We start from the raw sequence: 72,089 nt of genomic DNA, 5'->3' as shown, positions 1-72,089 counted from the left end.
GCCCAAGGTAGGCAACCGGGACGGGCCTCCTCCGCCTCCCCGTACTCCCCTACCTTCTCCCCCACCAAAGATTCCTCCTCATCCTCCCCTTAATTCTGACGTCGCGGACCTCCGCCGCGAGCTCGAGACTCTCCGGGCACAAAATGCTCAACTTAACGCGAAAATTCACGCGCTAAAAACGGCTCGGTCCTCCCCGCCCCCTGCCCATGTAGCTCCGGAACCGATGCAAGTGGTGCAGGCGGACCTGACACCCTCTAACTCTGACGTGCGTTTCACCGCCCTCGAAAACGCCGTTGCCGAATTAACGGCTCAGGTATCAAATTTTGGCCAAATTCAAGACAGCCTTCTCAAGGCGGTCACAGCTACGGTTACGGCCGCCGTGACGGCCAACATTAAGACGTGGCTAGAGTCAAACCCCCAGATTTTCCGCCGGACGGGACCCCTGAAAGGCACGAACCGCCCATCAAAATTCACCCGACCCATCGATCTAACCGAACTCTCGGAGGAGCCGGAATCGCTCCAGCTGCAGGTGACGGAACCTGGGCCGGCTCTCCAAGGCGATCTCCCTTCAACTCAACATGGCTGCGTCCCCTCCCAACCAACTCCCTAGAGGGCGGCGCCCCCCACAATGACAGCAAGCTCTCTCTCTTGTACAGTGGAACTGTCGGGGTTTCAAAGACAGGAAGAAACGCGCCCACTTAAGGGCGTACTTTGAAAATCTCGAATACCCCGCCGCAGTACTTGCACTGCAAGAAACCGGGGCTGCGGTTAAGCTCTCGGGCTATAACGCTTTTCAGCGAGACCCGTCCACCTGTCTCCTAGTCCATAAAGGCTACACAGCGCAGGAGGTTGATCTCGACCTAAATCTGGAATATTCGTACGTGATGGTTTCTGTGCTCCCCCTGCGGCGAACAGATAGCCCCGTACACATGCTTAATATATACTGCCCCCGAAACTAAAAAACGTTACTTTTTCTAACATCTTTAGCGCAGCGCTAAGGATCACGGGTCGCGATCCTCTGATGGTAGTGGGCGATTTTAACGCCCCCTGTCCCATGTGGGGCTATCGCAAGGAAGAGCGGCGTGGTCGTAAGTTGGCGGGACTTATATCTACGCTGGGCATCACTCTTCTAACCGACCCGGTCCACCCAACAAGTGTAGGGAATTCTGTCGCTCGGGACACCTGCCCCGACCTTACCCTCACGAAACACGTCCGACACGCAGACTGGAACAACACCGAGGAGACCCTCGGTAGCGACCACTGCATACTGAACACTATCATTTACACTCGACCCTTACATCGCCCCTTTGCACAAGCCAAACTCCCCGACTGGAATGCTTTCCGCCAGGCCCTCCCAGTAACTTCTCTCTTGGAACAAGGCTACTCCACTTGGGCGCACGGACTCATGCAAACACTCCGTTCACACGAAAAGAAGATACAGCTTACGGAACGTGCACCGGACGTGGATAACCCCCTGATGCGCCTCTGGGAAGCTCGCTGCAGCTTAACCAAACGATGGCGGCGGCAGAAACACAATCCTAAACTCCGCGCTCGTATCTCTGACCTTACTCAGCAAGCAGCCGAGTACGCTGCCCAGCTCGCCGACACTAACTGGGTAGATAGATGTAACAGCGCAGCAAAACAGATGGCGAGCCGCAACACTTGGCAGCTCTTCAGGAGTCTCATAGGCGCTACACAAACACGATCGGAAACCAAGAAACACCTCACTCGCGCACTACACAACTTTCAAGGAAACACGGAGCAGCTAGTGAACGCTTTGCGCTCACAATACCTCAATCAGGATCGAGACCCGCGAGGGATGGATTATTCGTATGCAGGCTGCGATAATCCGGACATGGATCAGCCTTTCCAGCTGCACGACCTTCGCGCGGCTCTTGCACGAATTCGCAGGGGGACGGCGCCCGGGAGGGATAAGGTAACAGTCAAACTATTGGCAAACCTTCCAGATCGGGCGTACGAAACCCTACTAGAATACATCAACGCCATTTGGACAGGGGACACTTCGTTGCCAGCCAATTGGAAGACATCGTTGGTAACCTTTATCCCGAAGGCGGGGAAATCGGTAAACATAGACAACCTCCGGCTCATCTCCCTCACTTCATGTGTAGGGAAACTCGTGGAAACGATGGTCCGTGACCGCCTCTCGGAATATCTCGAGAGCAAGGACACCGTCGCCGACACCATGTTTGGCTTCCGACCTCATAAGTCGGCACAAGACATCCTTTTACAGCTTCATCACGAGATCCTCGAACCCACAGAACACTCATATAACGACAAGATAGTCCTGGCACTCGATCTTAAGGGTGCCTTTGATAATGTTAAACACGCCGTCACACTAAAGCACCTTAGCGAGACCAACTGCGGCGCTCGTACATTCAGCTATATCAAACATTTCTTAACGGACCGCTTGGCCTATATACGCCTACAAGAGACCGAGTACGGCCCATTTGTGATGGGAACACGGGGCACACCACAAGGCGCTGTGTTGTCCCCGCTTCTTTTTAACATTGCCATGGCACACCTCCCGGCACAGCTGGCAGGTGTCGATGGTGTTCAGCATGCGCTGTGCGCCGACGAAATCACCATCTGGGCCACTACGGGAAACATAGGAGAGATGGAGGAATGCCTGCAAGCAGCGGCGAACATAGTAGACCACTATGCCACGTACTGCAGCCTACAATGCTCCTAGTCCAAGTCTCAATTTGTGCACATTCGAACTTCCCCGAAATGCAAAATCTCAGTTCAGCTTTCTCTCGCCAGTGGCCCCATCCGAGAAGTGGAGGAGATTCGAATACTCGATCTCTTCATTAATCAACACCGCAAGGCAAGCACAACTCTTGCCAAACTCCGCAAGGTCGGCGACCACGTGGGCCAGATGGTTCGCCGCGTTTCCAACAAGCGAGGAGGGTTGCGAGGTAAGGATGCATTGCGGCTCGCACATGCCTTCGTAACTAGTATAGTACTGTACTCGACCCCATACCTACGCTTACGGAAACATGACGAAGATTGCTTGGAGGTAGTACTCCGCAAAATGTTTAAGAGAGCCCTCGACCTCCCGATCTCCACTTCCAACGCGCGTCTTCTCGCGTTGGGGTTGGTAAACACCTATCGGGAACTTCGCGAGGCGCATCTCGTCAACCAATACACGCGTCTCGCCCAGACCATGTCCGGTCGCCGCCTCTTAGACCGGTTACATATTAAACATGACCACCATATGATTAAAAGGGTTCGAGTGGCTGAACTGTAGAGAAGCGCCCTCTACGTTCGACCCCTTCCAACTAAGATGACCGAGGAGGAGCATAATGGCCGGCGCCAGGCGCGGGCGGATGCCCGGCACCGCCACTATGGCGTTAAGAAACACGTCTTCTACGTCGTTATTGCAGGCCCCCACCAGTCCAGGAGGGGATAGTACACGGCTGCAATCATACACGAGGAAAGACAAGTGGACGGCCTCTCGTTCAAAGCACTCAGCTCAACGCATGCGGAGGAGGTGGCGATCGCCCTCACAGCCTCCCATCCCGACTCTAAATTCATCCTCACAGATTCCCGTGGAGCCTGTCGTAACTTTCAATTGGGATGGATCACTCCTCTCGCCGACAAAATTCTTCGCCGGTGTGTTCGCGACTGCGATCCAACTCATCGCTCAATAATATGGGTCCCCGGCCACCAAGGCATGCCAGGTAACGAAGCCGCCCATGAGGCAGCCCGCGCACTCACTTACCGGGCACCAGGCATCACTTGGGAGGACCTTGACTCAGATCACAGCCCTCTTCTTTCTTTTAAAGAGATTACTGAGCACTATCGTGCCGAACACCGCCGTTACCCGCTTCCTATGAAGGGACAGGGTAAAGCTGGCGAACGAACTCTCCTTAGGCTCTTTACAAACACCCTGCTGTGCCCGGCGGTTCTGAAGCACTTTTACCCTTCTTTTGACGGCCGCTGCTGTTTCTGTGGGGAGGTGGCCGGCACCTTCCACATGGTTTGGGCATGCACGCAAAATCCTTCTCTCCCCCCCATCACCCCTTCCCCTTCCCGAGAGGACTGGAAGGCGGCCCTACTCGGCTGCCAGGATCTATCGGCCCAACAAGCCCTAGTTCGGCCGACCTGCGTAGCGGCCAAGACCAGCGGGGTCCCGGAATGAGAGACTCCGCCCAGTATTGCAAGGGGCGCGACCAACTGGAGGCCTCTCCCCGAGCACCTCTCTGTATATATAGCCCAATAAATGCTTTTCACCACCACCACCACCTGCAGACTAAGACTCCAGCGAAGAATTCAGCCGTTCTTTGGGGACATATTTCTAAGCCACGCCAAAGGGCAGTGGTCAGTTTCTACTAGAAACCGCGATCCGGCCAGATAAAATTGGAGCTTGTGTATTGCCCATACCAGGCAAACGTACTTCTTTTCTGAATACTATAGGTTTGTTCACGGACAGCCAGCGTCCGGCTTACGAACTCTACCAGGTGTTTCTCACCGTTTTCATCACTTGCATCGCGCTACAGAATGAAAGGAAGATCAGAAACAGAAGCTCTCGAGACCTGTTTATGGGGTAAAGGGGCTTTTAAGTAGAGAAAAGATTTGTCTTTTTGCTCGTTCCACACAAGTTTCACTGGTTCATTCTTTTGTGAACTATCCGGGAGGTGACTCGGCATTTCTGAAAAGTTAGTGATGTAATGTTCATAATAACCTATTAATCCTAAAAAGGAACGGACATCTGTTTGTGTTACAGGTCCTGGATAATCGGATATGGTGGCTACCTTTATCTCAAGGGGGCGTCTGCAGCCATGCCTGACCTTGTGGCCTAAGTAGCTAAGTTTGCCTTTTCCTAGAGGACATTTTTTTGCCTTTGAGGTTTAGACCAGCCGCGCGCAAACTCTCCAGCACTTTCTTAAGGTGCTGCAAATGATCTTCCCAAGTATTAGAGAAGACTGCGATGCCATCTAAGAAGGGAAGCGCATAGTCTTGCATTCCTTTGAGAACCACGTCCATAAGTCGTCAGAAACAAAATAGAGCGTTTTTTTTTAATCCGAAAGTGAGGACAAGAGGCCGTAAGGTACCCAGAGGGGATGTAAAGGCTGCGTAATGGCTAGCTTGCTCGGTCAATGGTGCCTGCCAGTAACTCCTGGTTAGGTCTAGCGTGCATACATATTCAGCCCGGCGGGTGGTTCCTGCAGTCTAAGAAAAACGCCGGGGAAAACGGGAGTAACTGGACAGTTAGTCCTAAAAAGGGTGCTTTCCTTCGTCAAGGTGCGAACTGCACAAGTATTCGTGCTGTGTGCAAATTTCGGAGGGTAAATGCTTAGACCCTCGTCGGAAAGACGGCAACGGGAGGATGAACAGCCGCACTTATTCCCTGTGCACTGCGAGGAAGAAAGAGTGAGAGGGAGGAACCTGCCGTGGTTGCTCAGTGGCTATGGTGTTGGGCTGCTGAGCACGAGGTCGCGGGATCGAATCGCGGCCACGGCGGCCGCATTTCGATGGGGGCGAAATGCGAAAACACCCGTGTGCTTAGATTTAGGTGCACGTTGAAGAACCCCAGGTGGTCAAAATATCCGGAGTCCTCCACTACGGCGTGCCTCATAATCAGAAAGTGGTTTTAGCACGTAAAGTGGTTTTAGCACGTAAAACCCCAAATATTATTATTATTATTATGAGAGGGAGGAGGAAATTTCTTTCCACTACTACATGCATCTCTTTACTATAGAATCGATAAATAAAACACTGCTTGTTCATTTCTTGTAAACACATATATATGTGAAATTATAAATAACCAACCTTTTATATATATTTATTCCATTGATTATGCAAATGCATAACAACAAAGAAAGAAGACGGTTATAAGAGAGATGATCTTTAACGAACACTGGAGTTGGGCTAAGTTGGCCCGACCGTATTTGCGTGCAGCCCGGTATACTGCATGATGCACGTGTACGACATGAAATAGAACCTTCAACTAGCGCAATACTACTTAAGCACACTAATGCGTGGTTCGTATTCATAACGTCATTCGAGATTTGGGCTCACTCTCGATCGATCGATCCGCGCCCGCTTTATTTCCTTTCTTTCATTTTCACTTGCGCTGCAATCACGTTATATCTGTCTGCTGCAACATTGTGTATATTTCATATCAAAACCCCTCCGAAATGCCGACTCTGCGCCTTTTTTATGGCTCACGTACTCCCCTGTGGAACAAGATATGTTACCCTCGCTTTACAAGTGACGATGGCTTGTTCTGTTCTGTGATAATGTATGCGATGCACGGCTTCGTGTCTGTGCTTACGTGTGCCTGCCAAATGGGCATGCACACCTGACGAACATCGTCACTGTAATTCCAGTTGTATAGGGGAAACACGCTATCCTTCTTTTGGAAGCCTGCTGGCTCCCAACTTCATCAAAAAGATCACGTAAAGATCGAAGGTGGAATTGTCTGTCAGGTACAGGTTGGAATATGCCACAGGATCAGCAGTCTTGCAACTACATACATTACTATATTTGCTCTTCAGCTGCAGTCAGTGTACCCGCGGCGTTAACGCAAAGCGTGCGTTGCGCTGCTGAAGTCGCGCGGGTGAATCCCGGCGGCGTCCGACGCTGCATTCCAATAACGGCGGAATGCAAAAAAAAACTTGTGAACTACTGAAAAAACTCGTTCACGTGCACGTTTAGAACACCAGGTGGTCAAAATTATTCTAATGTCGCTCTCTGAGGTGTGCATCATAAGTAAATCGTGGTTAATTTTTAAACATTACCTTTCTTCCTTCTTTGACAGTAAGTCGGGCTGTTGTTTTCAGCAGTAGGCCCATTGACATCCCAGCAGCCTGCAGAGGCGTAGCCAGAGGAGAGACGGGGGACACGTGCTCCAACCCCCTCCCTTCTCAATTAATCCGCGTACATGTAGCAGCCGCCTGCCCAGCTCTGCTCCCCCCCCCCCTTTTTTTTCTGGGAAAAATATCCTAGATTCATCCCAAGACTCTCTATAAAGCTTGACCGATCCAGTAAAGAGCCAATATCGCCTTCATGTTAATAGGAAAGGCATGCGCAGCATTCAGGACATTGTTGCGACTGAGGGTCCGAAGATGTAGAATATACTTTCCTCGTGGAGGAGTAAGGGAACATAGGGTTGCCCCGATATCCAGGACGTTTTACAACTAGTTTATATTACATATTTACAAGACAATTGAAAGTAGTACAGAAAAAGTTCATGAAGAAATTATAGTAGCCGATCACTCCCGCTTTCGGTTGCTCATTTTATGCCCTGCGTGGTCATTGTTCAGTCACCCCCCCTACCCGCCTAATCCGTCGTCAGGAGACCAATGACATAAGGTCCCACCAATCAGGAGGTCTGTTACCCTTTCCCTCCGAAGGGAGCTTTGTCGGAAACACACGCCCATCACTGGGCGCAAACAGAGGAAGGGGGATAGTACACAGACTCCGTCTCCGGCGTGGAAGTGCCAATTTTGGTGGCTGACAGGCAATGGACCGTACCCTTGTTAATTGCCCAAACCTCTCCTGACCGAGGTATTCCCGTGCTGGCCATAAATCATCCGTTCTGAGAACTATTTTGACGAGGCCGTCAACCTACTCCCCATAATCGCGTTTTTTTTTCCGGAGGTTGTGGCGAGGTGAATAGCCGATCACAACATACAAAGCATACTTTTGCACGTACTTACCTATTCAAGATTTTTTTTCTTTCCTGAAAGTCATAAAGGAACAGAACTGTCTCACTGAATCAGACGATCAGATTTTGAATTGCCATTATTGTGCTTCGATCGCTGTTGTTTACTTTATTGTTTATTGATGTTTTATTTTCCTTTATATTATCCGCTATGCGTGGACCTTGAGTCTGCAGTATCTACTAAATGAAATACTCACAACAATCTATTTAACATGTCCATATTTTGTAATGTGCAGTGGAAAATGCTGACAAGGAACATAGCTACGAAAAATGTAGCGTGGGTAGTGCTCTGGCACATTCCATGGTGATTTCATGAATACTGACTTCATCTTTCCAAGTAATGCATTCGAAATATATAAGGAGATTTACAAAAAAGACCTACAGCAACATCTTGGAATATTGCTATAGGCCTAGCTTGCCGCCAAGAATATCTGTACAGGTCCGCACACTGTTTCTGTAAAGAGAGGCTTTTGTATTGATAAGACAGTTCGTTAGAGTTGACCATGAAATATCCAGCAGGAGGCTTTGTTCAACCACTGCTAGATATTGCCACACTCCAAGCAACTTTACACACAGTAGCCTTGGAGTGTAGGGATATCGTCATTTTCTTTTATATTATTGAAACCATCTTTCGGGATAATTTTCCGCGTGATTTATGTGACTCGTGTAACAAGAGGGCCATGAATAAAACATGCCTGCCGCAATGCTTAAACAATAGACATGCTATTTTCGGATGAAAATTAGAACCCTGAGAAACTGCATCCAAGAGCTCCCATAATAATAGTGAAGATAGCAACCATTGTCATCTGACATACATTGCTCTTACCATGGTTTTCCCTCACCGATGCCCAGGATGTGTAGGGTGTTTCTTAAGGGGAAACTGGTCTTCTGTAGAAGAGGGGGCCGCTTTATTTTGGTATGAACAGATCAGTTAGACTCAACATAGAAGCAGCCATGTCAGCCATCATTATAGCTAGCCATGTAGGAACCCTGAATCACTAGTACATGTCAGGTGCAAGAGTGAATGACTATAGAGACTAAGAGATCCTCTACTTGCCGAAGTGCTGCTAAATTCACATACTATTCACGGAACCAGATTTCCCTCTGTGCTTTTGTAAGCATCACATGAGGGCCCTGTTTGTCCGGGACGTGCTTGTACTTCTACACGTTCGCTTGTCGAGCTGCCTCCAGAGGCTCGAGTCGGTTCTTGAAAGGACAAGTCACGTCAATGATGATCGCCTCGTCTCCTTTGGCGAGGACTAGATCGGGGCGGAGTGTTGTTTCACCGACAGGCCGGTTCTCGTGAGTCACCCTGAACTTTGCGGCGGCAGTCTTAGCCCGGTCAACAATTTTGTTGTGGTGGTTCGTTTACGCAAAGCTAGAGTTCATGCAGTGACACAGGACATACGGAAGGGTTTCCTGTGCGTACCCACATACCCTGCAGCTCTGGTCCGAGGCACGTGCCCAGGGCCTGGCTGCATTCAAGGGCAGTAGGTTGAGGCGTGCCCTGTGCACGAAGCGCCAGTCGCAGAACCGCATGAAGTAGGAGCTGTTGGAGTCTTCGGCGGCACATTCCATCGCCTTTGCTTTGTTAGTTTTCTCGTGAAGCGCGTGGTCCCATGCGTGTGTCAGTTAGCCCGGAGCGTTCTCACAAATTTGGTGCGGTGCTTTGGAGTCGGTGTCTCCTTGCCGCAGGTGACGACGGCACCATGTTCCTGCACCTTCCAGGAGGCACTCAGTCGGCGGGAGGCCTTCCGTGGTTCTGTACATACCGACTGTGCCTGCCTAGCTCGAACTCGGAAGTCGCCTTCGGTCTCTCCGCTCTTCTGTCTCTTCTGTATCTCCTGCGAGATCGCCCAGAATTGCGGGCCTGCAAAGACGTTTGGAATTGATTTTGGTTAGCGCCAGTTCCAGGACTTCGAGGTCTGTTGAGGTGAAGAGCTCGATGGCGTTGTCAATGCGACAGGTGTCGCTTGTCTCAGCGGCAAGACGATCTCGCCATGGAATTGCCATAAAGGTACTTGTTTGCCGCGTTCGCTGGCAGAAAAAGTGTCCTTTTGATTAGTGAACGAGGGGGGGGGGTGAGGCGTCGTCCAGAGGAGCCTGCTCTGCCTTTCCCACACGCCCGCACCGCCTGGCGAAAGTGAGTGCGGGAACGACGGAAGTTTTGACCACATCAGTCCTCAGTCAAGGCGCGAGCATAGAGTGCCGCAGGCTGCCTCCGACATCGACCGCCGCGTTGATAGTGCTGCTGTCTGGTAACAGAGAGAAGCCGACAGGACGCCCTAGAAATTTCAGCTCCTCGCGTCTCGTTTGGACGGAATTTCCACACCATTTACCATGAATTGCGTCGGCCGGGTGCCTACGACGGTTTTGCCAGAGAGGTGCAGACTTTTTTGTTGTGCTGGGTCGAGCTGAAGTCCCAATAGAAAAGCCAGGTTTGCCACTACGTTGATGTGACTCTAAAGTTTACATGGGTCGTTCATCAGCGGCGTCAGATAGTCGGCGCAGGCAAGCACATTGTGCCGATTGTCGCCTCCCTGAACTGCCCGCACGACGTGGTCGATCACCAGGTTAAACAGGCCGCTCAGTGGGCAGCCCTGGCAAATCTTGGCTGAAAGATCAATTGTTGCGTTCGTGCCGGCCTCAGCCAGAATGCAGGATTTGTAGTCGCGGTAGAGGTGTGCAACAATGGCGCAGAAGTCCTCTCCGGCACCTCCTCCGCGAAGTGCATCAACGAGAGCATTGTGCGGGACAGAGCCAAAGGCGTTGGTAAAGTCGAGGGATGCCGCGAAGAGGTCCCCGCCGCCGGCCTGTACTGCGTCCAGATGCTCCTGCAGTACGAAGCTGTCTTCAAACACGCCATCGTGCGGCTGGAACTCCTTCTGACACCGCGAGAACACTTCTTGGTCGTGCAACCACTGGTGCAGACGGGATACGGGGCAACCTGCATATAGCTTGGAGATCGTGCTTCCAAGGGTGATTCCCTTATGTTGTCCTTGGTGTCAGTGTTTGTTGGCTTCTTATGATATGAATGATAAAAATCGGGCCCCTCGGTCAACCCCCTCTCTTCTCGTTTATTACATAAAGAGGGTCTCGAATCCGGCGACATTGATGCCTTCAGGTAGCATGTGTGGGTTTATTGACCAGTTGCCTTCACCCAAAAAAGATCACGTGCTCGTGACGCCTGAGGCAAAAAAGGACGTTCCACGGCCGCCGCCAAGGTCTATGAGTGGTGGCGCTGGCTAACACTCTCAGGGTTCTACTAGGACACATAAATACCCCAAAAAGTGGATGGGGAAACAGCGCCGCGGTAGCTCAATTGGTAGAGCATCGCACGCGAAATACGAAGGTTGTGGGTTCGGTTCCCACCTGCGGCAAGTTGTTTTTTCATGCACTTTGATTTCCATTTATTTATCGTTTCTTCATTTCATTTATTAAGCACATGTGATTTCCCCTATGTTGTCCTTGGTGTTAGTGTTTGTTGGCTTCTTATGATATTCCTATATTGAAAGGAAGACGGGCATTCATTGCGCTTGTGCGGGTATTGAATCTGCGCGGTTACTTCATGCTGGCCACCAGTGCGATGTCGGCTGGTGTCCCAGGAGTTTCCTGCAAAGAGGGCAAATATATATAATCGTAATGGTCCTTATGTCATGCTATTGCTCGAGGTGTCGCTGAAGCGACCGCCCTCGGGATGTCCAGAATGCCGGTGAGTAGCTGGTGGAGCAGTTTACTTCTGTCCATTTGAAGTAGCTGGAAAGAGGAAAGAAGAGTACTAATTCCTGCTCGTAGTGCATCGGCTGCGATCGAGGGCTGGCGGAGTTGAAGTCAGGTTGTGGCAGCCTAGCGGCCGCTGAGCGCACGGGGATGCGGCTGCGTGGCTTGCGTCCGGCAGGCTTGTAGCTGGCGCCGTCTCGTCCGGCTTGGCCTAAGTGGACAGCGGGAAACCAGCGAAGGGAAAAAAGAGTAGCACAGGAAAAGAAAAACAAGCGTATTCGTGAACTGCAAGTTAGCGTGTATCTCGCTACATGTTGACAGCGAATTGGCAAGTTTATCGCATGCAAGAGCGTGCACACACAGTCAAAATGAGAATGAAAAGAAGAAAAAATACCCCGCGATGCTAATACCGCGTAGCGGAAAGAAGAATAAGAAAAAAAAAGGCAGTGGCTTGGGCGAAAATCGGAACTCGCTGCGGCGCCGAAACAAAAAATTAAGGACGCACTAGAACTTACGGCACGCAAAAGGAAGCATCGAAAAAAAGCTACTAAGTGATGCTTAGAAGAATGAAGAAAAAAAGATAGAAAGAAAAAACTACATTTAAACAAGGCAAGCGGCGACACCGGCAACGCTCTTATCAACTCAGCAGGTCCTTTCAGGGATCCAGTTACATAATTGCACAACACTGAAATACATAATTACAAAACGCTAAATGCATGCAAATAATACTCTAGAACACAATCATGCACACTCAAGCGGCGGCATTGATGCTACAGAAGAGGCAAAGTTGTTCCTTACCCCGGAGGGCGTACTTCCACATTGGTCTTGGCCAAGAGGCCTAGAAGCGATAGCCGCAATAACGGCTAAAGCAGATGCAGCCAGCCCACCACCGCGTATAGCAGGAGGACGTGATCACACAGGTCGGGTCCGAAAGGGGATATTGGCGCAGAGAGGAGCGCACAAAGACTGAAAGCAGCCGCTGTAACCCGGCTGCGACAGTATTTATTATTGCGCAGTGAAAGGACTTGTCCCCAGTTATGGGCACATTTGGCGCTCAGGTTCTAGTTTAGCCATTATTGAAAATCGCTACTTGAACAAATTTGTTTTCGGATTGAATTTTCGTGAAGGCCGCAGGTTATCATAAATGGACATTTCATTTGTCGTTATAAGAGAGAGCTCAAAGATCTGATATGTTTTGTATTGCTTAGTGCATTGTTCTAATCAGGGCTGTTATAGGCCAATGCATATTGCACATTGTCTGTTTTGTAACGCGCAACGGCAGTGCCACTGATTTTCGCCAAGACCAACGGGCCGTGCCCGTAACTTCTAAGCGATATTTCCTTCAAATTCAGTTTCTTGTACGCTTATTCAGCTGCCCTAGATTTTACCTTAATGAAGTGCAAGCAGTCGTTTCCTTTCAAGCTAAGAAGCTCGATGCTCATTATAAATTTCATGCGTTGTAATTCTAAAGGAGCCCGAAAATGGAAACGCTTTTGAGCTCTGTACCACTGGTAAAAGGACTCATTATTATTATTATTATTATTATTATTATTATTATTATTATTATTATTATTATTATTATTATTATTATTATTATTATTATTATTATTGCTTTACACAGGCATGTACATTTAGTGACTCACGTGGTGGCATTTATGAAACGTTTCCACTGTAGGTAAAAATGTGTGGCGCAATATGCCCAACAAGTGAAATAGCACTATAGCAGACAAATATAGTTTTTGTAAGCATGCGATGACTGCGCATATTGTTAAAAAAAAGATTGTCACATCGTAAAACCGCGATGACAAACGTAAGTGCACCTGGCAGAGAGACGCGCTTCGAGAAGGACATCCGGCACATGTGTATATAATTTGCTCTTAGAAAGTGCAGTCTGCCAAAATTTAATTTTCATCTGTGGTTGTCCCACGCTCTCTTACCTTGCTCTAGCGACCACGAGCAAGTGATATTTAAGATAATTAATGCAGGAAATGCCGTCAGAAAAGAAACTGCAGCCCAGCAATACTTCATTTGCAAGCATTGAGAAGGGCGTCAGACACAGGCTGCCGGGACAAGCGTCGCAACTTCCGATAACTTCACGACCTCCAGCCTGAGGAATACACGAGGAGGGAGCGTCAGGCGACAGTCTTGAAGCCTAGTCATAAGAAATGTCGAAAAGTAGTAGGCCCTAGTCACCTGATAGGCAAGCGGTATATTCTGATCGAATCGCTTTGGTTTCATCTGCTGAGGAGGTTTAGAACATGCGCCCATGATAGACATGTCAAAGCGTGCTCCAAGGTTAGTGAAAGTTCAAGCTTGTGAGGCGGTCGAGTCAGTGTTATGTCAGTTAGGTAACGCACCGAACCATCGCACGCTGAGTAGACGTGGCTCGCCGCTTAAGCAGCAGACAGGCGCCAAGGCTCTAGCCAACGAAGGCGTCGGGCAACTGGCATTGTGCCCAACAACCTCAAGGACGACTGGTCGCGTTTTGGATCGGTTTCAGGGAAACGAGGAAGCCTTTCACCCTGCAAACGTATGAAGTCAACCAAGCCGCCCTTCCGGCGCAGATGCGTTTCGTTTGGGTACGTCTTTTGGGAACCAATGATGCCTTTCGCCCCCGCAAACATATGTAGGCGAGCAAGCGAGCGTCCAGGGTACACAGCGACTGCATTTCTGTCAATAAAATTCGTCCCTTCTTGTGCAGGAGAACGGAATGGCGAGTCGGGGACCCTGTACATAATTACTGCCCTGCCGGCCCATCGTTACGGCAGGCGGTCCCAGTCGACGCTTTCGTTGTGCTCAAAGTCTTCGGTCTCTCAGCAGACCGGCAAGAACTCAATAGACGCGTCTCAGCTGCATAACGACGTCACACAACACAATCTTACAAGATAATAGATGTAAATCCGAAGGAAACGCAAATACTTCGGCGTTTAGAGTACAGGTTAATGCTATTTATTTCTCTCACAACAAAATACGCACAGCGGAACCTTTTACTAAGCGAAAACGCGACATAAAACTGTCCTGCAGAGCATCTCGTCTCTTCCTAGGCGGAAGACAGCGGGGTAAAAATTAGCAAGAAAATGAGCACCGCAGTGTAAGGCAATTAAACCACAAGAAATTTTGTTCTTTAAGAATGCGCATACAAAGTGGCTCTAAGTACAAGCAAAACAGAAGCGGTGACATAACGCATCCTTGTCTTACTGATGATAAAAGCCTAATCGGAATGGAGAGAAAACCGGCGACTCGTTCAGCTATTAGCATAACATATTCTGACACCTTTAAACAGCCGGGATTCAATATTTATATGTTCTGGTACAGTAAGCAGGAACGAGTAATTCACTCTGTCGAACGCCTTAGCCAAATCTAAGCGTACCATTGCTACTTGATCAATCCCCTCAACTACACACCATAGCACCGATCTCGTAACATGAATGTCGGTCTGAATAGACTGGCATCTGAGTCCACATGTTTGATGATCACCTACCATAGATCTCATCACGACTTGCAAACGGCTAGCTATTACCTCTGCAATTCATTTAAATCCAGATTGCATAAGGAAATAGGCCGATATCCTTACACTTGGTACAGTCCTTTGCATCGTGCACCACCAAGTCGGCATTTTCAGGATGTACAGCCGTGAGCAAAAGTATACGGCCCACATGGTCACAGAAGAAACTGAATTTCTTCGTATAAGTTGGAATTGACGAGTGCACTGAAAAATTCGCAGTGCCAAGTTAGTACTGCAGTCCTCAATTCCAAGTTGCGTTCACAGAGGAAAAACAAATGGCTTTATTGCGCAACCCCTGGTTCCTTTACTTTTGCTCACCGGTGTACTTAGGTGGGTCCGTAAAATGTGCGACCTCCAGGAGTTAAAACATCTTTCTGTATATTGCATTCGGAAACACTTCTTGTTGAACATTGTTAAACTCTAGGGACAGCTTTGTGCCGTATTCAACGAAGTGTAGGCTCTGTTCACGTGCCCAGACCATAGATTACCATTCCATAGCCTGTATAGATACTACATTTTTTGGGGACATTCTCGAACAGACCCTTAGAAAGAATCGCGCCATACTGAATTATGTTTTTACCCTTTAAGTATACTGGTGGTACTCCCTATGGGATGTTCACAGTACCGGGTGTATACAGCCTCTGGAGATCGAGGCTGTGGGATCGCCATGCCGAAAGGCTACGCTGGACAAGATCTTCTAACGTGTAACTGCAGCGTGTGTGAGATGTCTGTGCGCTGTGCAGGATATTTCGCCCGACTGGGTGCACTTGTTGGATGCCTATGTGTGCGTTACCCAAGGAGGTTAAAGAAAAACTGCTGGAGTGGAGGGAGTACCCGTCTAGTGAAGCCGCCGCGTCGCCATCTTGCAGGTGGCAAAAGCTCGCCAGTCGGTGCAGCATATGTGTTTCTGGTCGTTGCATCTTACCGTGCGTGGTGCTGCGCGGATCCCAAAGTGTACCAACGCACTCGGGTTACCTTATGAAAGTTGACGCAGAGGCAGTTCACATATTAGCGTTATCCTTGTGATTTAGGTAAGGTTGGATTAAGGATTAAGGATTAAAGATTTAGGTAAGGTTGGAAGGTAAGGATTTAGGTAGGTAAGGTAAGATATCACCAGAAAATCTAATAGTTGCGTTAGCAAAACATCTTTAATCTTGTCAGCGAAAGAAATGGCATTGTTGCATAAAGGGTAGATTGCAAGGCAGGTACAACGCGTGCGAATGTTGGCTGTCCGGAGTTTGTATCTGATTATCGATGTATGACCGGGCGCATGCGTGCCCAGTTTTGTACGTATAAATGCTGACTTCTTCCTTCAAATAAATCAGTTAGAAGTTCAGCGTCGTGTTTGTCTCCTCCTCATTCTGCTCCTGTCGTTTAGCGCTGTTTAAATTTTCTTGTTACCATGCAACACCAACTCGCCCAATCCGCTGCCCTTCTGCAGATTAGCATTGCCTAGCTCTAGAATGAAAGAAAATATTATATTGCGCTCAGAAGAAACGGTCGCCACCAAAGTTCCGAGATCCCTCATGCAATGAGGATGCTAAAGCACTGGCAACACCTCCTGATAATGAAGATAATAATGAATACTTACGTTTGTTGCATGTACTGCTATTTCTCATGCGACATTTTCAGTTTTTAGTTACTTTTTATGATTGATCAACTTCTGCACTGCATTTGAGAAGCATAATAAACGCTAATTATAGCACGAAATTTTTTCTACTTCACGGCAGCAGCATATTCAGGCCGTTAAAAAACGAAAATGCCCCCGTACTCGGATATCTGTGATCCGGAGACCTCCAATATGGCTCGCCTCATAGGCTACAGTGTTTGATGAGAACTTGAAAATCCGTTAAGCAATTGAAAACCGCTGGAAAAGTTGGCGAGCAGCTCTGCGAAGCTCTTGGCAGGCCGCTCCTTGGCCCCGAAAGATGACCCCACCAGCTTTACCCGAGCCCAAAGGCCAGTGTACGCGTCTTCCACTCCAGCAGTTTCTTTTTAACCTACTTGCTGTTGCCCGAGTTTAGATTCGAAAGCATCAAATGGCCTATTGAGCGAAAAAGCCCGCGTCTGTCGTCTGGGCAAGCAAAAACCGGCACCTAAATTCCTATTGCCTTCGACGCATTGTCACGAGCGCGCCTCGACAGAGCAGAGCAAGCGAAAGGGAACATCTGATGCCGCGATAGCGCACCAAGTGTTGCGGGAGGGGATGGGGTATCGCCACGACACCACGTCACCCTTGATCTCAGAAGCCTGTGTTATCCGCGCCTTTCCTGCCCGCGCACGCTCTCTTCTGCGTTCTAACTGCGCATTATCATCATCATCAGCAGCAGCCTGGCTGCGCCCACTGCGAGGCAAAGGCCTTCTCCCATACTTATCCAACTACCCCGATCATGTGCTAATTGTGGCCATGTTGTCCCTGCAACATTCTTAATCTCATCCGCCCACCTAACTTTCTGCCACCCCTGCTACGCTTCCCTTGCGTTGGAATCTAGTCCGTAACCCTTAATAACCATCGGTTATCTTCCCTCCTCTTTACATGTCCTGCCCATGCCGAATTCTTTTTCTTGATTTCCACCAAGATGTGATTAACTCGCGTTTGTTCCCTCACCCAATCTGCTCTTTTCTTATCCCTTAACGTTACACCCATCATTCTTCTTTCCATAGCTCGTTGCGTCATCCTCAATTTAAGTAGAACCTTTTTCGCAAGCCTCCAGGTTTCTGCCACGTAGGTGAGTACTGGTAAGACACAGCTGTTATACACTTTTCTTTTGAGGGATAATGGCAACCTGCTGTTCATGATCGCTTAATCGAAACGTGCCAACCAACGCCTCCTAAATTGCAGGCTTGCGCACTCTCCTTTATCACCTCATGCTACTTCGACCAACATTTCCATTGCGAAGCCCGGCGTGACAGAAGCGGTAACGTCAAGACCACCGCCGCGGTGGTCTTGACGTGGTCTTACCTGGGAGCGCGCCCATCAGATTCTATGCAGATTGGCAAGGTAGCATAACGTGGCAGCTCAAAGTGCACCGGCCTTGTGCTAACAAGGAGGCGTTGGTCAAGTGTATCAACGCGCCGGATTACCCGCTAGGAGTTTGTAACTCGCTGTACTTCACAGCGGTGTTCAACTGAACATTGATGCTTTCACATTCACAACTTATTAGAAATGCTTAGGTGTCCGCATATTTTAGTCTGTAGCGATGTTCGCTCTCTCGCGCATAGTTTGTTTCCTCGTCCAGGTCAGGAAGAAAGAAAAGCATAGGTAGTTCAGTGGTAGAAGACTCGCCTGTCAGGCGCCAGCCCAGGTTCGATTCCCAGCCGACGCATGATTTCTATTTACTCAGCAGTTTGCCGATAGGAGCAATTTCGTTTCACACACAATGTCTTTATCACGTTTAAATATCCATCAAGGCATCACGTCCTGTAAGAGCCAGATCAATTTAATATTTTGCGTATTATATCGTTATTCACTTTTCGAACATTGTCAATTGCTTAAAAGCGTATTCCTTCCTATTATGTTATTTGCTTTAGAAACCTACGTCTATCACGGTCTCACTAATTTACGCGAAATTCGAATTTATGGGTTACTATGTAATAACTAACGATCCTGCCTATTTCTGGTACTGCATCAGCGTTATGTGTGAAATGACGACATGTCAAATTGTACCTGCAACCTTGTTTGTTCTACTACCATGCAGCTGATCAACTTGTCGTTTAAGGCGAGTAGTACCGCAGATACAAGGAGTTGGAGATCCTTGTTAAATGTATGCTAAAAGAAACAATAACCGCCGTAGATACATTGCCGGATTGCTACTCACCACTGATAGAAGACGCGACGCAATCCTAAATGCGCTACTTAATCTACCCGTCTTATTTTTCAACTTTGTCAGAATTTAACAAATTACCTGGGGTACATTGCACAATTTCACCGCTTGAACTGGATTACTCAGAGGCGCAAGTTACTTGCACTTGAAATCGGAATGCGTAATTTAATAATAAGAAAGTTTTTCTGATAAATTATCAAGTGACATCTTGAGCGCACACATTCTTATTTAAGAACTACAATTCTCAAATGTGGGGAATAATCAGTGAAATTATTTACAATCTCTCAGCCACTACGAGCTTAGACATCAAGTTGACATCACGAAGCCATAACAAGCCGATGCCTCGGAAGTCTCAGAAGCCTTGTTGCATAGCCACGCTGTGGAGCTTGCCGCAAACATCGATAATAAAAGAGGAAGCTTGGGTCCCAACTGAATTGTTGCTTTCTGGTACGCACGTGATGAAAAATAATATATGTTTGACAAATTCTACCACCTTCATGAAAAAGTAGGGAGATTGGTCGGTCTTCTTTTACTGTTAAAAAAATAGCTTTTTTTTTCATAAACATAACCACTCGTTCTGATCGTTCTGAGTAGAAGAGGAGGTTGAAGAATAGGCAAAGCTGTGGTTTTTGACACAGGCACATCGGTGGAACGAGTGGCAGTGTGGAAGACAGCGAAAAATGTCAGGCCAAGGTGAGGCGAACGCGCATCACTTGACAGAATTTCCATTTTATAAACTGGTACCGACTAACAGTTCACCTTTTCTTTTTATCTGCAGGTAGCAGTGAGCGGGAGTAAGTATTGGTGCTTATTGTATAGAACAAAGTTCACTGTGCAGATGAGGTGCTGGGTCGCAACTTAAGTTATCAGGAGCATATATGACACTGCGTTATCTGCTGTAAATAAATGGCTCAGCCTGGTTATAGCATTCAGAAGGATAAGGCACGCAATGCACCATGTTTCTTGTGTATAATACCAGTTTCAAATTGGCAGCAAGTATATTTAGCAAGTGCGCATTTTCGAAATTTCGGATACGAATCCAATTGACTCTGTTTGGCTACTTGAATTCAACACAATATTTTGCTAGCGCTAAGTGTTATTGGGCCTCATGGCGCCAAGTCAATGCCTGTAAGCATATATCCTTCGTTTAGGCTACTTAGAGATTCAGCCGATAGACTTGGTGACCCATGAATGGGCTGTTTAAAATGATTCCTGATACTTCTTCTAAAGGCATTCTAACTGAGCGGGAGCATAGTTTATTGAGCCATATTGGGAAGTAGTCAATTCTCAACTTAGAATTGTTCTTGGCTGGGCTACACGCAATGCGTTATTTTAGAATATACGTTATAAATATGGGCTTTTGAACGTTTATGGGCTAATGATCTGTGAACAGCGAATCATATTCTAATATTAAGGACGGGGTATAACCAAGCGAAATGATACCAAGTGTTTACTCTTCTTGGAACTGACATTGTGGTTCGCATTTTGCAGTTTTTATATTCCGACGTCTCCCTCATAAACAACGCTGTCATATTATACTGTTTATTTCTGTTTTTATTCGTTTCAACAAAGAGACGCCATTTAATCTGCCCTGCACCTTAGTCAGGCAATATGCACCACTGTTGCTTTTTTATTTTTACGCTGTCAGTGACGTCATGAGAATGGTTATCATGCATGTAGCTACTGCAGTCAGCGACGTCAATTCATTGATAAAGCAAGGTTGCACTGCCTTTATTCACTGGCCCTGCACGACCGAAGCGTTCCCTGCAATCAGCAAGCTGATTCTGTAAGATCACCGATGTGAATCAATCCTGGAAATTCTATGGCGCGCATTTAGTGGATCGTACGGGGTATACTCAGTAACTTTCAGAATTATGTATTGTGCACGCTTTTCTTCAATTTGTGCTGTTTGAATACTATAACTTTGTAGGTGCTTGCATCAAGCGCTCTTGCTTTTTACGAAATTGTGGTAAGCGGCGCAACAAACACAACTACGTAGTTAGAGAAATGTTATAAGGGTAGTGTTTTAGTTTGACCTCATTCAGGCATTGCTTCGGTTTTGAGATTTTATTCGATGCTTGTTATGGTGCATTTCGAATATTTGTTTTTATCATGCGAGGAAAAATGCTCGTTTCTTTCTATGTAGAAAAAATTCTTTTGGAATAGTGCTCTCGAGAGTGTTATCTCTGAAAATTCCTTTATATAGCTAAACGCAAGCTGTAATTTTAACCGTACTTGTGTATACTATTTATAACTATGTGCTGATTTAATGTACTTTCGGGAACACTGCATGACTGCTGGTTAACCTGCAGTCGAAGGTGTTATGAAGTTTTTCACACATTGCGCCTTTAGTCATAGCTTCTGCGTCCATGAACTGATAAAGAACTGCATTTAGCTAGCAGGTGACCTCGGAAAGCTAACTGCCTTATTGTATAGTTCTCTAAAACAATGTCTTGTTGAGTTTATGGAGCCATCAAATCAGGTCTACTTAATGGTTTGTCGGCAGATAGATTTGTTTTTTTTTTATTAATCTAAAAGGACAGTTTACTTTATTACTATGTCATGTTTAGGTCACAGGAATGGTATTTAAGGTTGGCAAGTTAGCTGATTTTTAATGATGTCGACAGTCAGTTTAACTTCACTATCTTCATAACAAGTCGACCTATTGGCGCGTTTTGTAGTGGGGCGTAGTCTCGCAGTTCTTTTCTGTCGTAGATACAACTGCCCAAGGTGCAAACACTTCTAGATAAATTTTTCACTTATTGGTTGGTTCAGTCTTGCCCCTTTCATTCATAAAATGCATGAATACCACCCGCTCATAAATGTTTGGAGCGGCATCCAGTGTGTTAAAGCCTGTGATTATCATTTGCATTTTGCCGAGTACACCTGCTGTGTATACGTAATCTTGAACTTTGTAAGTAAGAAGAAAATGTATTTATATATTTTATTTGAACGATGCTCATACGGCCTACTATTTATATTCAAGTTATTGCAGAAACATTGTTGTTCGAACAGCCATTAGTACGCGTCAACAAAGCATGCTCTCGGGCTAGTCTATCCATAGTCAAAACAATAAACGTATAACATTAACAAGGAATGCGCATGAAAAATGGCAGGGCATCTGTGTCCTTGCGCAAACTTGTCTTAAATTAATTAATTAAATTCTGTGGTTTTACGTACCAAAACCACGCTCTGATTATGAGGCACGCCGTAGTAGGGCACTGCGAATTAATTTCGATCCCCTGGGGTTCTTTTTAACGTGCACTCAACACGATTGTGTTGTGGACACCTTTCTTTTGTCCATTGTGTTACCGCTACGGTTATAACTTACGGAGATAAATATTTTTGCAAACAGTTGGAGACCGCTAAATACGTGAATGACAAGTATACGCCACAAAGCAAAAGTATACAGAAACTAATAACACAAAAAAAGTCATCGCGAACATCTAAAGCTAGCGCCCTTGTTTCGGCTTCCTTGTGCTCGTTTATACGGCAGTTTTAGTGCGGACTTTGTATTAGGTTATAGCTTCTCCTGTGAATATTTTCAACAGGAATCCTCTATACTGGAACACGTAATGACTTTTTTCTATGAAGCAAAAATGGTTTGAACCGTTTCATCGATTATTAGACGGATATAGCAAAAAAATTTTGTTGGAGAGATTAGCGTCCCCAAACAGCACGTTGGTTTATGAAGGACACCATAATGGAGGGCAGTTTTCTGCATTGTCACTACTTGACAATATCAACTAACTAGGTTAGCGTGAAGGCTGTATTGTTGCTGTAGTTTAGCGCGCGAATTACTCAGTGCCACACCCACCTCATGGTCATTTCAGAAAGTCCCCTAACGTCGATCGGCCCTCCCGCGCCTCGCCGAAGAAGCGTCGCCGTCAAAGCGAAAGCGGAACCAACGGTGAGCGCTACGCCAGCAGCAATCTGTACGATTAGGGGTAAGCTACGGTTTCAGGTATTGCCGGATAATTTGAGAGAAACAAGCGAAACACTGTCTCAAAAGATGCCGAAATAAGCAGCGTCATTCACGCGTTTCGAGCCCATAATGGAGCGGAGTATTTTGTCATAATATTATATAAAAATAATGCCCAATTTACCTTTGATGCAGTTACGTATGTCTCGTGCATTTCGTGTATATTTCGTATATTTTCTGTATTTTGTGTTGCTGTATTTTAACTCATGCTCGAATTTCTTCAGCAGTGGGTAATTTGAAAGAGAGGAAGAAAATTATTGGGCGCGAGGGCTGCTAATGGAAGCGCTGGCGCTGCTGTCGTTTTTAGGTCGAAAGTTGGATCACGTGACACCACTTCGCCTCGTCTCAGTAGCTCCGCAACGGCTTGCAGCTAGCCGTCTTTTCTTGCCGTTGAGGAGGCGAGCTTTCATATCTTTGTCGGAGAACTTTGTTTCTGATTGTCAACAATCACCGACTATCGTATTAGGTGCGAAAACGTTGCAATGGGAGCCCACCCCAGAAGCTTGTGGTGCCCACTAAGATAGCGAGACACGCTTGTTTCAGTTTGCGTTCGGGTATTTGGTGTGCAAACGCACTCTGCGGTGGTAATTACATCCGGCGTACGTTCATCGTTGTGGACGTGTTATTCTAGCAATTCCTCGGTGCGATGTCATAACGTAACTTTTTGCGAAAGACATGCAGTCCATACGGGCAGGTTTTGGTATTGTGAACAAGGGGGGGGGGGGGGGGGGGGGAGGCTCTTCGCATGCGTTGCGTTTCTTTTTTACGGGAAATTTACTAAGCTTTCAAAAGATGAAGCGCCAACAGAGACAGCACACGAATGAAGAAACAACATTGACAGGACACGCGCCTTGTCCTGTCAATGTTGTTTCTTCATTGGTGTGCTGTCTCTGCTGGCGCTTCATCTTTTGAAATCTATGAACCAACTAGCCCTACAGCGTGGTCTACTGTAATCTAGTAAGGAATGCTAACGATGGTGGGGTACCAACACCTCATGAATATATTAGCCAATTTCTAGTGCACTGCGCACAAATATGACCACTATGCACCCATCACAGCTTTGAGATATGTACTTTTTTTTTCGTTTCTTGACGTTCAAAGCACTAAAAATTTAATTCTGGCGTTTTACGTGCCAAAACCAAAATGATTATGAGGCACGCCGTAATGGAGGGCTCCGGAGTAATTTTGACCACCTGGGACTATTTAGAGTGCACTTACAATTTAAGTATACACGAGCGTTTTCGCATTTCGTCCCGATCGAAATGCGGCCGCAGCTAGCGGTGTCTAATCAGCGACTTCGAGCTTAGCAGCGCAATGCCGTAGCCACTGGGCTACGACGTCGCGTGGCTATACGGAAGAAATCACCGCCCAAGCGCTTTGTACAGATGGTTAACCAGCGAAGCTGAAACGTGCAGCCCCGGTTCTTATCACTGGGTTAATCCCGACGGTTCATTAAACGACTGCTTGGTAGGCTGGTGGATCCTAGGTACGCAGTTGCTGCTTGCGCTCGGCTGCACGAGCCTGTTCTTGTTCCCTTGCTGCAGCTTCAGCACAGCGTAGACGAGTTCGTTCCCCGTTCTGCTCGCGGCGTTGCTCATCGAAAGCTGCCTGCTCCTCAGGAGTACGTATGACGCGTGGCCTACCCATTTCGGAGCCGGAGAGAAACTACTGCCCGCGCCCTCGGCTGTGAGGAAGAGCAACGATGTCGCTTCTGGGGCAGCTAATCCAACACCACCTAGACAGCACAAGGCCTTTTCACTCCAATTCATGACGTCATGTTACCGGGCCCGATGCCATGGAAGCTAATGGAGATGCTGCCGAGTAGGCAACGGTTATTTTGACGTTACCGCTTTCATCATGCCAGTCTTGCCAATGGAAATTTCGGTATAGGTAGCGTGACGTCATGGATCGGAGTAAACAGGCCTTGTATGGCCTTGGTGACGTTGGCTAAACGCGCGCCTCTATTTTTTTTTCGCGCGCATACGCATGGCGTTGCGCCGGGGGAGTTTTCGGCGCACTGGCGACCGACAGACTGACGGACGAATCGGCAAGCCATATACAGCTCCACTGTAAAACAACACCTATAAATTGACTGTCCTCCTCTGTGTCATTCAGCACTAAAACAGTTAAACACGTCATTTCCCGCCGTTGTCCGGTGCGTATCCATTAGAAATAATTGAGACTCTCAGGCTGTGGAAATATTTGACACTCACGCCAAAATTTAACCGAATTTGAGACTCTTTAGGTCTGATAAAACTCGCTTTTTTTATTATTTTAGTACTAATTAAGTCGTGGTTATGGGTCAAATAGGAAGAAGATAGATGCTTTCATCACAGAGTCAAGCAGATATGAACCAGTTAGCGTGGACAGTAAACGGGCAAATACGATGTCTTGACTGGACCAACAGATTAACGGGTGCATGCCGATGTGTTTAGCGAGAAGCCTTACCCACAAAGAGAGGTTAAACATTGTGCGAAGGATTATCCTTTGGGTTCAAGCCATCTAAGCGCAAGAAATTTGCACCACACGTTATCATACCGCGCGCACTACTTGCCGCGCGAACGGTGGCGTGAGTTCTTCCCCTAGGGCACAAAAGCTACACTACTTGTAATGAATGGTGTTTATACTTCAATGTAGCGCGAAAAGCAAGGGGCAGTAATAAACGAAGGTCATAGGACCAGCTCTGCGCAGGTACCACAGCGCTCGTTTTATGTCTTTTGTGTGTGCGTGTGTTCCCGTAAATTGCCGCGCTAATTTCAAGTATGCATTTTTTGCCGCATCTGAATGCCTCTCTTTCGGGGGTCGTGTTGCGTGATCTTGCGTAAATGTATATGTTTGCTCTGGAAGCGCGCCACCAAGTTTTAGCGATTGCTGCCGGTTATGCAAAAGCAAGCGCATCGGTCCATTACCGCACGGCATAGATGTCATGCATACTGTACACGCAGGAAGGTTTATAATATGGGCCAGAAAAACAGATCTATGAAACAAAATGCTCTATCGGGTAAACGTAATCGCAGCAAATGGCCAAAACTACGTGCCCTTACATTGCAACACGTTGTGCTTCCGGCGCCGCCAGAGCTGATGCTTCGCACGGGATCCGACTTAACACGTCACTTGGGCGCTGGCGGTAGACGGCAGCTCGGTATGCCTCGCGCCCTATCGGACTAAGCGGAGTTTGCTAGCCTGCACGCATGCACTGTGAGTGGTTTTCACGGTGGGGAAGGAGCTGCCAGTTTGTGCTGCCCTGTAGGGAATACGGCTGAGCACTTTAGCAAGGGGGTATGGTCGGAGAGAAAGAGAAGGAAGGTTGGGATGGCTTTCCGCTACAGAGATCACTGGTTCGATCACGGCCGTGGTGTCACATCTCTATAGCAGCGAATTGAGACAACGCTCGTTGAGCTTATGTATTGGTAAGCGTTAATGAACCGCAGCTGGCAAAAATGATTGCGGAGGCGCTCGCTATGGCGTGCCTCAGAATGACATCGTGGTTTTGACACGTAGAACCCCTAAACTTAATTTTAGCTTCTACATGATAAATAAAACACTTTTGCACATACACACTAAGTAGAACGTATGCAGGACGACTTTAGGAGTGCGTCGGACTAATTTATTCTGATTGCGCATGCAATCATTTTCTATCATTGTGCATTTCGCTCTGCTGCAGGAGAAGGCGGTCGAAACCCGTGCTACCTCTGCATGGGAACCTGTTTCCTGCTGACCGCCTTGTTGGTCGTGCTCACCGGCGTCGTCGTGCACTTCGTCAGGCCCAGTAAGTGCGTGCGTGCACAGAAATATGCAGCCCGATGCCACTGCATATACACAAGGAAGGTGTCGGTGCCTATACGACCAATAAGAAATGAGGCATTTACATGCGATAATCTAGGCCTTTCTTGCCTAATTAGTTATATTTAAGGCTTAGAAATGCGCGCGCAAACGTCCATCCCAGCACACTCTATAGTTTTAAACGCCCCAACCTAGTGGAGCGTGTGACTTTCTTTTTTGGGAGGTTAAAGCTTGAGCAATAGGTGACATCAAAAACACGTCCTACAACAAATGCGTGAGACCAATGATGGGTTCCCCCACCAAAAGTCAGCGCAGCGAAAATGTACTGAACCCATCGCGTGTTAAATTTCAAATGTTCTACGCCATAGTATTTTCCGAAGCACCATATTAAACGGCTCTCAAGTGCACACAGCATCGTGCGTGCTAACTTCACGTCTTAGAATAAAACACACACCGATGCTCGCGCATGAAAGTACGTTTCCTGGAATTAGTCCACGCCTCTACGAACTGCTACACTGTTCACTATGTGCAGCTCGTATTTCCGAGCGAACTTTGGCGATGCATGCGCAAATCTGAGCACTTCTGTTTCTTTAGAGTGTGTTAGTGAACTACTGCATGCCGCAATGCAACATTGAGTGACTGGGGAACTGCTGAAAACCATACAATATTCTATCTTTTTTTCCCACATTGCAGACAAGGTGTCTATCTGTTGCACTCGTTGCGTTCTACAGCAACATTATTTTCCCTACTGGACCCGCTACGCTGACTCAGTGGCTGTGGCACTGACCTTGCCCTGACAGGACCTTGCCCTGGCGCTGGCTCAGGGCAAGGTCACGTGGCCGATCTCGCACCCTCGGCGGCCGCTTTTTGATGGGGGAGAAGCGCAAAAACGCCAGTCTAGTTACCTTTAAGTGCAATCTGGAAGTTTTGTACTGCGGCGTGCCTCAATATCAGATCGTGGTTCTGACACGTACTACAAGGGCTTTTTTATAGTGTGTTTTGGACTAGGACAATCGAAGGATTATCGAAGGATAATCGAAGGACAATCGCGCTAGGTCAGTGTTCCAAGCGATGCCCCACCCGCGATATCAGCAGGATCAGCCGGCTGTGGGCTGAGGGCTATAAGACAGCAACATAATCTACTGTAAGGAATCGCTGCATTATGCCACCGGCCCTGTGTTCGTTTAGTAATAACGAGCACTGGCTGGCAAGTCACCTGCATCCAGTAAAATATGATGAAAACACAGGATATTTAACACTCATGAAAAAGAAAAAATCTATGGCCGCACCTAAGCAATTCTTGTAGCGTGTAAATGCGAGAGCATTATTTGTCGCTGAGTTATGTCCTTCAGTTTAGTGTTGCCGGGAAATGATGCTGCGTTTAGTGCGGCTGCGTTGAACATGCGTCCTGAATGAAGCCTCCTACGACGAGCATCGACCTGCTGCAGCGTAGAGCCAAAGGCCGATTCCCTGTACACTAACACTTCCGCGTTCAAGAGAGTGATTTGGCGCAACGCATGCGCACGGGCAACCACGAGTCCCGTTTGGACGAACTGTGCAGCTCCACATTTTTTTCAGTGCGCACCGAAACAGTCTCCGAGCTCGACGGGTCGTGCATGATCTCCTGGATTGTCGTACATAAGGCGACGCCCGCACCAACACTGTCGGTTTGCTGAGCGGCGCACACGAATGGGTATCACATGACCTGTCTCTTGTCATCCGGGCTCATCCGTGTTTCCGTGAGACAAATTATGTCGCCTCTGTTAACTGTCACATAGTGTGCCACGTCACGCATGTGTTGCGGTAGAAAACACACTGTTTAGATAAATGAAGGTGACGTAATTTGAGTACCGTTTTTCTGCCACGGCTCTTTGGTGGGGCGGGGTCGCGAAAGGAACTCCGTAATGCCCTCGTATTAAAGATTCTAAATGCAGCTTTCAATTTCTTTTTCTCCCTCTCTAGGTCTGCGGATCAATGGCACGGCCGCTGGTAAGCACCACGGAGAGAAAGTGTGGGTGACTGGGCGACATATTTCTTGAGGCCGCATAAATACAAGTACAGCACAGGAGGGCGCACGCAAGCACCATATTATGATTCCCACGTTGACTGCAAGAGAGAGAAGCGCCTTGGTCACAGCGAGCTTTTCGTACGATGTTAACTTATACCGTACTGTACTGTAGAATCCCAATTTATGGTCTTCCTCTCGCGTGTAAATCGTAAAGCGTCGCCTGCTACCTGACTAATATGCAAGAATCTAATATGAACTATAAACGCGCTGCGCAACTTGCGCAACAAAAGACAAAAAAAGAGAGGACAGGACACAGCACAGACTCCGAACCTTAGTTCATGAAGCGACATGTAGCAAGCCTTTATACAGGGAACCTAATCACGCACGCCACCGGGACAACCCGTATGCGCAAAACCTGGACAATCAAATCACCACCACAGATACGGAGTGAGCACACTATATTCCACGAGCTAAAATACGGCAGAAAAAAGCTCATCCGCAAGGCCTTTTTCAGAGACATCAACAGCAAAACCGAAATAAAATATTAACAAAGACCACAGAGTACGCAGTAAAAACCAAAACAAAAGAGGCTCAAGGCTTTTAAGAAGCGCCTTGAGGGTAGCTTTTTTTCTGCTGTACTACATTTTTTTTTGTCAATGAAACATAGTCTGCACATTACGTGTTTGTGGTGGCCATTTCATCGTCCAGGTTGTGCGCATTCGGGTGGCGCATCTGATCAGGTTGTTTTTATATAAGTTTTTGGGTCGTTTCATGAAGTGAAGTTGTGCGTAGTCTGCGCTCTGTCCTGTTCTCCTTTTTTTTTTACTTTTCTTGTGCAACTTGCGCAACATGTTTATAATTGAATTATGAACAAGCTGGTCCGAAACAAAGTATTATTGCTAATATATGAGCAGTCTCGTTTTGTATAGGTTCTCATGAGATCGCATAATGCCATAGCTTCACGCAGACCCTTGCTTTCTATTTGCCCTACCGTAAGACGCAAACAGTGACGCCCCTCGCGGGCGTCCTCAAGGCGCGTGACAGTTACACTGCTCGGGGCCTATGTTTCAGTTTTTTTAGGTGAAAGTGGGCGGAATTTATGACGCCGCACAAATTTGCAATGTCGCCTTCTAGCACGTGTATAGCCGGCTCTAAGCTCATCGCATGACATTTCGTGCACGAGTCCTTATCTGGAAATGAGGTTGAACAGCGCGAATAAAACAAGTACACAGGAAACAAATACAACAGACAAGCGCTGACTGGCAACTGGAAGTTTACTTGAAGTTCTCCAGCCATTTTATACCCTTTTCAGCATAGGCATGCGTACACCAGCTGCAAAAACATCTGCAAATCAGCAACATCATCATTATTCATCCAAAAAAGCTATTTCTTTAGCCGACAAGAGAAGAGAAGGAGCACTTACACATTTATCTCCTTCCTTTCTAGAGTAATAATCCTCTATTATTTCCTTTTCCCTCTTACCTTTTCCTTTTCGTCTAACTTTCAGTTAAAAGAGATTCCCTATATTTCATAAATGCTTCCGTAATTGTTGCAGCGAAACATTTTAAAATATATGCATCCGTCAGAAATGCCATATCGAGGAAGTCTCTTTATTCTAAATTTGTTTTTTGCTGTAGAATGCATTCGAAAGAACTTTGTAATAAATTTATAAAAGGTAACGTCTGTGTAGACGGAGAAACAGCCGTCGCCGCAGCTTGGTTGCCAGAGTGCTGCCTGTGCTATGTACTGGTGCCGAGTTGAATTATGAAACATCACGTCTTTAAAGTTTCAGATTAAAAGGAAGCCTTACGTTTGGTGCCATTCGGATTCCTATATTACAATTCAAGTGAAACGTAGGAACGCTGAATTCGATACCCGCCGTGGTTGCTTCGTGGCTGTGGTGTTGGGCTGCTAAGAACGACGTCCGGGATAGAATCCCGGCCGCGGCGGCCGCATTTAGATTGAGGCGAAATGCGAAAACGGCCGTGTACTTAGATTTAGGTGCACGTTAAAGTACCCCAAGTGGTCCGAATTTCCGCCGTCCCCCATATATTTCTTCTATAACTGCGTTTTCTGCAGATGTGTGAAAGAAAGAAAGCGGATTTCGACTTACTCTGGGACGCACAATTTTTCTTTAGGCCCTCAATACATTCATAAAAAGTGCCGAAGCTTGCCGCACTTAAAAGAGTAGCAGTTTCGCCCGAAAGGCGACGCATTGATTGCGACAGGAAATTATTAGACAGTTGTACGAAGTAAGGATAATAGTTCTATGGGCACTATAAACTTGTAAACATTCGCTAACTAACTAAATGAACAAGCATTGTGTAAAGCAATGAAGGGCGGTAGTTGGTGAACGTTCAGGATTATATTGCGCTTAGTGTTACACTGACGATTTTAAGCGAAGGGCAGGACGTGGACGTACGTAGCGCAACGTACGTACGTCCACGTCCTGTCCTTCACTTTAAAAAATTTAATTATGGGGCTTTACGTGCTAAAACCACTTTTTGAGTATGAGGCATGCCGTAGTGGAGGACTCCGGAAATTTCGACCACCTGGGGTTCTTTAACGTGCACCCAAATCTAAGCACACGGGTGTTTTCGCCCTCATTGAAATGCGGCCGCCGTGGCCGGGATTCGATCCCGCGACCTCGTCCTCTGCAGCCCAACGCCATAGCCACTGAGCTACCACGGCGGGTTCCACTTCAAATCGTCAGTGTAACACTAAGCGCGATATAATCACGAAGCATGGTGTGACGAGCGAATAGGCGCTCATAAGCACATCTTATAAGATGATCGGGGACACACGCTGCGAAAAAGCTGGTCTAAGGAAAAGCAGAAACAGCATAGTTAGGTTTGTAATAGCACACCCAAGACAAGGACAACAGAAGGAATAAAATGACGACACTGTTGTCCTTGTCTTGGGTGCGCTGTTACAAACCTTACCATGAATCCCAACCAACTGGCCCAACTTCCCGTTCTGGAGCAGAAACAGCAGCGAGCGAATCTCCTTTCGTGCTGCCTTTCGTTTCAACGCGAACTAGGGGGCGAGAACACGGCGCACACGATGCCATTGGCACTAGGCTACCTATGCTCTGAACCCACCACAGATTTCTTTCAAGTAGGGCCCACGTGGCCGCGCTCAGCTGCGCCATACGCAGCAGCAGCCAGGGTAGAGCGCCCCCCCCCTTCCTCCTCTCCCCGCTGCCTTGCGAGCGATGGAACACGGGATGCTTCCTGCTCTTTAGCGCATACTAGATCAAACCACGAGCCTTCACGGCTCAACTTCGTAGGCTCTCACTCAGACCAACAGCACGCGACGCGCGGCCGCGATGTTATCGCACTTGGAATTGATAAGGAACATCACGGCGACGGCGAGAATGTGCCTGGAGTGTACTATCGCAATAAAAATTGCCAAAGTTTCGAAATCACAAACTCCTGCAACTCTAGCAGATCTCGATGTAACATATATTCCATAAACGGCTCCGCCTGCTTAAGCATCTCAAGTAGACGAATACTCGTATATGGGATAGCAGCCTACGTGAAATCACTATAGTGTTAACGAAACTTTTGAAGAGGACTTTCTCAAGTATGTTGCTTGTTTCATAGTTTTTCGGCTTTAGAGGCCCCAGTAGGGGTGGTTTGGGAAACTTGAATATCGTACTTTACTGCAAGGCTGAAAAAAAAAGGTTTAACTTACTGTTTCAATATGAAAAAAAGGATTGACATATTTACCGATTCTTGTAAAAAACTGCTGACCTGAAAAAGAAAGAGTCCTGCTTTAAGTTGGTAGATTTTAGAGTTCTTCTTTAACTGCAACAACACTCATGAAATTCAATGTATTCGTTGCTGAGCAATCCGACGTCACCGTTCTCGCGCATTTAGGAGCACGTGAGGTAGAGCTTCATCCTAAACTTTTCGTTTCATTGTTAGTCGGCTTCATGTCGTTATTAAGTTGCTACTCTGAGTGCGCTAAACTCGCTCCCGCCATTCCTATACGCTAAATCAATGCTCGTGAAATTACCGCGGCGGCGGCGTGTAAAAGATATGTTGTAAGTACGCTGTTAAAGTAGTTGCCACTGAAATTCCACGCGAATAAAGCAGAAGGATAGTTTGCAGGGCGAGTTGATATTCCATTTAAAGGAAAGCAGCATGAAAACGTTCTTTACGAAGGCGAGGACGATGGACGCAGCGCTGACTATCAACAGAAGTTTTACTGAAATCAAACAAGTACATATGCACTGAACAAGCACTTAGCCACAAAACAAAGTTAATAAACGAAAGGCAAAAGGAACAAGCCTTCGGACACGACTGCATGTCAACGCGTCTATTGGCAACTCCAGAATCCGTTACTCAGGCTTGCAACACTACAAATAAATATGGCTACGACATCCAGGTTCACGGCGGTTCTTTCGCTTGTGCCTTGTTCAAGTTTCCCGCTTGTGGCGTAGAATCAAGGTGTTTCGTCGAAATCGAAGGGGTTCTTGTTGCCAATTTGAACGCTAGAAGTTTAGTAAACAAAATTAGAGATTTAGAATATATCCTGGCTAATTACGATCTCCATGTGCTTGCAATAACGGAAACGTGGCTGCGGCCCGAAATACAAGACCAAGAGCTCGTACCACCTAATTACAAAATCTTACGAAGAGACCGCGATGCTCGTGGGGGCGGAGTTGCCATTGTATTCAAGGCCGATATTGACTGTGCGCAAATTACTGGCATTCCAACACATGAAAGCATCTGGTGTGAAATTAAGCTAGATAAAACAAGGATAATTCTTGGAACTGTTTATAGACCGCCTAAATCTCCCATTTCCTATCTTGAAGATATGCAGCTTTACTTAGAAAGCCTTAAAAAGAGCAGCTGTCGCATAATCATTGCTGGTGATTTCAACTTACCAGGGATTGATTGGTCCACGCTTAGCACTCAGCCTCGCGAAGATGTCCATTGCGAACTACTTCTAGAAATAGCTTTCAGTAAGGATTTACAACAGCTAGTTCATGAGTGCACATGCGTAGTTGGGAAATCAAGATCTGTATTAGACTTGGTGTTCCTAGACGGGCGATTTGAAGACTACGACGTATCGGTTGAAACCGGCCTCTCGGATCATAAGCTAGTTTATGTGGAGATAAAAGTCTACCGCTGTATACCCGAAGGCTGGTAGTACTACGCATGTTCTGTGCTTCGATAGAGCCGATGACGCAAGCATTATTGATCATCTTTCGCTGTGTTTTGATGAATTCACTTCAACGGATGACGTCAATGCGATGTGGATTGCGTTTAAACATATCGTCTTTTACTGCGTAAACAGATTTGTGCCAACTCGGAAGAAGAAAATAAATAAACGGAACCCGTGGATAACCCGCGAAATTATACATTTAAAGCGGAAAATTAACCGTGAGAGACAGAAGTCAAACAAAGATCATAATAAAATTTCGGCGCTAAGCTCTATATTGCGCACAAATATGGCTGCTGCTAAAGCAAATTACTATGACGTGACATTAACTAATTTTATGAAGCACGATCCGCACCGTTTTTGACGCCATTTGTCGCATAATAACGAAGCTCCAAGTGTGATTGTCGCTAATGACGAACTTGTGTCGGACAACTCGCGTATGGCAGTATGTTTTAATGATTTTTTTCAACCTGTCTTTACTGACCCTTCTGCAGATGGCCTTTCTCCCCTCTCTCTAGAATCCCCGTACACATCACCAATGCCTAATATTCAGGTTTCGCATGAAGGCATTGCAGCTCTTTTGCTTAAAATTAACGATAAGAAATCTGTAGGTCCAGACGGCATACCAAATGCCTTTCTGCGCAGATATGCGGAATGGGTAGCGCACTATCTAGAGATCATTTTTAGTTCTTCGCTGAAACAAAAACGGGTCCCAGATGACTGGCTGGTCGCAAAAGTGGTTCCGGTTCACAAGTCTGGTGAAAGGCAACATATTGGAAACTATCGGCCAATTTCACTCACGTGTGTATGCTGCAAGCTACTTGAACACATAGTTTCAAAGTCAATCTACACCTACCTTGAAGACAAGAAAGCTTTTTTTCCCAACCAGCACGGGTTTCGACAGCACCTTTCGACTGTCACACAGTTGATAGAAACGATCAACGATTTTTCAGCTTCCTTGAACAATAGAAAGCAGGTCGACGCTATATTTTTAGATTACTCGAAGGCTTTCGATCTGGTTGTACATAATGAATTAATGAAAAAACTGATGGAAATGCATATAAATTATGATGTTATGTGGATCCGCTCATATCTTACAGATCGGACACAATATGTTGAAATAAATGGTAACAAATCTAACCAATTAAAAATAACCTCAGACGTTCCACAGGGATCCGTTTTAGGACCACTTCTTTTTCTAGTTTACATAAATGATATTGCTCGTTACATAAGTAACGACATAACCATCCGGTTATTTGCAGACGATTGTTTATTCTATCATGAAATCAATAACCAAAACGATCAGGCGTCACTTAGTCAAGCCCTTAAAGCTGTAGAAGTCTGGGCCGCAAAAAGTAAAACGAAAATTAACGAATCTAAATCAGTCATGCTCAGAGTTACAAACAAAACAAAGCATGTTATTGAGTGTAATTATGAGATGAACTCAACAATTCTTACCGAAGCTGAAACGATAAAATACCTAGGTTTAACAATTTCGAAAGACTTAAGTTGTAAATCACGCATAGACAGAATTTATGGAGCTGCAGAAAAAAAGTTATGGTTTCTTCGCCGAAAATTAAAGCTAGCAACGACACCCGTCAAACTACTTGCATATTTAACTTACATTAGGCCAACGTTAGAGTATGCCAGTGTCATTTGGGATCCGTTTCAATCCGGAATTATAAACCGCATTGAGAAGATACAGAGAAAATCTGCGAGGTTCATTCTTTCCCGGTATTATCGTACTGACTCTGTTTCCGAAATGCTTCGGTTGCTTGATTTGCCTCCACTGGCTCAACGGCGGAAGTTAGCTCGACTTTAATTTCCTTTTTTGTTATCAAAAGGCCACTTCAATATTGAAACCACGCCCTATCTTGCTCCCAGGCAGGCTAGAAACGTCAGATCAAGCAATCATTGCATGTTCTCAATTCCAAAAGCATATCTGGACATGTACGCGTATTCATTTTTTCCGCGAACGATTGGGGAATGGAACAGTTTGCCGGCGTCTGTTTTGCAGTCGAGTAGCATTAAAATCTTCGAGGAACACGTTAAAAACCTTTTATGAAATTTAATCTTAGTGGTGCCATGCAAACATTGTCACACTATTCTAGAAATACATACAATAGTCTTTCTTTTATGCTGCTTCCAATATCACTGTCACAATGTTAGAAACATGTGTTTCTTAGTCAAACTATTGTATTTGTATTTCATTATTTGTTTCGCATCGCATTTCCAACATTCATTGCTTCATGTCCTATTTTCGTTTGTAAAGTGTTTACCTTTTTTACGCCATGTGCATACCAGCTGTACCCACCCTGTTACGGCCAAGACGGCCAACAGTATTTGAAAATAAAATAAAATAAATAAAAATAATAGCTCAACTTGATTGGTCTAAAATTTTCAGTGACGAAACGGCGGAAGTTTTTTACCTGTGATTGGAAACGTCTGGCGTGCCTGACTAGTTGCATCAGTATTGTGTTTTTTTTATAGACAAAGAGCCTTTCAAGCGAGCCGGAGGTAAAAAAAAAGGAAAGAGTTTCTTCGTAATCTGCGTCCGAAAGGTGCAAGGACTTGCTAGCGGGGTTTCTCCACTGCTAAAAGTAGGATACTTGACTGTTTTCAATGTTCATCGGCAACTCCACACTATGAATCGCGTTGCAGTACATCAACATCCAATAATATTGTTACAAGCACGGGGAAAAGGGGTTTATTTAGGCGTGCGAGGGCAGGAACGGCAGGCTACGAAGAACAGGAATGGCCGCTGCACAGTCTTCGTTCTCCTCTTCCCCTCTCTTCTTGATCCCCGCGTCCCTTTGACGCGCTTGGACGTAACATACCTCCCCTCGCAGACAAAGCCCCCTGGGCGAGTCAACTAGCTTGTCGTGGCGTACATGATTTCAACCGTGCGACATGCGCGACTTGTGTCCTAGCAGAACGTCTACCAGTGTTCGTGAGGCGCGCGAGAGTATAGTTCACTTCGCTGACTTTGTCGATGACAACATACGGTCCATCGTAGTTTGCCAGCAGCTTTTGACACAAACCGCGCTTCCTTGTGGGAGTCCAAAGCCAAACGAGATCACCAGGGTGATATGTAACAGGCCGATGTCGTGCGTCGTAGCGGGCTTTGGAGTTTTCTTGTGATGCCAAAGTCCGCAGACGCGCAAGTCGCCGAGCCTCTTCAGCGAGGCATAGCGTATCGGCGACCGTAGGATTTTCGTGGTGGTAAAAGGGGAGGACAGTGTCGAGCGTATACTGGGGCGGCCGAGCATATAGAAGGAAGAAGGGGCTGTAGCCGGTTGTCTCGTGCTTGGCGGTGTTGTAGGCGTAAGTAATAAACGGTAAAACTTCATCCCAATTCTTGTGATCGGACGCAACATACATGGAAAGCATATTGGTGATTGTTCGGTTAGTGCGCTCAGTGAGGCCATTCGTTTGCGGATGATACGGCGTCGAGTGCCGGAGGTGCGAGTTACATAAACGCACCAGCTCTTCCACGATATCCGCCGTGAATTGACGTCCCCGGTCGCTTATGATAACACCAGGCGGTCCATGTCGTAGAACAATAGCGTGAAGTAAGAAAAGCGACACTTCGGTGGCAGTTGCTGATGGTATAGCCGCCGTCTCGCAATAGCGTGTGAAATAGTCGGCGCAGACAATTATCCAGCGGTTCCCCTTAGATGACTTTGGAAAAGGGCCTAACAGATCAATTCCAACTTGCCGAAAGGGTGAGCTGGAAGGCGGCACAGGTTGAAGGAGACCAGATGGGGCAGTGGTTGGGCGTTTCCGACGTTGGCACTGTATGCAGCTGGCGACATAAAACTCAACCGAATGTCGCATCCGGGGCCAGTAAAAGCGTTCTTGAATGCGATAAAGTGTGCGCACAGTGCCTAAGTGACCGGAGGTAGGGTCATCGTGCATAGCCTGAAGGATTGCTGGCCGGAGACGCTCCGGCACCACTAGAAGGAAGCGTGCACCCGTGCTTGAGTAGTTCTTTTTGTACAGGAGCCCGTCACGTACACAGTAGCTGCTTGTTGCACTTGAATGGGCAGAAGTAAAGAGTGGCTCCAATTTAGTGTCTGTCCGTTGTTCTGCTTTGAATGCATCGATATCTGGAAAAGCGGGTGTCACAGCAGCGACGAGATGATCAAAATCGTCTGCGTCGCAGTCCGTCGTGGCAAGCGGCATACGGGAAAGGCAGTCTGCGTCAGCGTGTTTTCGGCCACTCTTGTAGGAAACAGTGAAGTTATATTCCTGCAACCTCAAAGCCCAGCGCGCAAGGCGACCACAAGGGTCGCGAAGGTTCACGAGCCAGCACAGGGAATGGTGGTCTGTGACGACTTGGAATGGGCGTCCGTACAAGTACGAGCGAAATCGCTGAACCGCAAAGATTACAGCGAGGCATTCTTGTTCTGTCACCGTGTAGTTGCGTTCAGGTTTGCTTAATGAGCGACTTGCATAAGCAATCACGTGCTGACGGTCGTCATAGCGTTGGACCAAGACGGCACCCAGACCAACGCCACTAGCATCTGTGTGGATTTCTGTTGGCGCAGTAGGATTAAAGTGGCGAAGGATAGGTCGGGAGGTTAACAGGAACTTCAGCTGACGAAATGCAGAATCGCACTCGGGTGTCCACTCAAACCGTGCGTCTTTATGTAGCAGATTTGTCAGAGGATAAGCGACGTCAGCAAAACCAGGAATAAATCGGCGAAAGTAAGAGCAAAGACCCAAAAAACTACGAAGTTGCTTCACTGACTGCGGTGCACTGAATGCCTCGACAGCTGCCGTCTTGAGGGGATCAGGCCGGATACCGTCTTTGTCAACAAGATGTCCCAGCACAAGTGTTTGACGGTCACCAAAGTTACATTTCTTGGAGTTCAGAACCAGGCCAGCGTTTTTGATGCAGTCGAGGACAATATCCAGGCGCGTATTGTGCTCATTGAATGTGCGCCCAAATATAACAACGTCGTCAAGATAGCACATACAGATGTTCCACTTTAACCCACGTAGAATGGTGTCCATGAACATTTCAAAGGTTGCTGGAGCGTTGCACAACCCAAATGGCATCACATTGAATTCGAATAATCCATCCGGGGTTATGAAGGCTGTTTTCTCCTTGTCTGCCGGGTGTATCGGGATTTGCCAATATCCTGAGCGCAGGTCCACTGAAGAAAAATAAGAGGCCGAATGCAGGCAATCAATTGCATCATCAATCCGGGGCAGGGGGTAGACATCCTTCTTAGTCACGGCGTTTAATCTTCGATAATCGACGCAAAATCTCCAGTTACCGTCTTTCTTTCTGACAAGTATGACCGGAGCTGCCCAAGGACTCGAGGGCTCTTGTATTATTCCATTTTTCATCATGTCATTCACTTGTTCCCCGATTATCTTCCGCTCGTTAGGCGACACGCGATAAGGCTTTTGCCTGATCGGGCGCGCAGATCCCGTATCGATAGTATGGCGTGTTCGTGACTCGGGGATCGAGAACGCTTTGTCCGGCTGCGCAAAGTCAAACACTGACAGATGCTTAGAAAGCGTATCCACCAAGGTATGGCGCTCCCTTGTGCTGAGTGACTTGTTTATCATAGACAGAAGCTTTTTGTCTGAGACGTGGCGAAGGTCAGCAGGTTCACACGGCCGATCTGTTAGTACGGCTACGGACGAAGACGTGTATTCTGTAAAGTAGGCGAGTTTCAAGCCGTCTGGAAGCAGGATGGGTTCTGCCGAGCAGTTGGCCGTCCACAAGCCAGCACGCCCGTTGCCGATGGATACCACACAATGAGGGACAAAAACGTTCTTCTTCATACAATTGAGATGCATTGGCTCTACGGAGGCATCAAAACTGTCTGGAACTTCACCGCGACACACAACCGGCACGCACACAGAGGTGGACGCAGGCACAACAGTATCTGCAGACACACAAAGTTCACCTTGACGGCAAGTCTCCTGTAAGAGCCCGGACGAAACATGGCCATCGACGCAAACTTCCCCCGTGCGACAATCGACGGTCGCACCATACTGTCGCAAAAAGTCGATGCCCAAAATCACTTCGTGCGTCGATCGGGGAATAACTACAAACTCCGTCGCGAAAATTCCACCAGCCAAGGATACGTCAGCAGTGCACACACAAACAGGGCGCAACGACTCGCCGCTCACTCCACAAAACGTTGCAGCCTGGTCCCACCGAAATACAACTTTACGCCCCAACCGACCTTTAAAACCGAGACTCATTACGGATACAGTTGCTCCGGTATCCACTAAAGCCATTGTAGGAACACCATCCACAAGTACATGCACTTTGTTCTTAATCATAGCAACTGCGGGGGGCATTTCTGTCGATAGCACGTGTCGAGCGACCTCACCCCCATCGGCCGCGCTAGCTAGTTTTCCGGTTGTGAAGGCGAGGAGGAGCGGCGCACTGGCGATGGCGATTGACGTAAACGCGGTGCACGAGAAGTTGGCGGTGGCGTCAAACTCCTGTCAGATGCCGGCGAGCGGCTCCTGAAGCTTCTCTGCCAGTAATCGTTGCCAGGAGGGACGCCAGCTGACCAAGAGGTGGTGTACGGCTGTTGAGTTGTCCTCGTAGGAGGTGTGGGCCTTGTTGAAAATCCGGATCGACCATTCCACGTTGTTGGGCGACGATTGCAAAACCTCGCTATGTGGCCCGCGACACCGCATTGGAAACACACCGGCAGATGCCTTGAATTGCGATGTTCTTCCATGTAGTCGTGCATGTTGCTGTCGACTGCATAGACAGCAGGTGGGTGACATTCATCATGGCTAGGCATCGGCCGCCGGGAGGCCTGCGTGCGGCGTGGGTGTTGGCCGTAGTCATGACCTTGATAGCTCATGGTCCCTCTCGTTTGTGGGGTAGACCTATACTCCATGGTCGCTGAGTGAACCGTGGGTTGCCATGCGGTCGAAACGGCCGTGTTTCTCATCTCGTGTGGTGAGTACGCGCCAGTGATGCCGGGTGTGCAACGGTACATCTCTTCCTGATGGAGCAACTCTTCGCGAACAATCTGCCGTATAGTGGATGGAAGGTCAACACACGAGCTCGGGTCTACACTCGCCACCGTTGTGACATTAGCCAGGCGACCAAACTTCGGTATTATCCGTCGCATCTTCAACGTCTCAAAGGTCCTGCAGTGGCGAATGACGTCAGACACGGAGTCCAAGCTTTCCTTGCCGATCAAAAAATTGTAGACGTCTTCGGCTATTTCTTTCAACAAATGTCCCACCTTGTCATCTTCAGACATCTGAGAGTTGACTATTTTACACAATTTCAGCACTTCTTCGATATAAGTCGTACAGGTCTCGCCGGGAATCTGAGCTCTTTGCGAAAGCGTCTGTTCAGCGCGTTTCTTTTTTGCGCTAGAGTCCCCAAAACACGCTCTGAGCTCCTCGACGAAAAGCTCCCACGAAGTGAGCGTGTCTTCGTGATTCTCATACCAGACGAGCGCTGTGTCGGTAAGGGAAAACACAACATTGGACAACTGTGCGGTCGAGTTCCAACCGTTAGACCGGCTCACCCTTCGGTAGTTCGTGAGCCACTCGTCGACATCTTCTCCGGCTTTTCCTCCGAAAGTGAGTGGCACCCGGTAGTATTGCCACGGAACACCAGGTGTTGGCCTTGAAGCCGCGTCAGATCCTTCGGGAATCTGGCAGGCGTATTCAGGCATGGCAGGTGAGGGTGGCGGAAGTCCGGCAAGTCGACGGCTTCGGCGAAGTTGTCGCAGCGTAGGCTCCGTGATTACGAGGTTTACCCCGCACCGTCCACCAATTTGTTACAAGCACGGGGAAAAGGGGTTTATTTAGGCGTGCGAGGGCAGGAACGGCAGGCTACGAAGAACAGGAATGGCCGCTGCACAGTCTTCGTTCTCCTCTTCCCCTCTCTTCTTGATCCCCGCGTCCCTTTGACGCGCTTGGACGTAACAATATATAGGCATTAACGTTTGTCGTGCTTTCAGCAGGTAAATAGGGATATTGTGCACGGCTAGAACGAGGCTAAAAATTGTTCAGTGTGGCTTCGGATAACAACAAATGAGAGTTCCTTTTGAGAGTCGGGTTGAACCTTTTGCTCCGTAGTTAGCTGATTCGTGTGATAAGGTAGTCTGCGTCTGATTACTGGCACTTGTTCACGTTCGCAGTATGCAGTGGTTAAGGAAGGGTTCATGCTTGGTAACACAGCAGACATACGCCGCCCATACTAATTCTCAAACCCTGGTGGAACGTGAAAAGTAAATAGCATCGAATCAGACCAAGTTGTGTTCCTTCTAATATATTTCTGAAATTTATCGATGGTTTTCTTTTGAGCAATGGCGCTTGTATTGTATTAGTGTAAATGCATGGCTTAGAAACGAATCGAACCAGTTGTAATGAAAGTTGGCTTTGTAAGCAAACATTTTTTTGCTAGCAAAATTGGCAAGCTAGCGGCCATGTGGCCACGCCGAATGGTCCAAATCTGGAACAAGCGGTTGTTTCAATTGCTTCTAAATTTCTTGCGAGCAAATAAACTAACAACTCACCGCGCTGAATGGGCAAACAGCATCCTTTGCTTACACCAGTAAATTAAAGCATGATATGTGTCATGATCAACTTCAGACCTTCCGAGGTAGTTATCGCTCCTGCTACTGGTACCTGAGGACAAAAGTACATTATCGAGGATATTCCTGCTACTTAAGCCGTTACTGACTCTAATGCAGGGGTAGGAACTAAACTATATAAACCAAATGGAGCTTAAGCGTACATCCTTAATTTGTTGAAGCGCCTGCCTAAACAAGATACACTCCAGGATTTTAAATAATAGCGACATATTTAATATATATAAAAAGAAAGCAATGATATACTTGCCGGGAATAAATAAATGCTCCAGAGTGAAGTGTTTCGAACAAGCCACCATAGTGTCAGACGCCTTTTACAGCGTAAACTCTGATTGGCTCATTCCAGTCGCCGTGTTAGGTTGTCAGTGCAGCCCGCCGCCGCCGCCGCTGCCGCCGGTGCCTGTCACAGTTATCGCCGAGAACGAGAAAAAAAAACCGCGCCGGGGTCAAACCCAGGCCTGCTGCGCGGGTGTCATCTACTCTACCAGTGAGCCAAGCCAGCGCTTGCTAGCTTGCAGCAGAAACATGTCCTATAAAGGCGTCCTAGCGCGCGAGGAGACGCGTGATGCGACATGCGTGCCACATAGCGTCGATGCGCGCACCATCTGCGTTTCCTTACCATATTATTACACCAGGTGGCAAAATGTAGCAGTTGCATCATTAGCATCGTATCGTGCCACTTTTCATTGCGATGTGAGAAGCATGCCGCGTAGCGTCTGTGCGTGCGTCGTTTGTATTACAGCCGCATATTATTGCGCCAGGGGGTACCCCATGTGGCAGTTGCATAGGTAGCGGTACAGGGTAGATGGAGAAGTCTTGAGGAAGAGAAACAAGGTTATGGAGATATATAAAGTTGCTTTAACGGAGAACATGTACACTTGATTAAGTCAAGCAGGCTAGATGAATGTATTCCACCGCCCTGTTTGAAAGGGGATGCTAATAAATGACCATCATCTTCTGCTACTTCTTTAGTATCGTATCGTGCTACTAGTTCTAGACACGCGATACGACATGCGCGCCGCGTAGCGTCGACACATGCACACGTTGTATTGTAGTTGCGTATTATTGCACCAGGTGTGCGCGCCATATTGCATTTGCATAGGTAGTGGTACAAGGTGGATAGAGAAGGCTTTAAGAAGAAAAACAAGATTAAGGAGATGTATTCAAGAATGCTAGAATGAAAAGCATGTATAGCATACCTGATTAAATCAGGCAGGCTGGGTGACTCTTTCTCACTGTAGCGCTTCATAGAGAATGACAATAAAATCCTCATTAGCATTGTATCATGCCATTTGTCACACAATGTGATAGGCGCGCCGCGTAGCGTCGATACATGCAAACCTTGGATGAATTAGCGTTGTATTCCACCAGGTGTCCCGAGATTCGCAGTTGCTTGTAGCAGTTGCATGCTGCATGTAGCTGCACCTCTTAACTAATGCAGGTGGGTGACTATTTGTCACCGACCATTTTAAGTGGAATGCCAGTAAATCTTCATCAACAGCGCCGTGTCGTACCACGGGTCAAGCGATGTGACACCAGCGCCACGTAGTCTCGTTGCCTTTGTTTACTCTGGTGGCGCCTCCTTATGGCGCCTCCTTTCAATGTACGAAAGAAGCCAATCGTAGAGCCACGTGGCTGCAACTAAGCAAAGTCGGGCACAGCATACCGCTGTGCAGAGAGAAGCACAAGCCGCAGCTCACCGTCGATGCCGGGTGGACAGTTCAGATGGTTCTGGTTAACGAGCGCGAAGATACTTCGTCGCGAAGTCCTTCTAGCGCCTCCTGCCGAAAATGTAGCTACTATGGAGCAATCTTCCAGCTTACGCTGCGGCTGCTGCATGTGCCGCCCAGGCCTTTTACTTTTTCCCAATGCGTAAGTTTCTTATCGATGTCGCTCTCCGTTGCTCGTTGTCTGCTACTTTCAGGAAACGATGAAATCACGAAGTGCTCTCTTTACACAGCCATGACACGCCCATAATGGAGCACCGCAAAATTCTTTCGACACATTCGTTTTCGTATCCTTTTCGGGCTTGTGCGTGGTGGCATCGCGTAGGATTTGAGAAATACGAGGCAACGTTGCATCCGGCTCTGTTATGGGCGAACTTTCGGCTGAACCTCGATCGACTGGTTCTCAGCACGGCCACTAAAGGGCGGGCGTTCACTTGGTGTCGCGACTTTCAGTAGAGATGAAACATGTTCGCATGTCGATGGTGGTAGAAGTGTCGACACTTTCGTCATGGCTAACGCACTCACCAGATCGCAATGTGAGGAGCTAATGCAACTGGTTGCAGACGAATAGTCTGGTGACGCCATTGCGAACTTCTAGGAGGGCCAAGGGCCGCGGGGGACATTTGCGGCCACTTAACATGACAAAAACGTGAAAAGTGCGCTTGTATGAGTAACAGTGTTGCAGGACTGCGTGGCAAGGGCAGATGAATGCTATTTAATTGAGATGGTTTCCTCAACGAATCCTTTATCACCACCTTTCTCAGCATGAAGAAATGGGGTATTGCAAAGTGCAGCAAATTCCGCTACAGCACAGGAACGACTGATGTTGGCGGTATTAGGGGATAGGAAGTCCCAACCTATAATAAGGCCGTCGGATTAAAAACACAACACCTGAATCTCAACGACGCATAGTATAACAACGAAAACACTGGCACTGCACGTGCCTGCAGGCGTGATACAGTCTATGGAGGCAGTGTGTACTGAAACTTTCGACAATGGTGCCCTAACTTCTTGTAGGAAGCGGCAACGCTTGGCAGCAATGACAGAAACTGCTGCACCAGAGTAGGCGACAGCGAGTGCAGCATCGCCGTCCACGTGTACCACGATCACATTAATCGTAAAGAACAGAAGCCTTGGTCTTTTCATGGACCACGCAGTTGGTGCCTCATGAACAGCGGTGATGAGTTTTCTGGCTCGAGCATAGAACGACGGTGAAACATTCTACGAAACCAAGTGGCGGTCAGCAGGGAGTCGGCGGTCTGAGTACGGGGATGCATGGCCATGGTACAGGCCTGCATAGGACAATAGGTACGGTGAAACGCGCAAATTAGGCTGAAAAATTTGCCAATAGGACGTCACGCTACGACGGCAGAATCATGCGACGTGGACATGTAAACCACATGCGAAACGGATTAGTTGGTTGTCGGGATTGCGCTATTGTCGTGTGGCAGATGGGCACCTTGGCTGATTGAAGCGGAGAGCTCGACGTTGAGGTGAAACTGTCGCGAACAGCAAGAAAATCTCAGGTCATGGCCGTGCAGTATCCCCGGCATAGGTGAGTGGCACAGAGGATGGGTGCGCATTTACCTCCGCGTCGGCGGAGGCTCGCGGGGACAAAACAGAGCTTCGCAAGCTTGCTCCTGTATCACCTGCCGAAGGCGTGGAAGCAGAGGCGGTGGCAGCTGCCCAGAAGAGGAAAGCGACAAGGTGCCGACAGACCTTCATGCGGACGAACTCTTTTTTTTTTCGGGTTAGCATAGGACCCAAAGTCAGGAGCGGACTTTGGGTCCGCTCCTGACACAGATGGGAGCGGACACAGATGGGAGTGGCGTATAAAGATGCTACCTGCGGAGCTCGTCAAAGCTTTGACAAAGCTAGCTGGCCTCAGCAACACTGACAGAGTTCCAGACAAGTATATGAAGGACATCACGTAAAATCCCTTTCATGGTCTGGCGTACCTTGTCCGCCCGCGTGAATGTCGAGTTAACGCGTCTACAGAGGTCGACGATGACCTTTATGTAGCTGGTGAACACCTCACCGGTTTGCTGAGTCCAGCTACGCAGGCGTTGTTCTGCGCGAAGCTTGCGCACGGCAGGTCGTACAAAGACTTTAGTGAAGCTTGACTTCAAGCCAGCCCATGTGCGAAGATGGCATTCGTGGTTCTAAAGCCGCAGGTTGCCGACACCCGGTCAATGACCGATGGCGTTGTTGAGTTTCATGGTGTCGTCCCGATTGGTGTGGGTGCTGGCTCTTTCATACTGTCGCGTTGTAGGTAAGCTCATGAATACATTATGGAAAACTGCGAATCTCGAAATTAACACCTCATGGGGCAGACCTATGCTCAGAAAAACAACTTGGGATTGCTCAATGAACCTTCCAACGTAATCGCTGGTTTTCGCTAGCACGGTTAAAGAAAAGTTTTTCTTTCGCCTCCTTGGTGCTCGCGTAATTTCTAGAAAGCGCACCAATATACGCGTCGCTCGCAGAATTTGATTACACCAGGGTTGAAGTCAACACACATAATAGATAGAAGCGTTGATAACATTTGAGAAACCTACGATACAGAAAGGCGTGTCTTGCGCTGAGCGACAGCCTTTAACATTTGTTTGCCGGTAAAATGCATCAACGAGATAACGAGAAATAAGCATGCATGGAAATGCACCCCTCTTAAAAAGCAATGTCCGGACGCTGTAAACATAACACGAGAGCAAAAAACAACAAAATGGCAGCTACTAAAGAAAAGTAACAAAACGACAAAGAAACAATGTCCGAAAGTTCGTTAGCACTAGCAGAACGGCTTTAGGCGCACAACACGGATCATTTCAGGTCGTGAGCAGCGCCGCTGTGACTGTGAAATGGCATCTGGAACGGCTTCATAATCCAATACACCAACGGATCATGTTGTAGGGTCCGAAATAACGCCACAAAAGTTTCTCACTAAGCCATCGTCAGCGTATTGCGGTCCAAGCTCGAAACACGTTCACCATGCTGGTATTCTACGTAGCGTCGTCAAAGGTTCTAATGTCGGCTGTCCGTCCTTTGCTGCGTTTTGATGAACTGGCGGACGAGCTGTCAGGCTTCTTCAGAGCGCTCGACATAGGCGGCGACGTTGGGGTTGTCCTCGTCGATGACTCGCGGCACTACAGCATCGACTGTCGTCACCAGTTTCCTTTCATAAACCACCTAGAATGGAATCATCTGGGATTTATCTTGCACTGCCATGTTGAAAGCGAAGGTCGCGCACGGAAGGACGGTGTCCCACGTCTTGCGCTCGACGTCGACGCACATTGCTAACATATAGCGAGCTTTTTGCTCAGGCATTCCGTTAGACCATTCGTCTGGGGGCCGGGGGTGGGGGGGGGGGGGGTAGGCTCTTGTCCTCCGGTGACTTGTGTTGCTTTATTATCAGATAGTTTGAGCCAGCTCATCTGTTAAAACCGTTCATCTGTCAATGATGTGGACTTCTGGCAAACCATGTCGAAGCAGGATGTTCTCGGCGAAGGATTTCGCCGCTTCAGCCGCATTTTACCTTTGGGCAGGGCTTGGGTTTCGGCCTAGCAGGTAGGTCGTTGGCGACGACGACAACCCATTTATTTCCGTATGTTGACGTTGGAAAGAGCCCCAAAACGTCCATACCGATCTACCGAAGTGGTCGGCGCGGAGGCTCGATTGGCTGTAGTAATCCCGCTGGCCTCGTCAGTTCTGTCTTGCGCCGCTGGCACTCTCGGCACGTCTTGACCTAATGAACAAAATCAGAATTCAGGTGTCGTCAGCAACACATCTCTTGAATTTTCCCGAGCGTATCAGAGAACCAAAGGTGCACTGCCACTTGGTCATCAACAAGGGCCTGTAGAACATCTGGGCGCATTGCTGAATGCACAACGAAAAGGTGTTGCGGACTGATGAGCAGTATCCCTTTACAGGACCGTTGTTTTACAACAAGAACGAAGACAATTCGCGCTGAAATGCCTCATGGGTAAAGTCAGTCTTCCCTTCCAAGAGCTCGGTAAGGCTTCCTAGGTCCGGGTCTGCTCGCTGCTCAGTAGCGCAGTCGTCGATTTTATTGTTCCTAGGAAGGAGTCATCGTCCTGGTAGTCTTGTCGCGGTGGATCAGTAGTTGTGCGGGACAGGAAATAGGCATCAGAATGTTTCCGTCCGGACTTTTATATTACGGTGATGTCGGAATCTGGCAGTCAGAGGTTCCACCGTGCAAAATGGACTGAAGAGTCATTCAAAGAGACAGACAACCGCTCGGAACATGAAAACAGATAACCCCGTTGATGTGGTGATTCGTTATCGTAATAGCTAGCTAAAACAAGCTGTTTTTCTCATTAAACGTGTACTTATGTTTTTAATTCATCGCTAAATGTCACGAAAAATTACCTTTCGTGCCCCGCGCGCCAAGAACATCAAGCTTCATAAAAGGTCAATCACGTGACCTACTACTAGTGTACGCGGTTGCTGGTCTTTATATTAGAACTGAAATGTAGCACACTTTTCATTATCATCAGTTTTTCCTGACTTACAATGTGCAGATAAGCCTTGGTTGGTCATCATCATCACCATCATCGGCCTGGTTACGTCCACTGCAGGGCAAAGGCCTCTCCCATACTTCTCCAACAACCCCGGTCATGCACTAATTGTGGCCATGCCGTGCCTGCAAACTTCTTAATCTCATCCGCCCACCTAACTTTCTGCCGCCCCCTGCTACGCTTCCCTTCCCTTGGGATCCACTCCGTAACCCTAATGACCATCGGTTATCTTCCCTCCTCATTACATGTCCTGCCCATGCCCATTTCTTTTTCTTGATTTCAACTAAGATTCCATTAACTCGCGTTTGTTCCCTCACCCAATCTGCCCTTTTCTTATCCCTTAACGTTACACCTATCATTCTTTTATCCATAGCTCGTTGCGTCGTCCTCAATTTGAGTAGAACCCTTTTCGTAAGCCTCCAGGTTTCTGCCCCGTAGGTGAGTACTGGTAAGACACAGCTATTATACACTTTTCTCTTCAGCGATAATGGGAACCTGCTGTTCATGATCTGAGAATGCCTGCCAAACGCACCCCAGCCCATTCTTATTCTTCTGATTATTTCCGTTTCATGATCCGTATCCGCCGTCACTACCTGCCCTAAGTAGACGTATTCCCTTACGACTTCCAGTGCCTCGCTGCCTATTGTAAATTGCTGTTCTCTTCTGAGACTGTTAAACGTTAGTTTTCTGCAGAATAATTTTTAGACCCACTCTTCTGATTTGCCTCTCCAGGTCAGTGAGCATGCATTGCAATTGGTCCCCTGAGTTACTAAGCAAGGCAATATCATCAGCGAATCGCAAGTTACTAAGTTATTCTCCATTAACTTTTATCCCCAATTCTTCCCAATCCAGGTCTCTGAATACCTCCTGTAAACACGCTGTGAATAGCATTGGAGAGATCGTATCTCCCTGCCTGACGCCTTTCTTTATTGGGATTTTGTTGCTTTCTTTATGGAGGACTATGGTGGCTGTGGAGCCGCTATAGATATCTTTCAATATTTTTACATACGGCTCGTCTACACCCCGATTCCGTAATGCCTCCATGCCTGCTGAGGTTTCGACAGAATCAAACACTTTCTCGTAATCAATGAAAGCTATACATAAGGGTTGGTTATATTCTGCACATTTCTCTATCACCTGATTCATAGTGTGAATATGATCTCTTGTTGAGTAGCCTTTACGGAATCCTGCCTGATCCTTCGCTTGACAGAAGTCTAAGGTGTTCCTGATTCTATTTGCGGTTACCTTAGTAAATACTTTGTAGGCAACGGACAGTAAGCTGATCGGTCTATAATTTTTCAAGTCTTTGGCGTCCCCTTTCTTATGTATTAGGATTATGTAAGCGTTCTTCCAAGATTCCGGTACGCTCGAGGTCATGAGGCATTGCGTATACAGGGTGGCCAGATTCTCTAGAACAATCTGTCCACCATCCTTCAACAAATCTGCTGTTACCTGATCCTCGCGAGCTGCCTTCGTCTTTGCATATCTCCCAAGGCTTTCTTCACTTCTTTCGGCGTTACCTTTGGGATTTCGAATTCCTCTAGACTATTTTCTCTTCCATTATCGTCGTGGGTGCCACTGGTACTGTATAAATCTCTATAGAATTCCTCAGCCACTTGAACTATCTGATCCATATTAGTAATGATATTGCCGGCTTTGTCTCTTAACGCCTACATCTGATTCTTGCCAATTCCTAGTTTCTTCTTCACTCTTTTTAGTCTTCCTCCGTTCCTGAGAGCATGTTCAATTCTATCCATATTATACTTCCTTATATCAGCTGTCTTACGCTTGTTGATTAACTTCGAAAGTTCTACCAGTTCTATTCTAGCTGTAGGGTTAGAGGCTCTCATACATTGGCGTTTCTTGATCAGATCTTTCGTCTCCTGCGATAGTTTACTGGTATCCTGCCTAACGGAGTTACCACCGACTTCCATTGAACACTCCTTAATGATGCCCACAAGATCGTCGTTCATTGCTTCAACACTAAGGTCCTCTTCCTGAGTTAAAGCCGAATACCTGTTCTGTAACTTGATTTGGAGTTCCTCTATTTTCCCTCTTACCGCTAAATCATTGATTGGCTTCTTATGTACCAGTTTCTTCCGTTCCCTACTCAGCTCTAGGCTAACGCGAGTTCTCACCATCCTTTGGTCACTGCATCGCACCTGGCCGAACACGTCCACATCTTGCATGATGCCAGGGTTAGCGCAGAGTATGAATTGTATTTCATTTCTAGTCTCGCCGTTCGGGCTCCTCCACGTGCACTTTCGTCTATCCCGCTTGCGGAAGAAGGTATTCATTATCCGCATATTATTCTGTTCCGCAAACTCTACTAATAACTCTCCCCTGCTATTCCTAGTGCCTATGCCATATTCCCCCACTGCCTTGTCTCCAGCCTGCTTCTTGCCTACCTTGGCATTAAAGTCGCCCATTAGTATAGTGTATTTAGTTTTCACTCTACCCATCACCGATTCCACGTCTTCATAGAAGCTTTCGACTTCCTGGTCATCATGACTGGATGTAGGGGCGTAGACCTGTACAATCTTCATTTTGTACCTCTTATTAAGTTTCACAAGAACTGCCACCGTCTCGCTAATGCTATAGAATTCCTGTACTTTACCAGCTATATTCTTATTAATCAGGAATCCGACTCCTAGTTCTCGTCTCTCCGCTAAGCCCCGGTAGCACAGGACGTGCCCGCTTTTTAGCACTGTATATGCTTCTTTTGGCGTCCTAACTTCACTGAGCCCTATTATATCCCATTTACTGCCCTCTAATTCCTCCAACAGCTCTGCTATACTCGCCTCACTAGATAATGTTCGAGCGTTAAACGTTGCCAGGTTCATATTCCTATGACGGCCTGTCCGGAGCCAGTGATTCTTAGCACCCTCTGCTGCGTCGCAGGTCTGACCGACGCCGTGGTCAGTTGCTTCGCAGCGGCTGGGGACTGAGGGCCGGGGTTTGATTGTTGTGTTCATATAGGAGGTTGTGGCCAAGTACTGAGCATAAAAGTGGCGCTACCTCCACCTTCATTTTCGACTAGTTGGCTTGACTCGTCTATCGACAAAACAACGATGACGGGGGCCAGCCAGCCATGACGTAGGTACCTGGTTTTTTGAAAAACGTGGTACAAATATGAGAAATGTCTGTACAACAACGCGAACTTACTGCACCAGCTTTTTATTGTCAAAAGTGGTTGATAAGCTCGAAATTTAAGTTTTTAACCACAGCATCACTCACCCTTGTGAAAGGAGAACGATGGGAGGCTTTCACGATTTGCGAGGCGGGCTGTCGACATCGTCTTAGAGTTGCTGGAGGAGGGACTCTTAGTTCTTAGAGGCCGCTCAGATCGAAAAATTCTGCTTACTAAGTATCCACGCGCTTTTGCGAGTTACCGCTCCAAATGTAAACACTACCGAGGGGAAGCTTTGCGTTGTGCAATGAAAAAAGTAGGTCCTTAAAATTTGTTGCCAGTCCCTTTAAGTTTCCCAGCCAAAACCATGCGTGATGATGGCTTACGTCTTTGAAGGACCTGCCGTATAGGTAAGGACGCTCAAATAATGACAACACACTCTTTAGGTCGTGGAAGAATTTATTGCCGTTTTTGACAGAGACCGACTACTTTAACTAATGACCAATTGTAGAACATCTTTTGTCTAAACAAGCACTTCACCGACGCCCATGCCACTTGCATCAGTACTGATTTCGGTATCGGGTTGTTCATCGAACTGTCTAAAGACCGGTAGAGACTAGGCGTCATTTCAGTTTTTAAATGCTCCCACCTGTGGAATGTCTCACATGATGTCAGATTTTGTAAGTTGGGTCAATGGCTCGGCGATGAGGGAAAAGTCCTTAACAAAGCGCCTGAAGAAGACAGACACGTGGGGAAGACGAGTGGCCAAACTGGAAATGCAGGGAAGAAAACTCAAATGGGAGCTATCAGATGCTTCCAATGCAAGAAATTTGGACACTATGCCGTGCGATACCCAAGGCACTTCCACAGAATGAAGAAGCACGAAACGCACTTTGTGCAGTAAAAATGCGTTAGCATCACTGCCGCATGTGGTGGCCCCTGCTCATGGTCGCCATTTTCAGTTGACAACCGATGCCTCTGAGATACCGGTAGGAACCTGCCTACCACAACTTGTAAACATAGAACAAACACCGGTCGCATTACTCAGTAAAAGGTTGGCGGTAGCACAGGGAAAGTGGTTAATCATAGAGAGAAAGAGGTGTTTGCGGCCATGTGGACGCTAGGGAGGCTTCGCACCTATTTGGAGCGAGAATAAAGGTGGCCACGGACCACAATCCGCAAGCATTTCAGTCGGGCTCTGGGTCCATCAACCCGAGGTTGCTGCGCTCGTCATATGCGCTACAAACGTATGAATTTGATAACAGTTAGGGTTACTAACACCTGATGCGGAAAGCGCGCGGCCAATGTGGCTCTGCTGAGCTCTTGTGTGCGTAGGTCTGTGTGTACGCGTGCAGGTTAGTACGCACGTGCCCATTTCCAAGGTTCGCGTGTGCTGCTGTCTACAGGCCTCAAGGCGGACAGCGAAGCTATCTTTGTGATTTACCGCGGATGCATGGTGGACCTGACGGCAGATTTCTGCCCTTCCTTCGTGAATTGCAAGGGCACTTCGTGCTGTGTTGTGTGGTTATTGCGGGTGGCGTGTGTGGAATGTCACGCTGACAAGTATCCCCGTGACATTCTTGGTGGGGAGGAGTGGAGTTCAGCGTTGTTTGTGCGGGCGGCTGCATGTAAGGATCACTCGCGGTGGTCAAAAGAGACGCGTGGTTCGACACCGAGACGGCGGCGGAAAGTTATAGCCAACGAAGGTGGGGGAGCCGCGGTTTAAGAAGAGTGCGTAAGCGAGTAGACTGAGTCGGAGCCTCCACCAGTGGGTTCGCAGAAGCAGTTCCATGGCTTTGAAGTCAACCCCTCACCGCTGAACCGCTCCATGCCGAGACATTCCGCAATCGGACCAGATGCCCAAACAGGGCGTGGAAGTGTTTTCTTCGGGGGAGTGTGTCTTGCGAGTTTGTGAAACAAGAGACTCGTTGCACTGCAAAGCATTTGTGGCAATGGCCTTGGCGTATTGAAAATCCCGATAGTGTCACCCTAGAGCCCCGTTGTGTGCACATTGCGCGCACCGCAGTGTGATTAGACGAACTATGGGGCGAGGAGGTTGTTGGGAATGCTTTTATGTACGTGCAGGGCCGTTGGAGGAGGACTCGGTGGAGATTTGGCTAAGAGAAAGAAGACCAAAATTGTAACTTATGACTCATAGTTTGATGTCCGCGTAAATAGTTTCCATTCTTCGCTTCCCTATTCTATTTTAATAAACAGTTAACCCCTTTGCAATCAGCGTCGCTGCCTTGCCTACTGCAATGTGACTTCGCGACATCCACAACATCTTCAAATTTCCTTCACTGACATCGAGGCGAACATCAACTCTGTGTAAAGCATAACATAATAATAATAATATTATTATTAACCGCAAAGTTCATTTACCAGTGGTATGGAGACAAAAAGCGTTTGTATTGGCGGGCTCCTTTCGAATTACAGTGCATGAAATTTATAATAAGCATTAAGGTTTATAGCGCGAAAGCAAACACCTACTTACACTTCATTTCTATAAAGCCGAGGACAGCTAAATCACTGTACAAGGAGCTGCATTTAAAAGAAATCCCGTTGCAGAGGATTCAACCTACGTTTGCTTTCAAGCTCCTTTCTTTTACTGAGCCATTTAGACAAGCAGTGTACATCCGCAGGCATACGCTTGTGTTACCTGTCCCTGTTGTTGGCTTTGAAGCATGTCAGTGTTAATTTGCGCTTGGTTTTATTTTTCAGTTTGTTTTTTTGCTAGGTAAATGGGCTATAAAAAGACATTACCGACCGCTCCAATGTGCGGCAAAGCTTCAGCGTGACACTGATACATTTCATACAGACGCCCCTATATGCAAGGGGGCACTCGAGCTGACAGCCTGCGACAACGAGACGGAGCGGTACTTCTTTCACCACGACCCGGACAAGCATGTCTGCTTGGTGCGCTGGCAGCTCGATCCCGGCTGTCTCGGGGGAAAGAACCGCTTCACCAGCGCCACCGAGTGTCGGAAGCGCTGCGTCGCGGACCCATCGGGGAAATACGGTGAGTGTCAGCTGTGATGCCTGCAAAAAGTTACGCCTTTCAAGAATGAAGAAGCCGGGCGAGAAGATGGACAGGAAAACGGCACATGAATCGCGGCACTCGCACAGTTACCTGTTGCGCGGTTTAATTAGGCCGGCTTTCTACCGCCTTCATTTTTTCAGCAAATCGCCGAATAGAATACACAAAACGCAGGCGACAAATTCTGACTGTCGCTCTAGTCGGCTACACATCTCACGTGACAATTAAGCGTGCAAGGCTTGTGGGCACCATACCTGCCCGTGCTCCATTGGCCGTTGCTTTACCTTTGCACTCGGGGTGAAATTGAAAGAACATGGCAGGTAACGGCCCCGCTTGCCCTCTACGAGGTGTTCCAAACGACTTTAGCCGTAGTTGAAAGTGAGCCAAAAATGAAATAAAAGAGCGACGGATGCTGATAGCTGAGGGCTTTCTATGTCGCTGTTGTTCGTGGGAAACTACTACAAGGTGGCTTTGCACGGATGTGCGAAAACTTTGTTCTGGCTGTTCTTTTGCCCTACGCTCGTTCACTTGGCTTTAAACATGGCGCTGCGGTAACACTACAAGGGCCCCAGTCAAATCAAGTATATTTATATTCTTCAGCCGAACTTTCGCTTGTGCTCAGAAAAAACAAACCAACATATAACTGAAAACGGGCGTCAGTGGTTGCCAAGTGGTACGGTGCACTGTTCACTGAAATAGCCTCAGTTACGTCATTGAATATCGCGCGGCACTGTATGCCAAGATCATTGTTTTACTTTCTTTAAAGGCCACAGGGAAAGCCCAAGTGTTATCACGTATTCTGGCCTATGTTTTCTACGTGCGACCTTGTAGAACAACAGAAATTATTCAACACTTTTTGTCTTGCTGTCCTCGGTACGATGTGGAGCGTGAACGTCTCCGGACATCATTAAACGGGTTGGAGTACAGGCCATGTTCGGAAATGAAGATTCTTGCACCATAACCATGGACTTTAACGGCACAGAAACCACTAAAGCACTATCGTAGTGTCTCAAGTCGACAGGTCTTCGCGACCGTTTGTAGAATCGATGTGCACTTCCAAATGTCCGCGGAACTCTGCTCTCTCTCTCTCTTTCCCATCTTTATCCCCCTCTCCCCCAGTTCAGCATAGAAAACCGGACTGGCGTATGGTTAACCTGTCGGCCTTTGCCATCTTCTATTTCTCTTTCTATTTTCGGCAATGTTTATTAGGTGTTTTCATCAAAACTACTCATACATTTCCTGTAAAGTTCGTATCATTTTATTCTGTATTTTTTGCAATTTTACTGAAGCAACATGATAACATTGCTGCAGAATTTTCACAATTGTTTCTCCTAAAGCTAAGCATTTCTAATAGTCTTATAGCTTAAAGAGGGTTATAAAAACCATCTGTGAATATCCACGTTTCAAGTTTAGCGCGATTCTTTTGCTTAGATACAGCACACGCAAAAAAAGAAAGGGAAATGTGTTGGTGGTCTAACATCATTGAAACAATGTGTACAGCATGAGAAAAAGCAAATGGGCTTACGATATTTAACTGTAAGGTCCAGATACATGCCTACTTCATGTTCAGGGGAGAAATGCAGTGCTTTAAATATTCACTTAGTAGCAACCAGCCAAATATTTACTGCAACAATAACTTTTCTGCCCTTGTCTGATTTGCCCTTTGCTCTCCAACTCGCCCAACTACTTACGTTCGACAGTGATCAGACTCCACCCACAGCGTAGCGTCCTGGGGAATATTTCAAATGCCTCCGGGACGTACGTGAAGACCTGCAGTGCTGCCGCCGTTTAAAGTATATATCGATATATATATATATATATATATATATAGAATACGTTAAAATAATTTTTGTGAGATTCTGACAACACAGGGAAAAGTTGTTAAAGCACGCGCACAGAATACTTCGTTAAACACTCAGCCGTCTTTTCCACCACCTCCACATGTCCAACGCATAGTTCGAAGTCGCAGCTCCCTATGTTTGCACTCCTAAATTGCCCACGTACATCAACGCAGGGCCACTACCGCGAAACATTACAAGACAATTTCGTTGTGGCTTTTCTATCGGGATTTAGCATGGCGAGATCACTTACACAGACGCTTGAGGTGCATCAACGCTGTAAGCGCCGGCGCCGCTGTTGTCGTGCTCTCCCACAGATAGCGCATACGCGGCTCACGCGCGCAAGCTTAGAGGGCTTCCAGCCACGCGGAGTGCTAAAACCCCTTAAACTTCGTAAAGTAGGGCCACGCTTTGAAGAATGCCGCCTCCTCCTCGCGCGCTCTGGCCGAGGCCGACACCGCGTCACTATTGGCCTAATAGCATCACGTGGGCCATCGCGCCGTGCATCAGCGCCATTTTTGCTTGAGAAGCGTCTACGGAGTGGCGAGGAGCGCATGTTGGCGCCGTTGCTACGCTCGAGCAGTGTAGACGGCGCCACGGTCGAGGAGGGAGCGTAAAAGAAATGAGAAACGAGGAGCAGTGAAGGCGGAGGACGAGAGTGTCGCTACATTACGAAGTGTAACGGGTTTTAGGGAGTTCGTTTTGCTGAAAAAACGACGAAGCAAAAATGAGCGCACCGTCAACGCTGCGCTCAATCGTCACGTTGGCGAAGGCAGGGCGCCGTTCTGTGTTCCGCTGCTCGCATGCGCGTTGTGGGCACGCTCACAGCGTTTCTGCAGCGCTGCTGTGCCTATGCGGGGTCTGCGCTCTGGACTGGGCAGTAAACGTCAAGCTGACGGTATATAATATTTAGGTCGGCGCTTATTAAGACCAAATCTTTCCCGTCGGTTCCATCTGATGGCAGCTGCCAGGTAGCTACCAGGATGCTGTTCCTTCTGCGTGGCAGAGCTTGCGTCGCGTGTGGCTTCGTGTGTACGTGTCGCTCCCGCGTATACGTGAAACACCGCCCGAGGATTTCAAGGCTTCAAGCCCGATGATTTACTTTGCCATCGCTTTCAGTGTCTTTCCCTTCGAGTAAAAAAGCCAAATTTTATTGCGATAATAAATACAGGGGCGCTCGACGACGCAGGAGGGAAAGCTGCTTTAGATGGGCCGGCGACGACGTTGACGATATTTCTGTACGCTGTGAAAAAGCTTCGTATTCGAAGCTGCTGTTAGTTCCTGCTTGCTCGTAAATAATTGTTCTGCATGTTGTTCCCCTAATAACATTTTCTTCATTATCTGCTTTGCATAAATATTCCGTAAAAAGGACACTTTTGTCCTTGATTTGTAAACTAGGGATAGCGAGAAAGTAAAATGCAAAATGCCGTAAGAATTATATTTTCACTCAAGAGCGGCAGTGAAATGGGAAGATGAGAAATTTTATTTATTTTCATGCAACAACGCTGCCGGTCACAGTAAATGCTACTAATGCAGTGATTGCTCATTGTGCCTATGCATTGCGCTTCCTCACTTAGGCAAAAGCTCCTTGAAGTTTGACTCGAATGAAGTGGTTGCAGTCCAGAGCAGCTAAATTACCGTATAGACTCGTGTAAGGGCCGCACTTATTTTCCACAATTTTGATGAAGTTCGGCCCTCACGCGGGACTGAACGTTTTGTTGAAAACAATGCCGGCGCAGCTGGTGGCTTGTGCACACTCCGGATCCCCGTATGTAGACCCTTGAATCCGAGGCCAACGCGCAGTTCTCGCCACAAACCATCACACTTAAGTACGCAACGTGCGAAAATTTGGTGATGTGCGCGCGTGGCATCGGTCCACAGAACGCCATTCCTTCTTCATTGCAATTTGTTTTCAAAATTTTCGACTGCCAGGCCGGGGGTGCGGGCCTTACACGGGTGTCGCCCTTACACGCGCCTATACAGTAGATGTTCCACCGCTTACATTGTAGAAAAGAGTACCCCACAGCAGTGGGTGGATCCAAACATTGACAGCAATTTCTGTCTCACATGCTTGACGTCGGGATACTTTGTTTCTGGCACCTGCCACGAGAATTCAGCAGTCTCCGCTGATCGTATGATCATTTTCACTCCTTTATCTTATTGGAGCTCGAAGAGCTCCACTTTGAACCCTCCAGCATCACATACAAAGCTTTACACTGTTGTAGGGTTGCCACTGAACACATCGCGACCAAGGATAAATTGGTTTGATACATGGCTTGAGTTCATTACTATTTTTGAGGACAGGTTGGAAGCCACTCTGAAGTTCCTCAAGCTTGGCAAAGTATTCACCAAGTTTAGCTTCGGTCAGCTCACATTCAGTACTAGTATCCAGCATGCTCTTCAGTGTCGGAAAGTGGACCAGCTGGCTTCTTTGTAGATCATTTTGGAAAAGTCTTAAATTCTTTTGAATCATAGACACGATTCGAGCAAATTGCGGTATCATGTTGTTGGCGCTTGCAACTGCATATTCAAAGTTTTAAGGTGTTTCAGTATGTCAGTGAGGTAGCTAAGATAGACTAAACAACCTTCATCATGTTGTTCGGGACATGAGCCCTCTTTCGCTTTCAGAAAAGATTGAAACAGTTACAGAAGGTCCACAAACCATTACATCATGTTGCTCACCGGCAACTAGCGTACTTCACAAAAAAAAACACAAACCGTTGGGGTAATCATGAAGTTCCAGCTCGTCGACGAAGCTAAGTAATTCCTGATTGGTTTTTGCATTTCATCGTTTGTAGTAGATGACTCCAAGGATCGGCTTCATAGCAGCTTCGTAGCTGAAGTTCTTCGCCACCATACGCTCACTAGGTATAATGCAGCGCATTACAAGAAAATCCGGAATTCAGGGGTCGCTCTGTAGATAACCTAGCAAGTCTTCATTCTTTCCAACCATAGCATCTCCAATTGTGACAAGTTGCTGGAGAGGAACGCCGAACCTTTTTAATGTTGCTATGAAGGTGACATTAATGTCAACACCACTAGTGGTTTCGTTGTGTGCAACCATATCCAAAAGCCCTTTTTTCGCGATTTCTATTGTTGCAACATGAGAGACGTAAAGGGCGCCCCGTCGCCACTGGTCTGTGTTCAAGTCTCTTCCAGAAAATAAGGGAGCCTATGCATAGAGGCTGAAATGTAAAAGACGAGGGAGAGGGAGGGTGGGCACCAGATGCCAGAGGGCATCGAGTCACACTTGAATCCGCGAGGAGCAGTAGTTTGGTCATCGCTATTAAACATTGCACCAAGGTGAAAATCATTTATTGGTTAGCTTTTTATTAATTTTAGCAGTGTATATCATCACTAAGAACGTTTATTCCTTCTTTCGGTAAACGCTAGCTTGTCAAATTATACATGGTGAGTGATGCTTCGATTAAAAACTATAAGCAACTGAGTGGGACCCTTTCCCTGTACTCTTTGTCCCATAAGACCTTATCCTGTTCTTTGGTGGATTGATCATTTTATCTGTGAATAACGGCTAAAAGAAAAGTAACCCCATACAGAAGTCAACAACATAACCGTGACAATGAATCAGAAGCAAAAGTAAACGAGTTCCTTGTTCGAATAATGTTCGCAAGGTATCTGGTTGTTTTCTTTATTTGATTCATTACCATACGTATTGAATTCGTTCTCTTTTGGTCTAAAAAATTAAGTATTATCGCATGCGTATGCGTCCTGCAACTCCATCTTTTGTCGTTCCCGCAATGATCCAGGCCCCATTTCTGCATTATCTTTGGCGTGTCCTTAACCACTGCAGTTGCTCTGGTTCTGGGGTGGGTGCTTGGGTCTTCAGAACGAGTAAAAATATGTTGGATTGGTAAGACTTCAGACCGCAAGCTACCGAAACATTTCACACTGAAAATAAAAATGAAAATGTACATTTTTTTCGGCAATGCAAGGGACTGTGCTTGATGGTCCGAAGTGAGGTAAGTGTCCAGTAGATATTTGTAGCCACCGTGATTATTCCACAAACGTTGAACTTTTCCCACATATAACTTTTAACTCTGGCGTCATAGCCACCGGATGTGGACTCGGCGTCACATACAGATCTCTTAGGCCAGTGGGAACATTGAGGGCCACGACCGTACAGCGTTTTAGATTTATTGTTAAGGCTTTTTTGTCGAAAGGTTGTATTTTATACACAGTCAACCACTTGCGCACGCACATCGGCAACAATGTTTCCTCTATTTTCACTAAACTTCAGCTCAGTTTCAATCACCGTTTTATCAGAAAAGCCGGCTAAATTATTCCCCATTGGTAAAACGCGTCTATAACGTTCCAAAGCGCTTTCATGCCTGTCTAGTGCAAAAACTGAAATTGACCCTCAGACTTTGAACTTTGCCGACGTATCATCTATAACGTGCCCTTGATTTGCACCCAGTAGAAACAAGATGCATTGTGTACTTTACAAGGGACACTGGGGCAAACTATAACACATGCAAAAAAAGGGGATGAGATTAGGTTTACATAATTCGCTCGTAATTCGACGAGGAACTTCAATGCTTCGCCAGTGCATAGGTCGGCAGGATAAGTGAATGCTCACTAACGCTCCCTCACCCATATTTTCGTAAGCTATGTACACTCCTATACTCATGTGAACTTGCACTCGTCGGTACTCTCTCACGCGCCTACTCATGCTCGTTAACCTTCACCCGCGTTCATAGTCACTTCGGTCCATAGTTTCCGCTGCCCGATCAGATACATACCAACGTCGATTCACATTCGTCGACAGTCCCTCCCCTCCATACTCCCGTACACTCGCACTCTTATTCACTTAATAGCGCTCTATCTCACGCCTGTAAATCAGCGAGGAGAACGTTTGAGCCGGTTCACTTTGAGTGATTATGCTGAACTGTGTTGGGTGCACATTACACATAGCATGTTCCCAATTTTAGCTAACTATGAAGACTTCGAGTTATATCGGGACATCGGGAAACAACATGAATAACATTCGTATAATGCTTTCATGTATTCCCTCCACGAATGTTTGCAAAATGCGGCTTTTTAGCCACCTTCGTGGCATACAGAACAGTCACATTAACCCCCCCTCGATATTTAATAAATGTGATGTCTTCACTTGTAGCTAGCTCAAGATAGTGGACTAAACTTTATTCAATTCGTAAAATACACTAATTGCTGTCTTGAGTGCCTATATAAGCAATTTACTAAAAGATGACATGAATAATGGAAACACTCTGGACGTTGCCAATTTCCATGCAATTTGAGCAACGTGAGTCACCGAGTTCAACAAGCAAGGAGCGGGTGCCCCCTATGACATACGAATCTAGAAATAAATACACGGTTTATTTCCCTGCAACACTTTTAATTAAGTTGGTCTTGTAAACACATTACACATATCATTCTAAGAATGTTCGCAAAGATGAAATCTGCGTGGCGTAGTTTTATCTCGGGCACTTGGAAACTGAATGCGTAGGCCGTATAACGCTTTCTATAACTTAGTAAATGTTTTTTTTTTTGCAAACGTTAAATTAACCGCACACGCATTCAACTTCACAAGCACATGGGGTATACATGCATTCTTTCCATAGTCAGAAAATTCGATCGCGGTGACATGTATAGTGCTTTAAGGACAGCTGACGAAATCCTGCCGTATTGGTAAAAGCACGTCTACATAACACTCCGGGTAGCTTGAATACGTAATTTATAGCAAATGTTGAATTATTCCGCACACTTTGTACTTTGTATACACAGTATGTATAACCGACGCCCGGTTATCACTTAGCGCGCATGAACGCAAATACGTTGTAGGAGTGGCTTGAGTGCGCAGCCGACGAGCTGCGAAGCGCTGCACCAGCTGCCGACTGACCCTGCTGCTTGTACATATTGTGTAAATACACCCTTTTCTTGCTGTTCATATAGGCGTTACCCTCGTTGTTAATATAAATGAGACACCTCGTTTAGTTCGCCGGTCACGCCATAGAAACTTCCTATACGAATCTCGTGTATATTGAAATTAAGGAGAAAATAACGGTTTAGTAAGTTTTGCAAAGTTTGCATAGACGCGCAAACGGCGAAGTTTGCAGTGCTTTTTGTCTAACCCTGCAGCTTAGTTTCACGGAACATGAACTTGATACGAGGTGGCTATCTCTCGGGACAATGGGAAACCTGGCTGGCAACGGCAGCTTGATGTTTTGTAACACTCGCCTAAGCTGTTTTCTCAAAATGTGCAAATATTTGACGATCATCAAACTTCGCTGAGGGATTACGCATACTATATCCCATAATTTATCAGAACGTCATTTTTCTGGCACGTAGACCTTCTTCAGTATATTGGGCAAAATTTTTGCGATGTAAAATGCGCTTGTGAAGCTCTGGAAAGCTTGCATAAGCAATTATTTGAAATGACTGTAATTCACCTGTACGCTTCAAACCTTCCGTCCTAACCATTTATAACCTAGCTATCATTCTCTGTAAATGTAGAATTCCTGCCAATTTTTATCTTCCTAGAGAAGTGGAGAAACTTTGAAAGTGCTTTATAAAGTACTTCTAAGCACGCAATAACGAGGGTTCAGCAATTTTCCTTTATCTCTGTTTAAGCAAGGCACTTGAAAAGATGTCTGCACAACGCAGTTAACTACCCCCCCCCTGCATTCCTGGGTAATTCCTCGATCCATCTTAATATTGCCCTAATCTCATAAAGTTAAGGTCATTGGTTTGTAAATATAATACACTTACATCATTCACTAGCATGAAAGTTACCTTTGTTTATTCGGCAAGGTTATGTTTCAGGAGAAAAACCTAACAAAAGCCTTCACTGCGCGGGTGCTGTTTTAAGCACCGTGTGTTTCTGCGAATACACAGTGATGTATAGAACGAAATAAAAGTAGGCCATGTTTCCTGTAAAAATTAAATAGCTGAGAGAGTTAGCTATAGGGCGGTTTGAGACTTACATAATAAAGAGATGTATCCTTCGAAAAATTCCGAATAGACGATCATTCTTAAGTGTCACTTCAAAATACAAAATCTGTGAATTATCTGGCTTTCTCAGGAGATCGCAGCATCGATGTAAAAACAGAATGAAATAATGTGTCAGTTTTTTTCATAGAATAAAGTAATTCAACTCGAATGGTTCGGGCTGGCAAACGCAGCATAATTTGTAAATATATACCGAACCTGGTGAACCAGCACATTATGTCAAAGGGAATTCTCATGAAATCCATCTATTCATGTCGCAGGATAAAATCGCTGTTGCTGCTGCAGTATTCCTGCTGAGGAATAATGCTAAAATTCAAAGTAAAAAGTGCAGAAACAATTGTGTGCGCAAATGGAAGAGGGCCAAGTGACCACAGGAACTCTCAGATGCCACCATGACTTGCCTCACACTCTATACGGTGGAGTAATGGAAGTAAATTTAAGCTCCACGTTTAACAAATACTTATTTCGAATTGAAATGCCTTGCCGCAGTACGTAAAAAGAACTCAGGCATTGCATACGGGTGAAACAGATCGAAGAGAGTAAAGCATCGTCTCGCTCTACTTTAACTTTTAGGCTGCCCTTTGGCTGCTCGTTTACTCCACGGAGTTTGTAAACAAGGAGCGTTGGATTATTGAAGTGTTTGACATATTCATACGACCTTGTGTTATACTTGCGTCCCCTGGAGGTAGCACGATCCTTCGTGGTGGCTTAGAGGCTATGGTGTCGGGCTGCTGAGCACGAGTTCACAGAATCAAATCCCGGCCACGGCGGCCGCATATCGAAGGGGGAGAAATGCGAAAATACCAGTGTACTTAGCATTTAGGTGCACGTTAAAGAACCCCTGGTGTTCGAAATTGTTCTGGAGTCCCCCACTACGGCGTGCCTCATTATGAAATTGTGGTTTTAGCACGCAAAGCCCAATAGTGTAAATCTTAAAGCAGCGCGAAAACATACCATTAGGACGAGCCCATAACGTAATTTTGGGGACGCTGGCGCAGGACTGCCGGCAGATTGCGTGGAGCCCATCAAAGCTACGCCATGCACAGACGAGGATATTACGCAGCGCGAACATAATTATTTCTTCGAGAATGACAACTGTACCTTCCAGACGGGATCCAAATGCCTACACGGTCCCAACCGGTTCGTGTCTACAGAAGAATGTCACGAGGCCTGCATTGACGGAGGTGAGCGGAATGATTTCAGTGGTTCTTCATTTTAAGCACGCTGGAAACTGGCAGCACTGTGAACAGTCAAAGAAAACAAGCGACCACACCTGAAGAAAATACGACGGCTTTTAAGAATCGGCGCATGGCATCATATTTCATGCAAAGGTAGCCTTTCAAGCCAGAGAAATGGCTTCTGCATTGGTACACCGTTATCATTTCCTTTCGTATATTTCTCCTTAATGTTGCGAGGGCATAGATATGGAGATGCTTGGGTGCATGTGTGTGCCGCTCATGTGAGAATACGCACAACTGAGAAATCGAAAAAAAGAAAATAACTTTAATGAAAGCAATAGTAGGAAAGCACAATACAGGGTGTTTCTACAGCTGCACCAAACTTTTTAAAATTGCCTGTTGTAGCAAGCGCTATTCGAACCTTTGATCTAATTTTCCCGATCAGGCGGCTCCTACTTCTACGAGAAATCAAAATGCTCATGAAATAATTAACATAACTACATTAATCAGTTTTTACTTATTTATTTTATGGCACGTATATGAATCTACGTATTGTAGTGAGCGGAGTTGCAAGCCATATGGATTGGAACGAATTCTGAAGATGACACTGGTTTCGAGGTACTTGAGTCTGACTTGTAGTAAAAGTGCACTGCTATTCCGCTTACTTTTTAATGAAAACTCCGTTTTGTGCATTGAAGCCCAAAAGTAACTGGAACGCCGGTGCTAGTTGCTGGAAACCTGGAAAATACCTCGAAACAGGTAAAGTTATGAGAATTATTTCCAAGTATGTACGCCTTGAGCACTCACTGGCTACAATGCGTAGTTAGAAGTGTGTGCCATAAAGAGTTATTTAGAAAGTTAATTAGTGCATGCAAACATGTTAATTGTACGATCAAGCAGTTCGATTTATTATAGAACTAATGGCTGCCGCGTCGAGTAATTAAGTTCAACGTTTGGAATTCTGCTATTTGGCACACCGAAATTTTAACAAATTTGGTGAAGCTAAGAAAACAGCACCTGGCATAGTGTACTTGAAGCAAATATAGTTGCATACGAATGCTCGGTAGCTTTCGGAATGCGGGTACGAGTACTATCAAGCGTTCTACACAATACTACAGAATACAGTGGATCACCTCAAGCAAAGAGAAAGCCGTTCTGTTATTTAAGTTAACAGTTTAGTTAATCACGTAAGGAATTTCTATCGCGGCATGTGAGAATGTTGTCAGAAAGGGAATCGCATAAGACTAGGGCTTGTGAAAATAACGAATTTGACGTTGCCACTGTTCAACCAAGCGCAGACCAAGCTTGTCCGTCAACAGCTGCTTCGCGGCTCGACTATAATGTTAGTACCATCGTTTAAGGTGGAACATTAACCAGTAGTCACGTGCTGGAAGGCACACGGACAGCAGGAGCTCATTTGGTGCTTGTGCGCCAACACCTAGGTCGCCGATGTAACTCATTCGGCTCGTTTCGAATGTGCAGCAGTTCAATGCATCTGAAACATCCTATAGCGTTGCAGCTTTGTCAGCAAAGCCTCTGGCCTTTTGCAGTAACATCGGTACCGATAAACGTAGCGCACCTAGAGTAGGTATTATATTCATTATGCAAAGATGAGCACAACGATATAAGAACGGCGAGAAGCTCGACCAAGATACTCTGCCTTCACACGGATGCAGGGTCCCTGGTTTTGCCTGTAGATACAGCGCAACGTGCGGGAATTTTTCTTTTTGTGTTTATATATTGAATAAAAAAATCTGTTCTCTATAGTGTCGCCCATCTTCATCAGCTCATCAAAAACATGTTTTTATTTTTACATAAACCATCAAGTTTTAACATCATTGCTAGCCTTCATCGCCTACAACACTTACTCTGCCGCCGATAAAACTCACAAGACCTGCGTTTTTTTTCTGTTCTTCTGCCACCCACTTCAAGGGCCTTTGTACCTTTCTTTTGCATTTCCTGCAAAGCAGCATGCAAGCGAATTTGCCCAAGCTAAGTACTCTACTTTTCTTAAATAAAAAGTGTTTTCTCTTTGCCTTTTTCTCATCCATGCATAGATAAAACGTGCAAGCCTTTTCAAATGCACCGTGTCCTGGTTAGCTGCCATATTTGCTGCGCTGACGTAAGCCTTGTGATGCAATGCGCGCGCTAGGTGCACTGCGGCACCAAAGGCCTCGATGGAACTTTTTGTTGAAACCTTGCTTTAAGCAACGAAAATGCGTAGGAAAATATTTGGGTAAGGCTGGCATTTGGTGAATAATAAAGGAAGCCATCTGGTATGGAAGAAAGTTGTTGCTGCTTTCACAGCGTAAATATCTAATAAAAGTAGTTGTCGCAGAGTGTCTCTCCTTCTATTTCAGTTTCTTTCTTGTTCGTTTTCTATTACTGTCGGGCGTGAAGAACTTCAATAAGCAGCTTGGTCACAAGAAACAGTGACACACTGCGAAAGTTGATCAAAATTAGGTTTTCAGAATAAATGCCGAACAGCCGAGTGCGTTATGAAAGGCGCCACAGTTGAGTGCTCTGGATCACCTATGACCACCTGAACGTTTTGAATGTGTACCGAAGGCGTCTCCAGCACATGAGGGTCCGTTCGACGGCCTCAGCGGTCTGGAACAGAACATGCAACCTCAAGTTGGCAGCACAACTACGTAGTCACATATCAACAGCAGCGGATATTTTCCTTCGAGATATCGTAGTGATAGATCTTTCAAATAGCGCAAGGGGTAGAAACAATCAAACGCAAACGTGCGCAAGCCTGCCCCGTTATATATCCTGATAAAGGGTGGGCGAACATCGGGAGCTTACAATAAGAATGGAATATTACACACTAACTATTATCAGTGACTAAGCGTAAATGACTAGCATGATTTTTGCTTGCAGAGTCATGTGGTCTTTTTGCAATTCTAGTCACCTAGCGATTTTATCTTTTACGCGACAACCAGTGACATTTCCGTGACACAGGCTCGTTCACTAGAGTTTACAGCACACAAATCCTTCCGCAGCTTTCTTTTTCTTTTTCCACAAGCCTTGATCTTTTTAATGAAACAATTTCTATAACCTAATTGGTAAACTACGCATACAACAGCATTCATTCTTGGAAAGCTTGTTTGTAACCAGGCTGGAAATAAGCTTGCAGGTTATCCCTGCAGTTTTCCTAACGATGATTTTGGATGATAAAATTGATCTTTATTTCCCTGTTAACTGCCTTTTTCGCAGTAGTTAGCATAGGCGTAGTACCTATATATACCGGAATAAATATTCCTGCTATAAATATAGGCGCCTGCGTTAGACTATTCGATAATTGATGCAATGTTCTATATTTGCTATTCGTATTGATGATGAAAAACTTTATTTCGTATTCGAAAACGTTGATATTCTCCCGTCTCTAATTCTGACACATTCGCTATGAAGCACTACTTGCCCGTATTCTTAGCAGATAATGTTAATCCGTATTAAGCTGGGCTTATTCTCGTGTACAACTGTTTTCTGACAATGAAGGGAAAGCTACAGGCGCAGAGCATTTACACAGCTGTGTATGCGCCAAGTATACCGGCAGAGCTTGACAGTGCTTTCGGTTTCCTAGAGCAGATGCTGAGTCAGCGTAACTTCCACGTGCGACGATTTCTAGTTTGTGAAAACGCTTAAGAGAAAAGCTGGAAAATATGCCGGAGATAAGGCTGAGTGTTGTACATTGTCTCGTTTTGTTGTTACAAATGATATGTTCATGTTCTTGCTTCCGCAACTTGAACTAACGTGAATGATAGTGTCGGAATTATTTTAGGAGCGCTCTTACTTGTGCGTGCTTTACCTTTGTGGCGCCTTCTTTTTCACACACTTTCACGCTGCTATGGACGATATTCTCGACTTCACGCAAAGGGTGAAAAAAAAAGAAGAAATGCATACTAGGCAAGCAAGGTAGAGGACACAGTTGCTCCCCCGTGCTTTTCCTGTCCACGCACCGTGCTATACTTGCGTTGTTCTTCATGCGCGCAGATTGTAAAAGTCTTTGTAAAACAAAGTTCCCCTCTCATTCACCTGCAGAGGAGCCTGCGTGTCGCGTTCCCCGGTTCCAGGCCGCTTGCCGGTTGAGCGAGAAGCGCTTCACCCACTACTACGACCGCTTGGTCTCGGCTTGCGTTTCCTGGCGCACTGCCTGCCTTGGTGGACCCAACCGCCACGAGTCGCTCGCCGCTTGCGTGCAGACCTGCAAGCGGAACTTCTTCGATAACCTCCTTTTGGGATTATGACTGGCGTCGTTACATTGCTTCTCGTGTTTTCAGTTGTGCGCCACGAAATAAAGTATACTTATGTTGGAGATCTCAGGTCACGAGAACTCAACATGATGGCCTGAAGAAAGACCATGCCGGGAAGAGGAAGAATGAAATGAACGGTTGCGATTTCTACACGAAATAAATTTATTGGCCAGTTGATGTAATTTTTTTAATGAAGATAACTCAGTGTTATTTTCCAGAAAACTTCGACAGTCCTATGATTTCAGTAGCTGGAAGAGGGCCCACTGATTATTCTTGACAAGCCTCTGGACAAAAGCCTTGTCTCAGCACAAGGCACTTTTTCTGAGTGGCTGTGGTCTTCACAAAATACATCCTCGCAATATCTTACACCTTGAGAGGTGATTACATCTGCAATACACTGCCCGCGTTTTCTGGCTTCAATTTCGTTAAAAATTATGTTTCCCTCTTGCTTGTATTATAATAGTAGAGCATCGCCGATATCACTGCGCACGTGGCCTTGTTTATGTACACGTAGAACCGATCCAACAATAAACTTTTGTTGTGGTTGTTTCTTCTTGTGTCCTTGTTTTGCTGCGCTACACTACATGCCCTTCCATGATGATCCACCAAGAAGCTCACGGTACTATGCTGCTCCAAATTTCTTCTCATGTAGAGGCTTTCGATGTGCCTGACAAAAGCGGACCGGAAACCGTTTCGTTTAGTTACTGTGGTCAATAACAGAGCCTACTGTGGTAGACATGTGGTTTTAGTTGAGGCAGCGTGAGGTGTCGTGAATCTTGCAAAAACAAATTTCCGAAAGTAAGAAGCGTGTTTTGTTAGTGAACGCAATGTACAAAAAAAGAGGATGGTGCATGTGGTGCCAGACTAAGAACATAGGGAGAAATGCCTTTAACTTTTCCTGGTCCCTGATGTTTAATGTGTTGAAAATTGCATTCTGAGATTCCACAGCGGCAGATCTGGCATTTATCGTCTACTGCGTTTGCTAACGTGTATTCTTGAAAGCTTGCCCCGGGAGGTTTAAAATTGTAGATTCTTTTTCGAGGTGAATAGAGTTGAAGTACGAAAGAGACCACAACAGCCATGCAATACGCCTGATCTGACGCTTTAAACTTTAGCCTTCTCTTTCTTGGCGCTGTCAGCCAACAATGCGTGTCCTAAGATGAGCATTGGGAGCGTCGGGAGCATTTATTCCGTGAGCATTGGTGCTCACGGAGTGAATGCTGTGTTTGTAAGCGCAGTAAATTTCTAAAAGCTAGTGACATCACGTGTTTCGCACATTAAATGAGAATAAGAAACCTGCCGATGAGAGCACTTGCAAAATTACAAATATATGGTGATGCAATAGTTACGAGCCGCGTTGCAAATTTTCAATAAAAATTGTTATCATGTTTAGTCTGTGAGCAGGAAATGGAGCAGGCAATGGAGCAAAGGAAATCAAAGAAAGGCAAGCTGGTATAAAACATAATGGTTATTAACAAAAAGGTTACCCATTCATAGAGAGTAAGTAATGACACTAAGAACACACTATGTCAGATATATTTCATTTTTATGGCTGTGCACAATACCTCCGTCCCCGGTATTTATTGCACCGAATTTCACCATCTGAGTTCTTATACGTATGTAATTACTGTGATGTCCCAGACACCCTATGTCGTATGTTATGGGGATGTACACGAAAATATGACACAGTACACATCCAACCACCAACTGAGGCGCAGTGGGAGGCCAAGCTAACAGACCCAGACTCAGACTGATGTAACGGGCACGATAGATGGCCATGGCCCGCAGCTATCTGCAATAAGGAGGCCACCCACCTAGGGCGCACACTGCGCTTGCTCGGAATAAAAGTTTATTCTCTCTCTCTGCACGGCTGTACAAAACACTTCCTGCGAACGGCTGATAGCAATGAATGGCTTAAGATGATTTCATTCTCTTCTTTTTGAAGAAATAAGAAAATCGGCAGCATGCTACACTCCTGTAACACGTGAAGGCGAAAGCCTTGTAATGCATAAGTTATATGATCGGAGGGGTCAGACTTCTTGAAAGACATAACGAGCCACACTGTGAAGTACACGTGTGGCAAGCCCTTGTCTGCGAGATTCGGCCTCCTCACTACGTTGCCGTCTCACATCGTCGCGCTGCTGCTTTCGCAGTTCGGCTTCTTCGGCTCGTTTTCGACACTTAGCTGCGGCTTTGCGCGGTCGTAAAGCAGGGTCAGACTGGCGCCAACGGCGTTTCTCTTCTACTTCACGCTGTACCCTCTCAGCAGGGAAAAGCAGCACTCACAGTCGAACGCCTTGCTCCCGCCGCTTCGCACATCACACCTCTTTTCTCGCTTGGCGAGAATCCTCAGCCGTAGCCTACTTCCGAGGGGCTACGGCTGAGGCCGCATTTCTACCAGAAAGCTCGCCTTCGTGTAAAGTGTTCGCCGCTAGCGTTTCCCGGTAAACATTACGGTGACATATAAGCTGCAGTTGCCGGGAAGGGTGAGAAGCCCTCAGCGATCTTTGAATGCTATCGCGTTCGACGCCTAAAGGCGAAGCTTAAGCGTCCTCCAAATTTTTTAGCTAGTTTTTTCTTAACGTATGCTGTTCTGTGCGTTGTATGGGTGATTTCAATGAATGTATGCACTGTTCGCTTCACTTTGCGGAGCGCTTGTAGCCTCTGCCTTAAGGGGGTATGAGACATTGCATCTTTGCTCGCTTACGGGGGTATGAACCATTGCTGATGATGCTACTTTTTGTACCACTCGACTAGACTACGCGTTTTTGGGGTATGGGCCATTGCAACAATATATCTGTAGCAGTCGGTATGAAGACGTGGTTCAGTAAGCATATGCAAGTGTCCTTTTTTTTCTCATGGAAAGTGTGTTTGATTAAGACGTATTTGGAAGAGGCACTGTTGACCAGTCCATGAGTGACCCTACACATCAACTGAGGATGTCATGCTTTGGCTCTGTTCTGGAGTTTCTGTATAGTAGCAGTCTTCATGGCTCTGTGGGCATGTCGCTTTTTCTGTGATCTGTTTGCAGATGAATCTTACTGCTTTCCTCTCTATTCCTTCTGCCTTACCGATTTCTTGCTGAGTGAAAAGACACAGGAGAACATTCACGCATTC

At 46.7% G+C, this 72,089-nt stretch overlaps 1 protein-coding gene across 1 annotated transcript; it reads left to right on the top strand.

The window, feature by feature from the left end:
- The first annotated feature begins 19,419 nt into the window (after positions 1–19,419).
- Positions 19,420–69,490, top strand: LOC142578410 (tissue factor pathway inhibitor-like). The gene is made up of 8 exons (XM_075687799.1): positions 19,420–19,432; positions 19,518–19,533; positions 22,573–22,649; positions 26,386–26,490; positions 28,467–28,493; positions 54,492–54,692; positions 64,537–64,722; positions 68,761–69,490. Exons 1-8 carry the CDS (start codon positions 19,420–19,422, stop codon positions 68,964–68,966), a joined length of 831 nt encoding a protein of 276 aa, XP_075543914.1. The 3' UTR covers positions 68,967–69,490.
- Positions 69,491–72,089: the final 2,599 nt, after the last annotated feature.

Source organism: Dermacentor variabilis, chromosome 4 (assembly GCF_050947875.1).
Source record: "Dermacentor variabilis isolate Ectoservices chromosome 4, ASM5094787v1, whole genome shotgun sequence".
NCBI lineage: Eukaryota > Metazoa > Arthropoda > Arachnida > Ixodida > Ixodidae > Dermacentor > Dermacentor variabilis.
Note: the sequence above shows the minus strand (reverse complement) of the source record. Positions and strands in the feature narration are given on the sequence as shown.

What these genes read in the sequence shown, in the direction of transcription:
- LOC142578410 (XM_075687799.1), top strand. An exon ending in GGACCCATCGGGGAAATACG is followed by an intron (nt 54,693 to 64,536) that starts GTGAGTGTCAGC and finishes ACGCTGGCGCAG; the next exon opens with GACTGCCGGCAGATTGCGTG. An exon ending in CGAGGCCTGCATTGACGGAG is followed by an intron (nt 64,723 to 68,760) that starts GTGAGCGGAATG and finishes ATTCACCTGCAG; the next exon opens with AGGAGCCTGCGTGTCGCGTT.